Source organism: Magallana gigas, chromosome 1 (assembly GCF_963853765.1).
Source record: "Magallana gigas chromosome 1, xbMagGiga1.1, whole genome shotgun sequence".
Taxonomy (NCBI): domain Eukaryota; kingdom Metazoa; phylum Mollusca; class Bivalvia; order Ostreida; family Ostreidae; genus Magallana; species Magallana gigas.
The window spans coordinates 55,263,773-55,335,861 of record NC_088853.1 but is presented as its reverse complement, the minus strand read 5'-3'; the positions used below and the strand labels follow the sequence as shown (position 1 = coordinate 55,335,861).

General features: G+C 34.0%; 3 protein-coding genes and 1 long non-coding RNA gene across 5 annotated transcripts; 2 read left to right on the top strand and 2 right to left on the bottom strand.

Moving 5' to 3' along the window:
* Positions 1–16,763: 16,763 nt before the first annotated feature.
* On the bottom strand, positions 16,764–18,490 carry LOC117685701 (uncharacterized). Its single transcript, XM_066079763.1, has 3 exons — positions 18,043–18,490; positions 17,360–17,785; positions 16,764–17,162 (listed from the first exon to the last, which is right to left on the bottom strand). The coding sequence occupies exons 1-3, from the start codon at positions 18,211–18,213 to the stop codon at positions 17,025–17,027; spliced, it is 735 nt and encodes a 244-aa protein (XP_065935835.1). The 5' UTR covers positions 18,214–18,490; the 3' UTR covers positions 16,764–17,024.
* Positions 18,491–44,222: 25,732 nt separating this feature from the next.
* On the top strand, positions 44,223–45,793 carry LOC136273955 (uncharacterized). The gene is made up of 3 exons (XR_010712191.1): positions 44,223–45,033; positions 45,303–45,474; positions 45,719–45,793. It is a non-coding gene; the product is annotated as an uncharacterized lncRNA (long non-coding RNA).
* A 12,059-nt stretch (positions 45,794–57,852) lies between these two features.
* LOC117683540 (uncharacterized) lies at positions 57,853–67,049 on the top strand. Of its 2 annotated transcripts, none has more exons than XM_066082817.1 (6): positions 57,853–58,087; positions 58,607–58,876; positions 58,971–59,769; positions 60,133–60,259; positions 60,703–60,839; positions 64,439–67,049. In XM_066082817.1, exons 3-6 carry the CDS (start codon positions 58,987–58,989, stop codon positions 64,598–64,600), a joined length of 1,209 nt encoding a protein of 402 aa, XP_065938889.1. In that variant the 5' UTR covers positions 57,853–58,087; positions 58,607–58,876; positions 58,971–58,986; the 3' UTR covers positions 64,601–67,049. The 2 variants fall into 2 exon arrangements, 1 of the variants encoding a protein (XP_065938889.1); XR_010713617.1 differs by lacking the exon at positions 57,853–58,087 and adding an exon at positions 62,570–62,747 and having other exon boundaries at positions 58,271–58,876.
* Positions 67,050–67,180: 131 nt separating this feature from the next.
* On the bottom strand, positions 67,181–69,708 carry LOC105323638 (uncharacterized). Its single transcript, XM_011422706.4, has 2 exons — positions 68,820–69,708; positions 67,181–68,120 (listed from the first exon to the last, which is right to left on the bottom strand). Exons 1-2 carry the CDS (start codon positions 69,483–69,485, stop codon positions 67,233–67,235), a joined length of 1,554 nt encoding a protein of 517 aa, XP_011421008.3. The 5' UTR covers positions 69,486–69,708; the 3' UTR covers positions 67,181–67,232.
* Positions 69,709–72,089: the final 2,381 nt, after the last annotated feature.

Genomic DNA, 72,089 nt, shown 5'->3' with positions numbered 1-72,089 from the left:
AAAGAAATTCTGTGCAGAATTAAGTTTTAGAGAAGTTTTATTTGAACTGATGACCGACAGGTCAAACACAATATACCTTTAACAACTTAGTTGTGTGAGGGTATAATTAATGTTATTCTTAGTTGTTTGAATCACTTTAAACACATAAATGGTATGGCTGCAGATAAAAGATGGTGATCACTGTAATAAACTGGTACTGAGGACAGAATAATGTCCTCTGAATGTACATTTGTGTAGCAATGGTCAATAAGACCCCCCCTCCTATGGGTAGGGAGTTTACACAGCTGGTGGAATCCATAATACTTGAACAGATTCAAAAGTTTCTGGCTACTGTTAGATTTACACAAAATGTCAACATTGAAATCCCCTACTATGAAAGCAGTGAGATTGCTTGGTATTTCAGATAAGAGTCTTTCCAAATCACTGAGTAATTGGTGTACAGAATTTTTTGGATTATTGTATACAGAGAGGAAGACAATTCGCACAGTCCTGTCTACACAAGGAGATACAACCACCATCTGATACTGAATGTTGACATTTTCTACGTTATACTGCTTAATTAAATAATAGTCCTGATGAATAAAAAGCAGTAATCCACCACTTCTGTGTTGTCTTTGGTGATGATGAAGGTCATGAAGTTGATCAGACCTTAAGCTGTTGAAGTTTGGTATTTCTGGGTGTTCATCAGAGGAAATCATCCAAGTCTCTGCTAAACTTGTAATATGACTTTGGTGTACAAATTTATCTTTCATAAGAGAAGAAAAATGAGGAATAAGTGAATTAATGTTAAGGAAGTTGATTTTGAAATATACATCAGATGACTTTTGGAAAGAAAGTGGCAGTGGTGGCAATTTCATGCAGGGAATTCAGATTTACTTTTATTTTTGTTGATTCAACTTTATCAAGAATGTAGAGCCCTTCTAGAGTTTTTGTTCTGCTGATACAGTGGTAGCAACGTTATTGTTGACAAACGACACGCACGATTCTGATACACGAACTATCACGCACGATACACGAACGATCACGCACGATACACGGACGATCACTAACTTACTGAATCTTCACGATACACGAACAAAAACGATAAAACACGCAACCGAACGATTCTACACCATTAAACACGCAAAATCAAAATTAATTTTTAAGATTAGAATTAAGGAAACGTATTACTTTAATTTGTATTGCTTTATGTTTGTGTGTTATTGAAAAGCGGCTTGTACTTTAGTCATGCACTGTTTTGTATTTTACGAGTGAGCACTTTTACACAAGTATAAAGGATTCACACACAAATAAATATTTTGTCTCCATAACAAATATTAACTTCAATCATAAGTTAAAGAAAATTACGTGTAATTGAAATGAAGATAATGCATAAACTACACGAAATTATTTACATACGAGTTGACTGTTTATGTAATTTAATTCTCTTACGTACGATTTAATTATGCGTGATACAGGTAAATTTGTTACCTTGTTCCATAGAATTTCGATTTCTCACATCCAATATTTTCATAATGTACAGTAAATAATTTCTAAATCGTCTAAATAAATTTTATTTCAAACAAATGTGTAAACAATCGACTAGAAAATAATGCGTATCTTATTTTCATTTAAAAGAAAAACGTTGGGAATAATCGTTTAGTTTAAAACGGGGAATGGGTAAGCTTTGCCACTTTTATTCAACGTGTCGCTTTTGCTACTATGATTGAAATTATTTGTCAAGACACAATTGATGCTTGATATAGACTGTTTGTAAAATTAAGCAAAACTAAGTCGACCAAACAAAGGATTGAATGAGCTATAGAAATAAAAAAAAATGTATTTAAGGACAAAAGAGAGAATGAATGTTAACAACTGTCAATGTTCTTATATAATAAAAAGTTTTAAATTCACATTGTTTTACAAAAACGACTTGTCTTTGTTTTAAGAATTAATCCTGGCAATCCGTAAAAAAAGTTACAAAACGAAAAAACCGCACGATCACGCACGAACACGCACGGTAAAAAACGCAAACCAATTTTCCTGATACACGCACGATCCCGCACGTTACACGAACGATCACCCACGTTACACGAACGATTTAACACGATTGGCTTGTCAACAATAACATTGTTACCACTGTAGCTGTATAGAACTGTCCCGCGTGAAAGGAGCCTTTCATCGAAAGTACTAATAAATCTTCTGTTTTTCCTTGTTCTTTGTGAATTGTTAAACCCCAGGCATGTGCAAGTGGAAATTGTGTTCTTTTTGAAGAGATCCTTTTTGACTTGCCTAAAGGGATTGGAATTTCGACTTGAGAAATTGGAGTAGAGTCTTTACATGTATGGGGTAGGACAGAGTGATGTTCCTCTCTTCTTTTTCTCCCTACTCTTTCATTGTCAAACCTAACCAGTATAAATTTGGGATTATATTCGATGACATGAACAGACGGTTGAGGAAGAAAGCCTGTGACAGTTCCTGCTGCTGAGTTCACCAATCCATCAGAGACATCCAAATTCTTTGTGAGTATGACGCGTGCTCCAATCCCAAGTACTAATGTTTTTGACAATCCTCCAGCCATATCAGAAAAAGAAGAAACTTCTATTCTCTTTGTTTGTTCATCACGTTTGGAATCTTTTGCAGTAAATGTATAAAGTTGTTGAGAAAGTGTTTCAAGCATGGCAGCATTATGTGTGTGCACATCTCTATTGTACGCAAAAATATGTGTTGCATGTTGTGGGTACTTTTCTATGGTCGGAGATGTTTGTCTTGAGTTCAGAAGAGCAATATCCTCATCAGTTTGATCTCCTGTTCTTATTCTATTCAATAAAGATGCAAATCTGTTGTCATTTTTTTGGCGCTGTATTTCTGTAAGTTCAAGAATTTGGAAGTGAGTTTGCCATAAAGAACCATATATTGCCGACATTTCATCTGAAGGTTTTGCAAAAATAGGTTTTTGAGCAACAGCTGGTAACTGTAATAGATCTCCTACTGCCAATATTGAAATGCCTCCAAATGTTTCTTTTACAACAGCAAGTTTTTCAGTGGACAGTGGTATGTAATCATCTGTTTTCTTTGTTTGGAGAGGCAAAAGAAATGCTGCATGACATGTGTAGCCTGAAATATTATATGCAGCAGCTCCCGTGGGTGCACAGACAAGAACATGGTTTTCATTACCTTGGTTATTTATTGCAAAAATTCTGTTGACAGTTTGCACAATGGTTCGTACTAGATGGCTCTTGCCTACACCAGCCCCTCCAGTAAGAAACAGGCAAAAGGGATCTGGCTTTGGAATTCTATGCGAGAGGGTCATTTTGGATGCCCATTCTACAATGCACTGATGCAGACTGTATTGTTTTTGATTTAACGACAAAATACATTCTATCCATTCTGAAGTAGGCATTTCTTCTGATAGCATTTCATAGTGAAATGAGGTACATCCTGAGTCAAAGTTTGCAGCTGTTCTTTGCTGAGTGATAGACTCAAACGCATTCATTGGATTGTATTCAATTTCTGCACCTTCAATTTCTTCTTCAATTTGTTCTTTTTCAGTTTCTGGTGCTACTACGTGCCATGACTCTTCTCTGATTCCATATTCTTGTATATCCTCTAAAACATCATCAAGTTCATCAGAAAAGTATTCATTTCTACTCCTATTCTGTTGAACAATGTCCACCTTGGCCAAGTAGCTTTCCTTATAAGAATTGCCATAAAGATCTGCTATCTCCATTCTCCAAGGAAAGTATAATAAAAGCTGGGCATGGAAATATTGTTCTGCTTGCTTTTTTGGTGACCACTGATGATATCTTACTATTGCTGGTGTTTGTCTAAGAAGCATGTATCCCATATTGTCTTTGAGTTGAATTCGTTTTGACTGTTGTATATTTTTCTCAGTTTCTGTATTCAAAGCTCTTGCATCGTTTGTTGACAAGGGTTTGGAACAGGTTTTATATAAAGAAACAAATTCATGAAGACACATACTTTCCAAATTATTTGGTCGAGCTGGGTATCTTTTAAGTGTTCCTAATAGAAAAACATCTGGATCATCTTCATCCAGTTGCTCAAGAACATTGATTGGTTTGAACAAACGTGTTCGGTTTTCTGGCAAATCTGTGTCAACGAATAGTACACACCTTGAGCCTTGACTTAACGGAAGTGATAAAAGGCGATAAACGGCCTCCTGGGCACTAACCTCACGGTGGGTAAGGAACTTTTGTGCAACACTCCTCATTGATTGTTTAGCACCAAGGTGCTGTGAAGATTTGCTAACAGCTTTTAATACATCACCTAGTGTTTTTTCTGGCTTGGAAACATAAGAAGCCAGATACATCACACAAGAATAAACATTTGTTACAAACTGCACATCTAAGTTTGCTTCCCATGCTTTCATTAGTGTTTTATTGTAGTTATTAACATTCACCTCTTTTGGAGATCTTTTAAGCAAGACTGCTGGCTGTCCACTTGAAGTTTTTTTCCAATGGAGTGCATCTATGTACTCTTTTTCTGTGACACTAGCTGCATTCAAAAGTTGATCAACTGAGTCCCAGTCTTCAGATTCTTCCAGTTTTGTAAATACAGATGACAGAATATTCATATAAATGTCTTGCTGCTGTTTTGAAGGGGGTGTTTCTAGAGGCTTGAAAACAACAGAGGAATTCAGGGGTGGACGTGGAAAATTAAACCTGCAGCTGTGGCCATGCTTTCTGCAGGCTATCGAATGAGTATGTTTTTGTACTTGAGATATGAGGTCTGCAAGGCTAGAATCATCTCCTGGGATGGCACAAGAAATTTTGGTGTTGATAAAATCATTTATTTCTGATTCAGTATTCCTATCTAAAGATGGAGCATTTTCGGTCCAAGCCAACATATGTACATGTGGAGACCCTCGATGCTGGAATTCGATTCGGTACTTGTAGTCAGTGATATGTCCTAATGGGTTCAAGTTTGGATTCAGCAATATATATTTCAAAAACAACTGAACTCTATTGTCAAAATGTCGAGCAGCTGTCACTGGGTTTGATCTTAAATAATTGCATTTGTCCTCCCAGGTCATTGATGCTATGTCCTCAAGTGTTAAGGAGATGCCTTGTTGTTCAGCTATCACTGTTAATGTGTCTGTCCACTTGAGGTCAGCTGCTGATAGTGTAATAAACCAGGTGCATGGGCCTAAGTGGCGGATCATTCCTAGCAAGTCCAAGAAGAGTTTATTAAAATAAGCAGGTGATCCTCTGATCTTCTGCATGAAATGAATTCCAAGATCATGACGAATATAATCTTTAATGTTATCTCTTATTTCACCCGCAGTCAAATCGTTCTGTTTTCCTTTTCTTAGAGCAACACTTAAAGAGTCTTGAATTTCTTAAACTTCACAACGATACTGTGCATAAAATATGTACTCCACATTGCTGGCAAACCTTGTGTCATGACATAAAATTCTAGTTTGAAAGTATTTCTTCAATGACAGTTTTTTGACTCTGGGCATGGAAAATCCGTACTTTCCAGAAGGAAGTAACTGTGGAAAGCTAAGTTCCTCCGAATGATCATCACTATGGAAACTTAACGGATGCTTATTCTCCCCAGGGGCATAATTTAGAATAAGATTTGTGTCACTAGTAATGTCTTTCGGTTGAATGCAGCTATTAAATGGAAGGCCACTTAATCTACTTCTTTCATCTTCCTCATCAGATGTGTTGTCTTCATCATCGGTTTCTGCTTCGGAATTATCATCATATGTATTAACTAAACTGCTCCACAGATAGTCATCTTTTTCTTGTGCTTCTTGTGTCCAGTTGTCATTTAATATAACATCCTCATACAGAGGATTTTTCATCACATACTTCAGATTATGTAGTGCATTTTCAATTTTCCTGGGTCTAATATTTTGCATGAAAACATGGCCCCTGTATTTGATCTTTCTTTTCAGTTTAACTGTAATAAAGGAATCTGATGATGGGACTCTAGGAAGTACAGATAAAGACTGCTGTATTTCTATGGGAATATTCACAACACAACCGTGTACAGATTTTTGTTTTCCCCTTGGTAAAGCAACCAACTTCATAAATGGAATTCTTCGGGAAAATTTAAATCTTTCAACTCATTTGGAATTTCATCAAGTTCCAGTCCATTGGCAACTGAAATGCTTGGAATAGTACCTTTAAGAATAGAAGACTTACAGCAGCTACATATGTACTGAAGTCCATCATGTGATTTTATTGAAGTTATACATGATGACAATAAGTCCTCTTGAATATTCACATAGTTTTCCATGTTGAGACGAGAGACTGAAGATTGATATAATAGTCTTTGACATGAAACACAAATAAATGAAGGACCTTCAAAAATTTTCTGGTGGAAAAGAGTGATTGCATTATTTTCTAAAATTGGAGGAGCTCTTTTATTTCTCCTTGCCACCGTTTCTCTTGACCGTTCAACCTCTCTTACGTTAGGATCTTGTCTTTTTAAAGCGCTAAGCATAGCTCAGCGCTTTATTGTCGTTAGACTTCTATTTCCGGTGCAAGGAATAACTGCCCTCTATGAACAGAAATATACATCATTTAAACTGGTTAGAGGTAAAGGGAACCAGTTATCTGGGTGACGGAAATGGCCGAGTAGATACGATTGGTTTGCGGGGCTTACGTACATCAGCACGGGATGCTACGCAGTGATGAAAAAATATAGTGCGTATTCAGAAGCTAAAATATAGAAAAATAAAATCGATTCTTTGCAAGAAAATGTCAAAAACTGTGAAAAATTACTGTTCAAAAGGTATAATTTGTGATTTTAACATATCTTTTTTCAGGCAAGTATCCATATACAAGTCCAGCTTGTAATTCACATCATCTTAAGAAAGTAACATATATTTAAAGAAATCTGGCCTTCGATACTTTAAATTGATATTCATTAAACATAAACCAAAATTTCAATAAGGCTCATTTCCGCCTACGCTTGCACACAGTAAATTTTCTTTGAACCAAGCTAGGTTAGAGCTTTTCAGTACTTTCAGTACTTTGATTTTTCTTTTAGCATAAGTATTTCTCAACTGTTCCTCTTGTCTTATTTTAGGATCTTTACGTTTCCTTTTCCTGTATTTAGTATTCTTTTCTTGTTCTTCCTTTGATACCTTAGGATTTTTTCTTTTTTCTCTTCTACCTGTAGTATCTCTCAACTGTTCCTCCTGTCTTATTTCAGGATCTTTACGCTTCTTCCTCCTGTATTTAGTGTTCTTTACTTGTTCTTCCTTTGATATCTGAGAATTTTTTCTTTTTTCGCTTCTACCTGTAGTATCTCTCAACTGTTCCTCCTGTCTTATCTGAAGGTCTTTACGCTTTCTTTTCCTAGATATAGTATCTCTCAACTGTTCCTCCTGTCTTATCTGAAGGTCTTTACGCTTTCTTTTCCTAGATATAGTATCTCTCAACTGTTCCTCCTGTCTTATCTGAAGGTCTTTACGCTTTCTTTTCCTAGATATAGTATCTCTCAACTGTTCCTCCTGTCTTATTTCAGGATCTTTACGCTTCTTTTTTCTTGATTGAGTGTTTTTGGCCTGTTCAGTTTTTAAAATGAGAGGATCATTTCTTTTTTTTCTTTTTGCTTTAGCATCTCTGAACCTTTCGTCCTGTCTTTTATCAGCATCCTGTCTCTGTTTCCTTTTATTCAAAATATCACTAAGTCTTTCCTTATTACGATATTCAGGGTCAAGTCTTTTGATTTGCATTCTTCTTGCATTCTGGATAGTAATGTGCTGAGTTGAACAGGATTTTTTTGGTTGCTCAGAATTTCCTACTTCAGTTGTTAATGTAATTGTTGTATTTTTTAAGTGATTTTGTTCCTTAACACTTTGATCTTTAAAGTATGAATCCATCCATTGTGGAACATCCTGTGTGAATACTTTGACATGGTCACTTGATGGTTTTTTATCATGGTTTATTAAACATGATTCTGTTGAAGGATCTATACTAAACAAATTGTTGTTCAGAGATAATCTTTCTGTTCTTTTCCTCAGCCTTTCTTCTTCTTTTTTCCTCCTATTCATACTTAGCCTGCAAAAAAGAAATAATACCCAGATCAATTTGTGTCACTTCAAGATGGAATGATTAGATATTTATATATATAAATATATATATGTTTACAAATATTGTCATAATCCTTTCAGGTAAAATCTCTGAAGAGACCCATAATATATGAATTAGTTTTAAAGTTTATTAATTCATCACATCATCACAATATTTTTAGATAATCTTTTTTTCAAATTAACATTGCTTATTGACAAAAGAAGATAACCTTGAGAGAAATGAAAATACTGTGATCTATGGGTTTTTTTTCTGTAGTCTTCTTATTCTTTTCTCTATTCATGTTTAGTCTGCCACAAAAAAAGAGTAACATACAAGGTTATTACCAATAATTTGAAATCTATTTTTTTATGATTAAATCTATAGGAATAAGGAGTCATTCTATTCTTTAAGCATTATGAGATGATCAAAATCGGACAAGTATGATAAAATCCAGTAAATCCCAAAGACCTATATGATTTGATCACATCTGATCTCCTCATAATATTCAAGAATGTTTCCTTATTGCTTATATTTATATAATTTTCAGCATTTGTGTGATTTAATATCGAAATTGTTATTAATGAAATGTGTTGGACAATACATTACATAATGAATTTGTAGTGTGATCACTGAAACTTGGAACTGTAAATACAACATTTTTTTCTTCAAATCTATAGCAAATAAATACATGTAAATGTTTTTGATAACAAACGTACAATACATTGGTTAGTCTGCTTCAGGAATTTGTTTGGGCCTAATGTTATTTATCTTTTTTTTTGTAATGTAGATTCTATTTATCCTTATTTTATTACGAGCAAACGAAAAAAGGGTTTCAAAACAATACATCTTTATTTATATATCATTTATTACATTAAGATACCTCCTCAATATAATAGGCATAAAGAAAAACATCAAAATTGTAATGTTGTAGAAATAACCAAAAAATCCTTCATTATTTCTTGATACACATTCAGGTAATGACCTTGAAAGATAATAATTCACATTTTTTTAAAAATGAAATTCAGATCTGGCCGTTAGACCTAATAGACATGAACTAAAAAAAATTAAAAATGAAATTTTTCAAAAAGTTCTTATGCAGACAAAGTACGCAAAGTTCTGATGGGAGAGATTTTAAGACTGCAAAGGGTGGGAAGCTCAATCTTGCGATGTCTCGGTTGGATTTTCCGCTGTTGCATTTGTGGGTGTACTAGGGGGATTTGAAAGGGTTGTGTTTGGTGTTGATTGAAGCAACGGTGTGCCTGGAGTAATAGTGTCTGAAGATGATTGAAGCACTGGTAGATCATCATCAGAATTGTCATCAAATGTTTCGTTTACAAAAGATGACAAGTCTTTTGAAAGATTTTCATTTTCTTTTTTAGTTTTAAAAGTTCTGCCTTCAGTTTAGAAATTTCTTGTTTTAATTGGAAGTTTTGCGAAGAAACATGTGCAAGTTTCTTCCTTGTGTCTAATATAGTAATGTTCATTTTTTCAGCATTTGCATCAATTTGTTCAGTTCTACGTAGAACTTCCCTCATTGCATTTTCAGGTGTATATTGTTTACATTGAAGTCTTGCAAATATCCCAGTAATCTGGAGCGTTGAAGATTTAATTTCATCCATACTACAAAGAAAATTTCTCACGTAGAGAAACGATTTTATGCTAAATTGAAAGGAACATTTCCTGATGTTAATTACGACATCCAATTACACAACATAGTTTTTAAATTTGAAGCACTCTATAAAATGGCTGTGTATTATAAATATGTTTATTTGCAGCCAGTGAAATTAGTTTTATTACCCCCTTCAAATGTCATTTACTGAAAAGGCTGAAATTGCATGATCTCCAGGCCAGAATTGGCAAAATTGTTTTCGTGTAATTAAAGGATTTAGTACAAGAAAATGTATTTCCTAAATTTGTGCAAGTCAAGAATTTTTTTAATGCATACGTGGTTGGGCAGTTTCCCTTATGCCTAGCAGAAACATACCACGTAAGCTCTACTATTGTATTTAAAGCAATACTCACCCGAAGAAAAACACCGCCAATTCCAAAATCTTGTGGTAAAACTGAAAACAATTTATATATACACAGTTACAAATAAACATATGAAAAAAAAATAAAATCCTGCTTACTATGTTATTATATAGTATGTTCGCGTTTAACATTGAATGCAAAACGTTGCAATGACACTCACATCGGCGAACTTGTGCAGAAAACGGCGATAAAATTGCTTTCATGAGTATCAAATACTTTACTTACAACAAATTCAACATAAACATACTTAAATAGATGAAAACAGGTTAGAAGTTTCAATTTTTTACCTCTTTCCTTTGAATCCGCAGACGACAATCTTTGAATTTCGCACCCGATCTCCAAATACTTATTTTCGAACCCGATGAAAATGGCATGAATTCGAACCCGATGAAAAACAACTAATCTATTTATGTGGAAGATTTTCCCCAGAAAAAAAAATTAAATGAACCTTTGATTCTTATGGCAACCTAATGATTTTAAAATTGAAGCAAACAATGAATGATTCAATCATAAATTTACTAATGAAAAGTAATAGGTCAGGACATATTTTTAGGTCACATGCAATCTTTAAGTTTTAAGTTCGAATCATTTTCCTTTTATGAACTATTTATGCAAAAAATATGGTGAACACTGTAATTATTAATTTTTTATTGACTTTGAACTTGTGCAAATGTTCCTCCATAAAAAAAAGTTATTGACCGGACAGGATTCATGCACTTTTCCTGCCAGTGACCTTGCCTTACCCAGATGACCTTGGGTCAAGGTCATGACACACCCTCAGGTCATAAGCAATCTTTGTGTGCAGTGGGGGCTTCCAATGTTCCTCCATAAAAAAGTTATTGACCGGACAGGATTCATGCACTTTTTCTGCCAGTGACCTTGACCTTACCCAGATGACCTTGGGTCAAGGTCATGACACACCCTCAGGTCATAAGCAATCTTTGTGTGCAGTGGGGGCTTCCAATGTTCCTTGGTAAGAAAGATATGGACCGGACACGAATTTTGCACAGACAGACGGACAGACAGACAGACAGACGGACGGACGGACGGACAAGGTGATTCCTATATACCCCCCAAACTTTGTTTGCGGGGGGTATAAAGATAACATTTTTTCCATCAAACTACGTATCAGTAATCGAAAAATTTCTGACAAATAGTATTGATCCAAGTAAAATTGAACCCTTGTCTCGTTTAACCAGAGGCTCGGCTGTCTCCGTTAATCTACGACAAGCAATAGAGAGACTCTCAGCTTGTTGGGGATTTTAAAAGACAGACAAGCATCTGGTAAATGTCTGGCATTGTAATATATATGACTCCAAAAAAACTTTAAGTTGTTTATATCATTTAAAATCTTACTATTTTCAAGGTATCTATAAATAAGTTTTCTTAAAGAACAATGCTTCAGAATACATAACATCGAATTTATCGTTTATTTTCGAGAACCAAGTCCTGTCAGCGGTGAAGATTTGTGCTTAGGTCCAAACACTGTTTTACTTCCGGTTTGCCAGAGTAATTGCATAGGAGGGTTGATTTAATTCAACTGCGAAAAATTAGAGTATTTAGAAAGTTTTAACTGTCCTTCCTATGCTATATTTAAAGAGACAGTACAGCTGAAAACACATGTGTGAATAACCTCGGATTTACCCATTGTATCGTTAGGGAATAAGAAATAACGTTGATTCTAATAGTTGCAATACATAAAAGTCCCTTTCACCTGTGTTTTCCCCAGGCCATTTTTGCATGACGGTACCACCATGCATTGAAAATCCCCCCACCATGCATCACACAGTGCCACCATGCTTCCCGCTATGCATGTTTATTTCAAAGCAAAATTCTTTTTCCAATTATTAAACATCTTAACTTTATTAGTAGATATAAAATGTCGTTTATCCGCTCAAACTTCAAAAAACCACTTGCACCCGCAGTGAGCACAGTTAACTTTGATATCGATCTCAGCAAAGGGGCACACATGGTTATCGATTAAAGGACTTAGCTTATTCTTGAGACATTTTCAAACTGAGTTTATTAATTGGTGATTAATGAATAAATAGAGGCCTGATTACTTCTTGTTTTAATATGTGCTTTTTTCGACATCTTCGCCATTTTCCAAGATCTAATAATAGCACCAAGTTCACTCGATGGTGTTAGTTTGGATTCGATATGCTTGAACTCTTTGTTTGCCGCAAGGATATTGGAAACTTGAGAATATGTACACAATAAAGAAAAATCAAAGGCTTGAAGGGCCTGAGAGTCGACTCGCATTTAATTTTCAACAATGGAATGGGCGAAGTACAAATATAAAGAATATTGCCTTCTTTAGTTTAAGGGCATTGCAGATATGATTCATGAACGTTTGAATATGAAAAAAAATAGTTTTAGCATCAAAATCTCGACACTGCACGTAAATGAACACTATCACACATGTATACAAAGCCTTCAATTTTGTATCACCCAATTGCACCTAAAAGTTGTGCACAAAGTGTTGTATTCCTTTCTTGGTAATAGGTTTTGCGCAGTTATTTGTTGTTTTATGTGTATATTAAGTTTGTAAATAATGCATTCACCTGGACATTTGAGGTAAGCATTCTTCTAGCTTTGAAAAATATGTAAAATTTGATACTAACATAGCGATGCAGCAGGATGTACACGTCCACACGGGTGAAACATCGAACTATTTTAAAATGTAACGTGTTGTATAGATATCAGCAAAGAAAGATATATATGGGGGACAATCCCCATTACGAGTCATGTTCAGCTTTAATATCATTTCATCCTATAAAATGTTGTTATACTTTCATGTTAAATACTGAAATCTGATTGGTTAAGACGCAGTTAATAATATTTTATATTACCCTCAGCGTTAGCAACGCACTTGGCAACGGGTAACATTAAAAAATGTTACATGCGCGAAAATTATGCGCGTACGGTTCGCTGTAGAATTCACGATATTCCTATATAAAAGCAGTAAAATTTTCTTAAAAATTTTAAAAAAGACATTCAGTATAACAAAATATTAAATCAGAACATTGCAATAATGAAATCTGCTACAATACTCAAAACAACAACTAAATGTAAACAAAAAAAATACATGGTTATGACTACATTTCATGAGAAATTCTTTCTTGACTAGCTTACGTTGCAGGGGTATTCATTGTTTTTAAAAATAAAAAAACTTGGTTTCTTATCAAAGTCATAAAATTAAATAAAGATTTTTTTCACTTAGTCTAAAAAGAAACAGCATATGCATGTATCAACTTGCTTAAAAAGAAAAAAACATAGCATCTGCTACAAATACATTAGTTCTACAATTACTCAATGTTAAAAACTTATATTACGTCTAAGAGTTAACAAATGAAAATGAGCTTTACATAAAGAAATCGATTATTACCGGTATTAGCTTTTCAGTCATATTGATAGTGTATATAAAATATTGTATATAAAATATAACTTGATTTCTCACAAGTTTTTAAAAGTAGAAAAAGACATGACAAAACTCTATTCAATACAATCTAATTAAAAATTCCAAATTAACACATCCGTGCAAAAGCTGGAAGGGAAAATTTTACATAAAACACTTTATGGTAAGAGAGATTATTGTGCATGAAAACATATTGCTCAAATTACAATTTGACAGACTTGACGACTGCTGACATACAAACTCGCATCGTCACCATCGGAACGAAAAACACAGACCCTCGGTACGAATCACGACCAACTGCTTTACATTTTATTTTGTGTACCTCTTTTAATATTGGCATGTTTTATTATATATATCATTAAAAGAAAGTTTAATCGTAGGCGAAAACACATACATGTAACTCAGCACGTCAGTGATTGTGAAAATGATGATACCGATGAAGTAATGATGTTTGAAATGACACGCAAATAAAAAATTATTTTAAAAAATATGACTGCATGCATGTTGTAGTTGTTTTTTGTTTGTTTGTTTTTTTTGTTGTCGTTGTTGTTGTTTTGTTTGTTGCTTTTTTTTTGCATGAGCTGTGCATGGAAATTAGACAAGTAAGTAATTTTATTGCTAAAAACCTTTTACAAGTTAAAATCATTTTTATTTTATGAAGTATGACGTTTGATGAAAATTTAAAAATAAGACATGAATAATTAAACATTTTCATCGAAATGAACTAATATTTTTTAATATAATTTTTAATGGGGGTCATTTGACGTTTGATGAAAATTAAAAAATAAGACATGAATAATTAAACATTTTCATCGAAATGAACTAATATTTTTTAATATAATTTTTAATGGGGGTCATTGATATGACTTAAAATGATTTACATTCTTATCACAGTGAAGTAATGTATTTTTTACAATTTTTTAGTGAATGAAGCCTTTAGTATTGCCATTACGGCCATAATCATGGCCAGCTTGATCGGCCTGGGCATTTTGCTGCGGTATCTCTTCAGGAGATACCGCAACTACATTTTGTGGAGGGGGGGGGGGGGACACCATTACGGCTGCGCCACGTGAAGTTGCAAGGGCAGATCTAGACCATTCATACCGCCGGACCCTGGCCGCTACGCAGGAAGTTGAAGCGGCCACACTGACCGCCATTAAGAAGGAGCCGGTGACTCCCCATTCCTGCCACTGCACCCTGGCCGCGGCACAGGAACTCCACCACGCCATCAAAAAGGAACCGGTATCCCCCCGCTCCTGTCGCCGGACTCTGTCCATGCCGGTGATCTCTCCGAGGAAGGACCCCTACCTCAGGGACGAGCTGATTGCCTTGTAATCTTAATCATCTGATTAAACCCGATAACAAAACTTTTAAACTTGCTTGGTGTTTTTCCCCACTGTTTTCCTATATGATGAGACGAAAGAAATATCTGCATTTTTTTTTTTGCTGATTTCTTTCTTTCTTTTTTGTTGGTAACTATATTATAATTTTAGAAATTTAAAAAAAAATGTTTATATTTCTTAACGTCTCAAAACCTGTATAAAAGTTTCAAGCAAAAAAAAAAAAAGATGCCTGAGGCAATTTGATCAGCTGAAAAATGAAACGATGGTTGAGAAAATCAAAAATGGTATACAAGTTTGTCGAAAGAAACTGGTCCAAGTAATCAAAGAGAAAACATTTAAGACCATTTAGTATCGGTATTTATCTCCTGTTTGTCAAACAATTATCTGAACGACGTAAAGGACAGTCTATTGAGTAGAACTGAAAAGATCATTATATTAAAAAAACTCAAGATATAAAGGCATGGTCAATATTTAAACGATTTTGCAAAGACACATTTTTGATAATTAGCTTAAAAATTTAAAAACAATGACAGAGTCAAGGGGAAAATCGATATTTTTGAATGGAATGAATAATTGAATACGCCAACTTAATTAAAAATCCAATCAATATGAACAATTTGAAATGTTTTTCAGTCGCCAAAGGTAATAACCAACGAAAAAATTAGATTTTCTGCAATAAGTTCAAGTTTATTTTCTTTCCTTGTAGTATGAATTTAATTTACTTCGTGTCTGCATGGCATTTTTGGAACGATTTTTTTTAAAAATCAAACTCTGATAAGCTTTGAACAAAATGTTTCAGTGTGGATTTTGCCATTTGATATTCGATCGTACGACAAACCATGAGAAAGTACACGAAAACAATGTGAGGTATGTTGATCTATTTTTTTTTTAAATGTGTGTACGTTTTGTGTGCAAGCTAACCGCTTACTTTACAATGCAAGAGGTATAACTCTCGCTCTCTCTCTCTCTCTCTCTCTCTCTCTCTCTCTCTCTCTCTCTCTCATATTTACAAGAGATAATGGACAAAATAACTTTTTTTAGTTAAAAAGTACTCTCATACTCTCAGGTAAAAAAAATCCAACAAATGAGCAGCTATCTGTAGGTTATTACACTAAGGATATATCAGATTTTGATCAATGCATTCGAATAGTGAATTACAATAAAAGTCTCTCTCTCTCTCATATTTACAACAGGTAATGAATATAACTTTTTTATTAAAAAAATACCATGTACCCTCAGGTAAAAAAAAACAACAACCAAAAATAGTAGTTATCTGTAGGGTATTGGGTTTCAAGGATATTTAATATCTTGGCAATTCATTGAAATATCGAATAGTGAATTACAGTAAAAATTTAAATAATTAATTAATTAGTATAAATCTATAGCGGTATATTTTATTGTCTAATATTTTATTTTTTTTATTTCGTTTAGTTCAATAGTTCGCGATTCCGGTCACGTGATGGTAATAGCCTAACGTCTTTATAGCGCTCCGCAAAAATTGCCTTTTTCGTCACTTAAAAACGTTACTGAAGCTTCTAAATATTTCTACAACAGTAGAAAAGGTAGTGATTTGTATTTTATACATGGTGTGTGATTTACAGTCTGTGAATCCTACTGGAGAGTTGTAAAATTCTTTGTGACTGTGACGAAGCTTAACCCCAAAACCGTACCTACTCATCGAACTTTCTTAGTCATTCTTTTTTTTTATTTGCAATAAATGTCCGTAAATATAAAAGGAAAGAACAAGTCAGAAAAATCAGATAAAACACGACTTTGAAACAGCAAATTATGGACAATGTTACAAAAAACTCTCATTAGCAACTGTTCCTCATGTTAATATTAAAAGAAAATTCAAATTAATAGATAATTTACCATTTAATAGAAATTAGTCTGCCATTGAATTCAAGTCAATTTTCTTGTAAAAATTTCATTTCTTGAAATGTGGCTGTCACCAAATTTTCAAGCACTGGTCTGCTTTCATCACCTAAAAGTATTAAATGTATAATATAATGTAAAATATATTTTAATAATAATAACTAAATTATTAGATTTGGTGTATACTGGTAGAATTGAAGCAAGAAACTAAATATATTAATGTAAAAAAATAATGTAAATTCATCTTCTGGTGACATGCTAATGCCTTTGACATCTTCCGGAAGGGAATTCCTTGGTATGAGTATCTTAAATACTCCTTTTACACAGTTAATGTTTTTTTGAAATTTTGGCCCCATCACAGGCAAAACGTAATAAAAGTGTGTCGTTTTCCAAATATTTTTCATTTTTGGAATAGGACATGACATACTCCAATATATCTCTTGCCTTTCTTCTGGTGCAGTCAATCTGTAAATACATTGAAAGTTTATAGGTTTAAAAATTCAATAACCAATCCTGGATCATTTCATCTCCTGAGGATCTGGAATATATATTTTCATTAAAGTACATGTATCTATATTATTGAAATATTTTTTTTAAGAAGATCTGGAAAATACATTTCTATTAAAGTACAATTTAAAATAATTCTTCTCTGATTTCCTTACGTTAGGAGATGGATTGGTGTACAGCTCAAGAGTAGAATTCAGCCTCTTCTTCTCCAAAACAATGTTGTTTTTGCTCGGAATGCTTGCTCCGAGCATGTGTAGCTCGTGGAAAGCTTCATCTGAAATTCTGTATTTATCCTTGATGTGAATGACCGATTGAATCAGCTTTAGGTCTTTCTGCTGTTTCAAATTGTCATCTTCAAGCACAGAATTATCTTCATCTGATCCTTGACGAGGATAGAATGTCATTGTTGTCCCACTTTCCAACTGCAGAGTAACTTTAACTGACTTTATGTCATTGTGAACTTCAGTTGTTGCATTTCTAAATGCTTTTTCATATTTCCTTCTTCTCAATCTCCTTGCAGTACACTTAAGATTTTCAAAAGATTTCACTGGTCTTCTTTGTGTTTCTCTAATTGTCTTTTTCTGTTAATAAAAAAGTTTATATTAAAATAATTTGCTAAAATTAGTTCTTTTCCATAATTTGCAGAGCTATCATATACCATCTCAGACATTGATTATACATGATCAGCCACCATATATTATTTAATTTACTAAATATATACTAAATCCCCCTTTAATCAGATAATGAGGATGTCTTTTACAGGTAATTTGAAAATTATTTCAATAATGAAATGAAGAAACTTATAATCAAACCACATAATCGTGTATTTTACTTTTACCTGATTTTGTTGATTTTGAGATGGGCGCAGGTCCAAAAATGCTCTGGAATTAACATCAGTGTGTACGGCTTGGATATTCTCGACAGGCAATTCATCAAGCTGTAGATCTTGTAACACTTGTGTACGTTTCGGAGTTAGATGATTGATTATATAATCTACGCTAAAATTCATTTTAAAACTATATTGAACCGTTGAAACACCCCTACATGCTGTTTGTAATTCCCCACCAATTCTTTAGATCGCTAAAATTACGGAAAATGACCAGCGGACCTTAATTGATAAGGCAGATTTGATAGCGTTGGAATTTTAAAGAATTCATAAATACGATGTATATCAATATAATTTTAGTACATATTTGTTTTTACAGTAAGAAACAATTTTTTTAAAAAAAAAGGAGATACAAAAGGAAAAACAGGTAAGTATTGCCTGTGATCTCTGCGCGTCCGTTAATTAGATTTCGATCCACACGCAGAAAGAAAAAATACTTTTTTTATCCCAACATTTGCTTTAAAAAAACATTTCTTTACAGTACTCTTTTATTTCTGATAAAAATCTTTTGAAAATCAAACATATAGGTCTTTTTATTTTATTCTTCACGATTATGTTTCCATGTGATATGTAAATAAATGGCGGCGATATGGATACAGTGTATGAATAAAAATTTTCAAAATAAAAATATGATATTAAGAAATTGAGAAAGGTTCTTGTAACTAACGCACAAAGATAGATGTAAAGTTCCAGATAACGCGGCCTGAGAGTCGGCGAAAACATAACAGTAAATGTTTTCTCTGGTGTAGACCACTGCGGTCGCTGGTTATCTTGAGAGTAATTAGTCTGTAATTCGGTTTCATTGGTTTTCATAATATTCAGACTGCTAAGGATTTCTTGGCATGAAGAGGAATATGAAAATAACACATGATTATTTGAGAAGAAAAATCGCAAAAATATCTTACTTCAAATAATTTGAAAAAAACCCACCAAATTTTAAACTAATTGCAACAAAATTATTTCTTTTGAAAAATATAACCCAACATGTACAATTTAACATGAATGAAACAGAGAATCTTTTAAAGGTAATGCATAATTGTAACATGCATTAATGAACTATATGAATTACTATAGAAAAAGAAATGAATCTGTAAACCCATCAAATAATTCGCTGATGTTATCAATTTAACAAGAATAGAATTCCTGGGTCCCCCGCCGGTCAAACAGTATACTAGTATCAAGTCTATCGACCAAGGCTATTTAAAGCGGAGTCATTATTGTGGTCACAAAGTCCCATAACTCCAACAAAAAGTATCGACCAATGCTGATTTTCGAACTTGACCAAGGTATATGTGATATAAACATTTGGTATAAATTTTATGAAAATCCGTCAAAATTTGTGGGCATGAGAGCGCTTACAAGGTCAACTTTTGGATAAAACGGAGTCATTATTGTGGTCAAAGTCCCATAACTCCAACAAAAAGTATCGACCAATGCTGATTTTCGTACTTGACCAAGGTATTAGTAGTATAAACATTTGGTATAAATTTAATGAAAATCCGCCAAAATTTGTAGGCATGAGAGCGCTTACAAGGTCAACTTTTGGATAAAACGGAGTCATTATTGTGGTCACAAAGTCCCATAACTCCAACAAAAAGTATCGACCAATGCTGATTTTCGAACTTGACCAAGGTATTAGTGGTATAAACATTTGGTATAAATTTAATGAAAATCCGTCAAAATTTGTAGGCATGAGAGCGCTTACAAGGTCAACTTTTGGATAAAACGGAGTCATTATTGTGGTCAAAGTCCCATAACGCCAACAAAAAGTATCGACCAATGCTGATTTTCGAACTTGACTAAGGTATTAGTGATATAAACATTTGGTATAAATTTTATGAAAATCCGTCAAAATTTGTAGGCATGAGAGCGCTTACAAGGTCAATTTTTGGATAAAACGGAGTCATTATTGTGTTCAAAGTCCCATAACTCCAACAAAAAGTATCGACCAATGCTGATTTTCGAACTTGACCAAGGTATTAGTGGTATAAACATTTGGTATAAATTTAATGAAAATCCGTCAAAATTTGTAGGCATGAGAGCGCTTACAAAAAAGTGTGACGGACGGACGCACGGACCCACGGATGCACGGACCCACGGACACACGGACCCATGGACACACGGACACACGGACGGACGGACGCCCGGCATTTCTATGTCCCCGCACCGCGTTGCGGCGGGGGACAAAAAGAAATAAATAAAAAATGAAATACAATTTACCCATGCCAGCAGGATCTAATTTAACTATTTAGATACATTTTAACAGATGATAATCATTACTTCACAAGATTATACAAATTTCAAAAGGATGTTATAAATTTTAATTATCTTACTTTTCTTAAAATTGTTGCAACGGAAATGTTAGAATGTTTAGCTAATTAGTAAATAAAGAGTTTACATAAAATTAAAAATACATAAATATACATTAAATTACATTTACTATGCCTAAATCATTCCATGAATCATCCAGTTCTAATATTAAAAAAAATAAACTGAACATTTTGATACAAAACTTGACACATGAATTAAATCCCCGCAACAGCCAATTAGACTAAAAATAAAAATATTGGAGCAAGAAAAAATGACATACTGTAATACACTCTAAAATGAGTGTAATAATCTTCAAAATTTGATTTGCTCCATTCCAAATGTTGAACTCTTTTGAAAATATCATTCTCAAATAAGTTTTCCCCGTTCATCACTAGCATGCACCATAATGTATTATAATGGTAATTAACAGATATACCCCTTTCTACAGCAGTACAATCTGATTTTGTTATAGTACCAAAAACCACATCTATTTTACAAATTCTGAAGTTTTTTTTGTAACAAAAAATCTATTGCCTTGATTTTGATAAAAATCTAATATTGCCCCAAAAATGACTGTTGGGTTATTCTTATTGGCATGGTAGAGCAGTGTCATATGCACAAAAGTTCCAAATACTCTTTAACAAAAACACAGTAAAACTTACCACCCAAAAATCATAACTACAAGCTTTCTAACTTGCTAATTCCAATATTGTTTTAACAAGAACTATCTAAATGCAGCAAAAAACTCAACAACATAAGATCCATGAAGGCTAATTTTCAACCAGGAAAAAACCCACTACTTCCTCCTCATTAGGTTGTTCTCTTCCTCTCAGGATATGGTCTTTAGTCTACATCATTTTCATCATTCACTGAAACACTATCAAATAGACCAAAGAAAAAATGAAGTAAAATTCAAAATTTAACAATTCTAAATTTACATAAAACTAAGAAGTGGCCCATAGACCACATTGGCGACCTGACCACTTAAAGTCAGAAAAGCAGAATGTCGTCTATATTAAATAGTTCCAGAATACAAGATGCCTACAGGCCTTCACAGTCAACTGAGTATCAAAGCCATTAAACTAGTCTGTCATAAAATTAAAGGTTTTCAAGATGAAGTTAAATGTAAAACTCTTATAGGTTACCAGAGTGGCTCAAATGACCTCCAAATTTACATGTTCACTATACAGCCATATTTAAGACCCCCCCCCCCCCCAAAAAAAAAAAAACAAAACAAAAAATAAAAAAAACAAAACAAAACCAAGGGGCCCATGGCCACATCACTCACCTTACCAACAATACACATAATAAAATCAGCTTTATGGATCTGAACAATATTGTATAATAGATCCTATATAAAAACAAATTCCCCCGCATATTCTTATGTTTATCATTCACCACTTTTGTTACAGTAATATTACATATTGAGCATTGCAGTTCCTCACAAAATAAGACTTAAAAACCTATATTTATATATGGATTATAAACCTACATCGAATTTTGAGCATCTTGTGACATAAAAGAATTCAATGGTTCTGAAGAAGAAGTCAAAATTGTAAAAAGTTTACAGACAGACCGATATACAGACAGACAGACGGATAGACGGACTGTGGGGACAACAGGGATGAAAACGGAATTAATACCCTGGACCAAAATACAGCTGATAATTGTAAAAATATATAACTAAATTAAAGGGAATGCAGACATGAAATATACTTTGCAATAACATACAGATAAAAAATGCATGTATTCACCTGTATGAATACTAGAAATTAATACAGATATCTTTATTGGTATATACTGTTGATTTCATTTTTAAAAAATTAATTTAAAAAAATTTATAACATACAGACAAAAAATGCTTATAATCACCTGTTTAAATTAAAAGTGTTCTGTCCAAAAGGTTAGTCAGAAATCAGTCACACAAAACACATGTAGTTTTTTAGGGCGGAAAACATACAATGACACATAACAGACAAAACCAACATGATAAGACAAAGACAATTCCGGAATGCTACATCCCTCCCCTTTTAAGTTAATTTCATAATGATTTTGACTAGATCATCAACTGTAAATAAAACATATTAAAACTACTTACATATATATCAGTATATGCAATATCTTCAAAATTATAGTTATTATATCGTTAACTTTAACAGTTCAAAAGGTGGGTACACACAACATAAAGGCACAAGTCTGTCCCTTCCATTTCAACAGTTTATTTATGGAGTTACGTAGTCGTCCAGATAGGCTGGTTTTTTAACAGAACGAGATGATCTGCGTGGACTGGTTACGCTTGGAGCGCTTTAAAAAATGAGATGTTTAATGGCGAGTTAAATTTTCAAAGGGTAGCAAGCATTGTTATAAACAATATGTACTCGTGATTCATGTCAGGAAGTGTATTTCTTTTTTAAACTAAACCCGCCTACAAAACACGTAAACTTTTCTCAAAGATAACTTCTATATTAAAATATTTCTAAATTTTTTGAAGACTATGTGCAAGTTTAGAATTGCGTGCTGACAAAATTTACAGACCCTAAAACGTACTACTACACCAAAAAAGCGTGAGGCCTACGTGCGAGAAACATTTCGTGTAAACCTTTTAGAGTTTCATGTAAACCGTTTAGCGTTTCGGGCAAAGCGTGCGAGAACCGTGTGAAATGTTCATCAGATTTTATTCGGAACTCTCTGACAAGTTAATTGTTTCAAAATGGCGCCCGTGTTTTACATTACTTTAACAAAATTGAACGAATTTTTAACAAACAAAAGACAGGTATATGTATTAAAAGACGACTAGTTACAGAGTAAATGTATATTTAACGTTTTCATGCGATGTTTCAGTACTGAAACAATATTAAAATTCGCTATACATAAAAAATATTAAATACAGTTAGTGAAACATGATTTCTATTGGAACAAACCTAAATCAACTTTAACTTGCACGATCATGTTTTGATAGGCATGTATTTTTATTATTTATTTACATCGATAACTCCTACTGATAACTCTTACTGAGACCATTCGGCTGTGTACAAACAGCACACATAACCTCGGACATCGGGTGAGACCTGCACCTGGCTGAACTTGTCAATCAAACTCTGTGTATTTGTTTTCATTGGATGGTCAGGCGTCTCTCTTTTGTCAAAATCCAATGGAAAATTAATGACTTCAAGGTAATCGGAATCAGTATTTGATGAAGCACACAATTTAAATGATAGAAAATTTATTAATTATTTGAACAAAATTAAATGTAAACATAGAGAGGAAATAATTTTTTTTTATTATTATGGGAATCTATACGCATGGTACTCAATTCAAATAGATTATATTATGATTTTATTATTTTATCTAGTAAAATCACCCTTCCAACTGTTACTCAATTACACAACAATTGATGACCTGGGGCTATAAATGTTCTGAGCTGTGTGCGCTGAAGCGACACAAGATTCTCGGTCGCATGCGGCAATTGAATTAACACAGACTGGCCGAATAAACAAAGGGGTGGGAAAGTGAAACAAAATGTTACACATAAGAAGAATCCACCAAAAGTGATTTTCGACAGATCTTATTATCTTTTCTCCAATTCAAAAAAAATCCAGCGCGAGCACCTGTCAGCGGGGTGGGAGGAAAGGGGGGGGGGGGGGGCAGCAATGAGTTCGCTTCCACAATGAAACTACAGATTCGAAGTGATTAATATGTGACCGATAGAATCTAATCTAAAGTTGTTTAAACTCATGTGAATATTTTTTAAAATAATAATCGAATGTCTCAATTCAGGGCATTCCTTTATCGTGCTAGCCCCTACCGCAAACATGGAACTTTGATTATAATTTGATTTCATGTTTAAACTACCTTGTACGCTATCGAATAAATCAATGCTTAATCAACTGTACAAGTAAAATCAATTTATATTTTCGTCTTAAACCAATATAATAATTGAAAACATAATAAAATATAGTTGTGTCCGTGCAAAATATGAAACATAAACGCGTCATAAGGTACATGTAGAAGAATACGAACCGACGGCGGATCACTTATCCACTCGCGCCGAATCTCCTCAGCCATGTGCGAGGGATGATCATCATTTAAAGGTTTAATATTTGAAGGGGGGGGGGGGGGGTGTTGATTTAAAACATTAATTGTACAGTTTTTAAAGTACTTTAATTACCTGAACAAACGAACCATTAGTTTATGTCGAACGATTTTTCCGATTTGGAGTAATATCGTTCATTAATATTCATTTACACTCAAATATTTAATTAAATATATATACAAGTAGGACAAACTTTTATAACAGAAAATTAAAACAGTTCTTGTATATACGGCTATATTAACTCAAACACGTTCATATGCATGTAAGTGTAAGTCGCGGTGTGCGAATCTTGTGTATTAAATAACCGCTTACCGATAGGTAATGCAGCCGTGGCTGATCTCCTCGGCCGTGGACGAAGAATAGATTACGTAAAGGTACAACGCACAGAAACGTTGCAGTATAATGACCTTACTCTATCAAATAGAAGTTATATATTTTAAACTTAAACCCCACAATTGATCTATGTCTATTATTGCTTTAGAGAATGACATTGCTTTTATTAATTAAATGAACTATTTCTTACTTGACATCCACTCGTTTAAACCACAAAAGATTTTGTGTAATCAAAACTAAAACAATTCTTGAGTTCGCGGCTAAATAAACTCATATATGAGAGACGCAACTCTCGTGTATTAGATAACCGCTAGGTAGTCCAGCCGAGAGCATGGTAACCGATTTTCTCGGCCGCGGGCAAGGGAGAGCTTACGTAATGGTACACACACACACATGCAGCTCTGATTCAAGGTAGATTTTAAATGCATGGAGTTAATAACTAAAATGTAATGCACAGAGTTTTTTAATTCCAAATTTTGTGGTTTTCCAGAAAAGAAAAAGAATGTTTTGTTTTCCAATTGCCGTTTTTAATGATTGTGCACTATAAGAACTTAACAACAATGACTTTAACTCCTAAAGGAAAAGCTTATACTCCAACAACAACAAAAATTCTTATGAATTAATGCCTCCTGTATAAACCAGCATACTTTCTGCGGCAACTTTATGCCAGTTGTACGCACAAAGACTTTCGTTAACTTGTCAAATGAAAACAGGTACATGTCAACATGTAAAGATTTTTACACTCATACTACACAAATCACTTACAAAATAACATTGTTACGACCTTTATGAGATCCCAACAAGCAACTTTTCCAGCGACAGCCATATCAAAATCCTAACCGATTTTGAGTTATTAAGCAAAAAGTTTTAGAGGCTATTGGCCCTTTATTTAAGGGGCCAGCCCTTTTTTTATTGGTGTTAAATGAAAGCCCTTGATATTCTGCACAACTTTTATTCTACATGTCTTTACAAAATATTTTTCGTTAAAAAGATATAAAGGAAAATATGTCTAAATTTTTGCACTTTTTGGAATCCTGTTTTTGACCCCCTACCTTTTCCTAAATAAAAAACGTAATCTAAAAACAAAAACAAATGTGCACCACTACAATGTCTCTGCTATTCAAATTCGTTGGATTCCCATTCCCTGCTATCATAGTCTCGGAGCCTTTGTCTGGAAACCAAAGGCCCTAAAAAAATTTAAAAGGGGAATAACTCGTTACCGGAAAGGGAATTCTAACTTTTATGAATTGATGAAGATAGTGTTTTGTAAAGTCCATTAGCCCTGAAAATTTGAGCAAAAACCGTTCAGAAATGAGCACGACATGAGGCCTCAAAGTTCGCGTCTAGGAAGAAAAAAAAAGAAAAAGAAGAATAATCTTAACCAGCACAATAATAGAAAGGTCTTCCGTTGGAAACGGAAGACCTTAATTAAAAGGGAATGCAGACATTAGAGTTACTCATAGATTGTAGACTTGTCCCAATTTTTTTATTATTGAAATTATGAAATAAACTTTGTAGAAAAAAATGCATGTATTCACCTGCAAGAATACTAGAAAATCAGATATCTCTATTGGTATAACATACAGATAAAAAATGCATGTATTCACCTGCAAGAATACTAGAAAATCAGATATCTTTATTGGTATATAATGTTGATTTCATTTTTTAAAAAAATTAACAGACTTATGTGACCAGGAAGCCAGTGGGGACAACAAAGATTTAAGCGGAATTAATACCCTTGATTAAAATACCCTGAACCAAAATACAGCTGATGATGGTCAAAATATATACATAAATTAAAAGGGAATGCAGACATTAGAGTTACCCATAGATTGTAGACTTGTCCCAATTTTTGTTATTATTGAAATTATGAAATATACTTTGTAATAAAAAATGCATTTATTCACCTGCAAGAATACTAGAAAGTCAGATATCTCTATTGGTATATAATGTTGATTTCATTTTTAAAAAATTAACAGACCTCTGTGATCAGGAAGCCAGTGGGGACAGCAGGGGTGAAATATACTTTATAACATACAGACAAAAAATGCATATAATCACCTGTTTAAATTAAAAGTGTTCTGTCCAAAAGGTTAGTCAGAAATCAGTCACACAAAACACATGTAGTTTATTAGGGCGGAAAACATACAATGACACATAACAGACAAAACCAACATGATAAGACAAAGACAATTCCGGAATACTACATTCCTCCCCCTTTAAGTTAATTTCACAATGATTTTGACTAGATCATCAACTGTAAATAAAACATATTAAAACTACTTACATATATATCAGTATATGCAATATCTTCAAAATTATAGTTATTATATCGTTAACTTTAACAGTTCAAAAGGTGGGTACACACAACATAAAGGCACAAATCTGTCCCTTCCATTTCAACAGTTTATTTATGGAGTTACGTAGTCGTCCAGATAGGCTGGTTTTTTAACAGAACGAGATGATCTGCGTGGACTGGTTACGCTTGGAGCGCTGGACGATGTTGAAGTACATGTATTGGATAATGGTAAAGTCGTATCGGTCAGGGACTCGCAGTCGGATGCTTTGGATGTAGGACTCTCTTCTATGGTTACTGGGGTATGAGTATAGTCGCTTCCATCAGATTAACCTGAGTATCAAAGCCATTAAACTGGTCTGTCATAAAATTAAAGGTTTTCAAGATGAAGTTAAATGTAAACTCTTATAGGTTACCAGAGTGGCTCAAATGACCTCAAAATTTACATGTTCACTATACAGCCATATTTAAGACCCCCCCCCCCCCCCCCCAAAAAAAAAAATTAAAAAAAATTAAAAAAACAAAACAAAACCAAGGGGCCCATGGCCACATCACTCACCTTACCAACAATACACATAATAAAATCAGCTTTATGGATCTGAACAATATTGTATAATAGATCCTATATAAAAACAAATTCCCCCGCATATTCTTATGTTTATCATTCACCACTTTTGTTACAGTAATATTACATATTGAGCATTGCAGTTCCTCACAAAATAAGACTTAAAAACCTATATTTATATATGGATTATAAACCTACATCGAATTTTGAGCATCTTGTGACATAAAAGAATTCAATGGTTCTGAAGAAGAAGTCAAAATTGTAAAAAGTTTACAGACAGACCGATATACAGACAGACAGACGGATAGACAGACTGTGGGGACAACAGGGATGAAAACGGAATTAATACCCTGGACCAAAATACAGCTGATAATTGTAAAAATATATAACTAAATTAAAGGGAATGCAGACATGAAATATACTTTGTAATAACATACAGATAAAAAATGCATGTATTCACCTGTATGAATACTAGAAATTAATACAGATATCTTTATTGGTATATACTGTTGATTTCATTTTTAAAAAATTAACAGACTTGTGTGACCAGGAAGCCAGTGGGGACAACATAGATTAAAGCAGAATTAATACCCTGGACCAAAATACAGCTGATGATGGTAAAAATATATACATAAATTAAAAGGGAATGCAGACATTAGAGTTACTCATAGATTGTAGACTTGTCCCAATTTTTTTATTATTGAAATTATGAAATATACTTTGTAGAAAAAAATGCATGTATTCACCTGCAAGAATACTAGAAAATCAGATATCTCTATTGGTATAACATACAGATAAAAAATGCATGTATTTACTTGTATGAATACTAGAAAATCAGATATCTTTATTGGTATATAATGTTGATTTCATTTTTTAAAAAAATTAACAGACTTGTGTGACCAGGAAGCCAGTGGGGACAACAAAGATTAAAGCGGAATTAATACCCTTGATTAAAATACCCTGGACCAAAATACAGCTGATGATGGTCAAAATATATACATAAATTAAAAGGGAATGCAGACATTAGAGTTACCCATAGATTGTAGACTTGTCCCAATTTTTGTTATTATTGAAATTATGAGATATACTTTGTAATAAAAAATGCATTTATTCACCTGCAAGAATACTAGAAAGTCAGATATCTCTATTGGTATATAATGTTGATTTCATTTTTAAAAATTAACAGACCTCTGTGATCAGGAAGCCAGTGGGGACAGCAGGGGTGAAATATACTTTATAACATACAGACAAAAAATGCATATAATCACCTGTTTAAATTAAAAGTGTTCTGTCCAAAAGGTTAGTCAGAAATCAGTCACACAAAACACATGTAGTTTATTAGGGCGGAAAACATACAATGACACATAACAGACAAAACCAACATGATAAGACAAAGACAATTCCGGAATACTACATTCCTCCCCCTTTAAGTTAATTTCACAATGATTTTGACTAGATCATCAACTGTAAATAAAACATATTAAAACTACTTACATATATATCAGTATATGCAATATCTTCAAAATTATAGTTATTATATCGTTAACTTTAACAGTTCAAAAGGTGGGTACACACAACATAAAGGCACAAATCTGTCCCTTCCATTTCAACAGTTTATTTATGGAGTTACGTAGTCGTCCAGATAGGCTGGTTTTTTAACAGAACGAGATGATCTGCGTGGACTGGTTACGCTTGGAGCGCTGGACGATGTTGAAGTACATGTATTGGATAATGGTAAAGTCGTATCGGTCAGGGACTCGCAGTCGGATGCTTTGGATGTAGGACTCTCTTCTATGGTTACTGGGGTATGAGTATAGTCGCTTCCATCAGATTAACCTGAGTATCAAAGCCATTAAACTGGTCTGTCATAAAATTAAAGGTTTTCAAGATGAAGTTAAATGTAAACTCTTATAGGTTACCAGAGTGGCTCAAATGACCTCAAAATTTACATGTTCACTATACAGCCATATTTAAGACCCCCCCCCCCCCCCAAAAAAAAAAAAAAATTAAAAAAAATTAAAAAAACAAAACAAAACCAAGGGGCCCATGGCCACATCACTCACCTTACCAACAATACACATAATAAAATCAGCTTTATGGATCTGAACAATATTGTATAATAGATCCTATATAAAAACAAATTCCCCCGCATATTCTTATGTTTATCATTCACCACTTTTGTTACAGTAATATTACATATTGAGCATTGCAGTTCCTCACAAAATAAGACTTAAAAACCTATATTTATATATGGATTATAAACCTACATCGAATTTTGAGCATCTTGTGACATAAAAGAATTCAATGGTTCTGAAGAAGAAGTCAAAATTGTAAAAAGTTTACAGACAGACCGATATACAGACAGACAGACGGATAGACAGACTGTGGGGACAACAGGGATGAAAACGGAATTAATACCCTGGACCAAAATACAGCTGATAATTGTAAAAATATATAACTAAATTAAAGGGAATGCAGACATGAAATATACTTTGTAATAACATACAGATAAAAAATGCATGTATTCACCTGTATGAATACTAGAAATTAATACAGATATCTTTATTGGTATATACTGTTGATTTCATTTTTAAAAAATTAACAGACTTGTGTGACCAGGAAGCCAGTGGGGACAACATAGATTAAAGCAGAATTAATACCCTGGACCAAAATACAGCTGATGATGGTAAAAATATATACATAAATTAAAAGGGAATGCAGACATTAGAGTTACTCATAGATTGTAGACTTGTCCCAATTTTTTTATTATTGAAATTATGAAATATACTTTGTAGAAAAAAATGCATGTATTCACCTGCAAGAATACTAGAAAATCAGATATCTCTATTGGTATAACATACAGATAAAAAATGCATGTATTTACTTGTATGAATACTAGAAAATCAGATATCTTTATTGGTATATAATGTTGATTTCATTTTTTAAAAAAATTAACAGACTTGTGTGACCAGGAAGCCAGTGGGGACAACAAAGATTAAAGCGGAATTAATACCCTTGATTAAAATACCCTGGACCAAAATACAGCTGATGATGGTCAAAATATATACATAAATTAAAAGGGAATGCAGACATTAGAGTTACCCATAGATTGTAGACTTGTCCCAATTTTTGTTATTATTGAAATTATGAGATATACTTTGTAATAAAAAATGCATTTATTCACCTGCAAGAATACTAGAAAGTCAGATATCTCTATTGGTATATAATGTTGATTTCATTTTTAAAAAATTAACAGACCTCTGTGATCAGGAAGCCAGTGGGGACAGCAGGGGTGAAATATACTTTATAACATACAGACAAAAAATGCATATAATCACCTGTTTAAATTAAAAGTGTTCTGTCCAAAAGGTTAGTCAGAAATCAGTCACACAAAACACATGTAGTTTATTAGGGCGGAAAACATACAATGACACATAACAGACAAAACCAACATGATAAGACAAAGACAATTCCGGAATACTACATTCCTCCCCCTTTAAGTTAATTTCACAATGATTTTGACTAGATCATCAACTGTAAATAAAACATATTAAAACTACTTACATATATATCAGTATATGCAATATCTTCAAAATTATAGTTATTATATCGTTAACTTTAACAGTTCAAAAGGTGGGTACACACAACATAAAGGCACAAATCTGTCCCTTCCATTTCAACAGTTTATTTATGGAGTTACGTAGTCGTCCAGATAGGCTGGTTTTTTAACAGAACGAGATGATCTGCGTGGACTGGTTACGCTTGGAGCGCTGGACGATGTTGAAGTACATGTATTGGATAATGGTAAAGTCGTATCGGTCAGGGACTCGCAGTCGGATGCTTTGGATGTAGGACTCTCTTCTATGGTTACTGGGGTATGAGTATAGTCGCTTCCATCAGATTAACCTGAGTATCAAAGCCATTAAACTGGTCTGTCATAAAATTAAAGGTTTTCAAGATGAAGTTAAATGTAAACTCTTATAGGTTACCAGAGTGGCTCAAATGACCTCAAAATTTACATGTTCACTATACAGCCATATTTAAGACCCCCCCCCCCCCCCAAAAAAAAAAAAAAATTAAAAAAAATTAAAAAAACAAAACAAAACCAAGGGGCCCATGGCCACATCACTCACCTTACCAACAATACACATAATAAAATCAGCTTTATGGATCTGAACAATATTGTATAATAGATCCTATATAAAACAAATTCCCCCGCATATTCTTATGTTTATCATTCACCACTTTTGTTACAGTAATATTACATATTGAGCATTGCAGTTCCTCACAAAATAAGACTTAAAAACCTATATTTATATATGGATTATAAACCTACATCGAATTTTGAGCATCTTGTGACATAAAAGAATTCAATGGTTCTGAAGAAGAAGTCAAAATTGTAAAAAGTTTACAGACAGACCGATATACAGACAGACAGACGGATAGACAGACTGTGGGGACAACAGGGATGAAAACGGAATTAATACCCTGGACCAAAATACAGCTGATAATTGTAAAAATATATAACTAAATTAAAGGGAATGCAGACATGAAATATACTTTGTAATAACATACAGATAAAAAATGCATGTATTCACCTGTATGAATACTAGAAATTAATACAGATATCTTTATTGGTATATACTGTTGATTTCATTTTTAAAAAATTAACAGACTTGTGTGACCAGGAAGCCAGTGGGGACAACATAGATTAAAGCAGAATTAATACCCTGGACCAAAATACAGCTGATGATGGTAAAAATATATACATAAATTAAAAGGGAATGCAGACATTAGAGTTACTCATAGATTGTAGACTTGTCCCAATTTTTTTATTATTGAAATTATGAAATATACTTTGTAGAAAAAAATGCATGTATTCACCTGCAAGAATACTAGAAAATCAGATATCTCTATTGGTATAACATACAGATAAAAAATGCATATATTTACTTGTATGAATACTAGAAAATCAGATATCTTTATTGGTATATAATGTTGATTTCATTTTTTAAAAAAATTAACAGACTTGTGTGACCAGGAAGCCAGTGGGGACAACAAAGATTAAAGCGGAATTAATACCCTTGATTAAAATACCCTGGACCAAAATACAGCTGATGATGGTCAAAATATATACATAAATTAAAAGGGAATGCAGACATTAGAGTTACCCATAGATTGTAGACTTGTCCCAATTTTTGTTATTATTGAAATTATGAAATATACTTTGTAATAAAAAATGCATTTATTCACCTGCAAGAATACTAGAAAGTCAGATATCTCTATTGGTATATAATGTTGATTTCATTTTTAAAAAATTAACAGACCTCTGTGATCAGGAAGCCAGTGGGGACAGCAGGGGTGAAATATACTTTATAACATACAGACAAAAAATGCATATAATCACCTGTTTAAATTAAAAGTGTTCTGTCCAAAAGGTTAGTCAGAAATCAGTCACACAAAACACATGTAGTTTATTAGGGCGGAAAACATACAATGACACATAACAGACAAAACCAACATGATAAGACAAAGACAATTCCGGAATACTACATTCCTCCCCCTTTAAGTTAATTTCACAATGATTTTGACTAGATCATCAACTGTAAATAAAACATATTAAAACTACTTACATATATATCAGTATATGCAATATCTTCAAAATTATAGTTATTATATCGTTAACTTTAACAGTTCAAAAGGTGGGTACACACAACATAAAGGCACAAATCTGTCCCTTCCATTTCAACAGTTTATTTATGGAGTTACGTAGTCGTCCAGATAGGCTGGTTTTTTAACAGAACGAGATGATCTGCGTGGACTGGTTACGCTTGGAGCGCTGGACGATGTTGAAGTACATGTATTGGATAATGGTAAAGTCGTATCGGTCAGGGACTCGCAGTCGGATGCTTTGGATGTAGGACTCTCTTCTATGGTTACTGGGGTATGAGTATAGTCGCTTCCATCAGATTAACCTGAGTATCAAAGCCATTAAACTGGTCTGTCATAAAATTAAAGGTTTTCAAGATGAAGTTAAATGTAAACTCTTATAGGTTACCAGAGTGGCTCAAATGACCTCAAAATTTACATGTTCACTATACAGCCATATTTAAGACCCCCCCCCCCCCCCAAAAAAAAAAAAAAAATTAAAAAAAATTAAAAAAACAAAACAAAACCAAGGGGCCCATGGCCACATCACTCACCTTACCAACAATACACATAATAAAATCAGCTTTATGGATCTGAACAATATTGTATAATAGATCCTATATAAAAACAAATTCCCCCGCATATTCTTATGTTTATCATTCACCACTTTTGTTACAGTAATATTACATATTGAGCATTGCAGTTCCTCACAAAATAAGACTTAAAAACCTATATTTATATATGGATTATAAACCTACATCGAATTTTGAGCATCTTGTGACATAAAAGAATTCAATGGTTCTGAAGAAGAAGTCAAAATTGTAAAAAGTTTACAGACAGACCGATATACAGACAGACAGACGGATAGACAGACTGTGGGGACAACAGGGATGAAAACGGAATTAATACCCTGGACCAAAATACAGCTGATAATTGTAAAAATATATAACTAAATTAAAGGGAATGCAGACATGAAATATACTTTGTAATAACATACAGATAAAAAATGCATGTATTCACCTGTATGAATACTAGAAATTAATACAGATATCTTTATTGGTATATACTGTTGATTTCATTTTTAAAAAATTAACAGACTTGTGTGACCAGGAAGCCAGTGGGGACAACATAGATTAAAGCAGAATTAATACCCTGGACCAAAATACAGCTGATGATGGTAAAAATATATACATAAATTAAAAGGGAATGCAGACATTAGAGTTACTCATAGATTGTAGACTTGTCCCAATTTTTTTATTATTGAAATTATGAAATATACTTTGTAGAAAAAAAATGCATGTATTCACCTGCAAGAATACTAGAAAATCAGATATCTCTATTGGTATAACATACAGATAAAAAATGCATATATTTACTTGTATGAATACTAGAAAATCAGATATCTTTATTGGTATATAATGTTGATTTCATTTTTTAAAAAAATTAACAGACTTGTGTGACCAGGAAGCCAGTGGGGACAACAAAGATTAAAGCGGAATTAATACCCTTGATTAAAATACCCTGGACCAAAATACAGCTGATGATGGTCAAAATATATACATAAATTAAAAGGGAATGCAGACATTAGAGTTACCCATAGATTGTAGACTTGTCCCAATTTTTGTTATTATTGAAATTATGAGATATACTTTGTAATAAAAAATGCATTTATTCACCTGCAAGAATACTAGAAAGTCAGATATCTCTATTGGTATATAATGTTGATTTCATTTTTAAAAAATTAACAGACCTCTGTGATCAGGAAGCCAGTGGGGACAGCAGGGGTGAAATATACTTTATAACATACAGACAAAAAATGCATATAATCACCTGTTTAAATTAAAAGTGTTCTGTCCAAAAGGTTAGTCAGAAATCAGTCACACAAAACACATGTAGTTTATTAGGGCGGAAAACATACAATGACACATAACAGACAAAACCAACATGATAAGACAAAGACAATTCCGGAATACTACATTCCTCCCCCTTTAAGTTAATTTCACAATGATTTTGACTAGATCATCAACTGTAAATAAAACATATTAAAACTACTTACATATATATCAGTATATGCAATATCTTCAAAATTATAGTTATTATATCGTTAACTTTAACAGTTCAAAAGGTGGGTACACACAACATAAAGGCACAAATCTGTCCCTTCCATTTCAACAGTTTATTTATGGAGTTACGTAGTCGTCCAGATAGGCTGGTTTTTTAACAGAACGAGATGATCTGCGTGGACTGGTTACGCTTGGAGCGCTGGACGATGTTGAAGTACATGTATTGGATAATGGTAAAGTCGTATCGGTCAGGGACTCGCAGTCGGATGCTTTGGATGTAGGACTCTCTTCTATGGTTACTGGGGTATGAGTATAGTCGCTTCCATCAGATTAACCTGAGTATCAAAGCCATTAAACTGGTCTGTCATAAAATTAAAGGTTTTCAAGATGAAGTTAAATGTAAACTCTTATAGGTTACCAGAGTGGCTCAAATGACCTCAAAATTTACATGTTCACTATACAGCCATATTTAAGACCCCCCCCCCCCCCCAAAAAAAAAAAAAAAATTAAAAAAAATTAAAAAAACAAAACAAAACCAAGGGGCCCATGGCCACATCACTCACCTTACCAACAATACACATAATAAAATCAGCTTTATGGATCTGAACAATATTGTATAATAGATCCTATATAAAAACAAATTCCCCCGCATATTCTTATGTTTATCATTCACCACTTTTGTTACAGTAATATTACATATTGAGCATTGCAGTTCCTCACAAAATAAGACTTAAAAACCTATATTTATATATGGATTATAAACCTACATCGAATTTTGAGCATCTTGTGACATAAAAGAATTCAATGGTTCTGAAGAAGAAGTCAAAATTGTAAAAAGTTTACAGACAGACCGATATACAGACAGACAGACGGATAGACAGACTGTGGGGACAACAGGGATGAAAACGGAATTAATACCCTGGACCAAAATACAGCTGATAATTGTAAAAATATATAACTAAATTAAAGGGAATGCAGACATGAAATATACTTTGTAATAACATACAGATAAAAAATGCATGTATTCACCTGTATGAATACTAGAAATTAATACAGATATCTTTATTGGTATATACTGTTGATTTCATTTTTAAAAAATTAACAGACTTGTGTGACCAGGAAGCCAGTGGGGACAACATAGATTAAAGCAGAATTAATACCCTGGACCAAAATACAGCTGATGATGGTAAAAATATATACATAAATTAAAAGGGAATGCAGACATTAGAGTTACTCATAGATTGTAGACTTGTCCCAATTTTTTTATTATTGAAATTATGAAATATACTTTGTAGAAAAAAATGCATGTATTCACCTGCAAGAATACTAGAAAATCAGATATCTCTATTGGTATAACATACAGATAAAAAATGCATATATTTACTTGTATGAATACTAGAAAATCAGATATCTTTATTGGTATATAATGTTGATTTCATTTTTTAAAAAAATTAACAGACTTGTGTGACCAGGAAGCCAGTGGGGACAACAAAGATTAAAGCGGAATTAATACCCTTGATTAAAATACCCTGGACCAAAATACAGCTGATGATGGTCAAAATATATACATAAATTAAAAGGGAATGCAGACATTAGAGTTACCCATAGATTGTAGACTTGTCCCAATTTTTGTTATTATTGAAATTATGAAATATACTTTGTAATAAAAAATGCATTTATTCACCTGCAAGAATACTAGAAAGTCAGATATCTCTATTGGTATATAATGTTGATTTCATTTTTAAAAAATTAACAGACCTCTGTGATCAGGAAGCCAGTGGGGACAGCAGGGGTGAAATATACTTTATAACATACAGACAAAAAATGCATATAATCACCTGTTTAAATTAAAAGTGTTCTGTCCAAAAGGTTAGTCAGAAATCAGTCACACAAAACACATGTAGTTTATTAGGGCGGAAAACATACAATGACACATAACAGACAAAACCAACATGATAAGACAAAGACAATTCCGGAATACTACATTCCTCCCCCTTTAAGTTAATTTCACAATGATTTTGACTAGATCATCAACTGTAAATAAAACATATTAAAACTACTTACATATATATCAGTATATGCAATATCTTCAAAATTATAGTTATTATATCGTTAACTTTAACAGTTCAAAAGGTGGGTACACACAACATAAAGGCACAAATCTGTCCCTTCCATTTCAACAGTTTATTTATGGAGTTACGTAGTCGTCCAGATAGGCTGGTTTTTTAACAGAACGAGATGATCTGCGTGGACTGGTTACGCTTGGAGCGCTGGACGATGTTGAAGTACATGTATTGGATAATGGTAAAGTCGTATCGGTCAGGGACTCGCAGTCGGATGCTTTGGATGTAGGACTCTCTTCTATGGTTACTGGGGTATGAGTATAGTCGCTTCCATCAGATTAACCTGAGTATCAAAGCCATTAAACTGGTCTGTCATAAAATTAAAGGTTTTCAAGATGAAGTTAAATGTAAACTCTTATAGGTTACCAGAGTGGCTCAAATGACCTCAAAATTTACATGTTCACTATACAGCCATATTTAAGACCCCCCCCCCCCCCCCAAAAAAAAAAAAAAAATTAAAAAAAATTAAAAAAACAAAACAAAACCAAGGGGCCCATGGCCACATCACTCACCTTACCAACAATACACATAATAAAATCAGCTTTATGGATCTGAACAATATTGTATAATAGATCCTATATAAAAACAAATTCCCCCGCATATTCTTATGTTTATCATTCACCACTTTTGTTACAGTAATATTACATATTGAGCATTGCAGTTCCTCACAAAATAAGACTTAAAAACCTATATTTATATATGGATTATAAACCTACATCGAATTTTGAGCATCTTGTGACATAAAAGAATTCAATGGTTCTGAAGAAGAAGTCAAAATTGTAAAAAGTTTACAGACAGACCGATATACAGACAGACAGACGGATAGACAGACTGTGGGGACAACAGGGATGAAAACGGAATTAATACCCTGGACCAAAATACAGCTGATAATTGTAAAAATATATAACTAAATTAAAGGGAATGCAGACATGAAATATACTTTGTAATAACATACAGATAAAAAATGCATGTATTCACCTGTATGAATACTAGAAATTAATACAGATATCTTTATTGGTATATACTGTTGATTTCATTTTTAAAAAATTAACAGACTTGTGTGACCAGGAAGCCAGTGGGGACAACATAGATTAAAGCAGAATTAATACCCTGGACCAAAATACAGCTGATGATGGTAAAAATATATACATAAATTAAAAGGGAATGCAGACATTAGAGTTACTCATAGATTGTAGACTTGTCCCAATTTTTTTATTATTGAAATTATGAAATATACTTTGTAGAAAAAAAATGCATGTATTCACCTGCAAGAATACTAGAAAATCAGATATCTCTATTGGTATAACATACAGATAAAAAATGCATATATTTACTTGTATGAATACTAGAAAATCAGATATCTTTATTGGTATATAATGTTGATTTCATTTTTTAAAAAAATTAACAGACTTGTGTGACCAGGAAGCCAGTGGGGACAACAAAGATTAAAGCGGAATTAATACCCTTGATTAAAATACCCTGGACCAAAATACAGCTGATGATGGTCAAAATATATACATAAATTAAAAGGGAATGCAGACATTAGAGTTACCCATAGATTGTAGACTTGTCCCAATTTTTGTTATTATTGAAATTATGAGATATACTTTGTAATAAAAAATGCATTTATTCACCTGCAAGAATACTAGAAAGTCAGATATCTCTATTGGTATATAATGTTGATTTCATTTTTAAAAAATTAACAGACCTCTGTGATCAGGAAGCCAGTGGGGACAGCAGGGGTGAAATATACTTTATAACATACAGACAAAAAATGCATATAATCACCTGTTTAAATTAAAAGTGTTCTGTCCAAAAGGTTAGTCAGAAATCAGTCACACAAAACACATGTAGTTTATTAGGGCGGAAAACATACAATGACACATAACAGACAAAACCAACATGATAAGACAAAGACAATTCCGGAATACTACATTCCTCCCCCTTTAAGTTAATTTCACAATGATTTTGACTAGATCATCAACTGTAAATAAAACATATTAAAACTACTTACATATATATCAGTATATGCAATATCTTCAAAATTATAGTTATTATATCGTTAACTTTAACAGTTCAAAAGGTGGGTACACACAACATAAAGGCACAAATCTGTCCCTTCCATTTCAACAGTTTATTTATGGAGTTACGTAGTCGTCCAGATAGGCTGGTTTTTTAACAGAACGAGATGATCTGCGTGGACTGGTTACGCTTGGAGCGCTGGACGATGTTGAAGTACATGTATTGGATAATGGTAAAGTCGTATCGGTCAGGGACTCGCAGTCGGATGCTTTGGATGTAGGACTCTCTTCTATGGTTACTGGGGTATGAGTATAGTCGCTTCCATCAGGATTGTCCAGTTCCATAGATGGTTTAAAATGTCGCTGCTTGATATGATCGACATGTCTGCGTGCGATTCCTCCGTCTGGTAGTGCGACTCTGTATGATACTGGTCCTGTCTTTTGTGTTATTTCCCCACATTTCCACTGTCCACTTGGAAAACTTTTCACAATAACGGCATCTCCTTCCATAAAGGTTCGTCCTTTTGCATGTGCATCATGGTAGTGCTTGAATTTCTTCTGTCTATTTTCTACTCGTTCTCGAATTTCAGGTTTGACGAAGTCTAGCTTTGTTCGTAATTTCCTATTCATGAGGGGTTCTGCTGGAGTTACACCAGTCGTAGTATGTGGAGTTGTTCGGTAGTTTAACAAAAACCTTTGCAACTTGGTCATCAATGATCCAGGGCCTTTATCCATCTTCTTCATCCCTTCCTTAAAAATTCGAACAGCCCGCTCAGCCAACCCATTGGATGCGGGGTGGTATGGTGAGGTCTTCACATGTAGAATACCATTCTCCGATGTAAAACAGGAAAATTCATGACTTGTAAAACAGGTCACATTGTCCGTAACAAGTACATCAGGGATTCCATGTGTTGCAAATGCCTGTCTGAATTTTTCGATGGTCACTTCAGATGTAGAAGTAGAAAACTTATAGACCTCAATCCACTTGCTATAAGCATCAATTAGGATCAAAAACATGGATCCCATAAAAGGTCCTGCATAATCTGCATGTACTCTAGACCAGGGGCGATCTGGCCATTCCCAGGGATGCAAGGGCACCACTGCCGGCATGGCGCTTTGTGCCTGGCAATCTTCACATCCTCGTACTTTGGTCTCAATAGCTTCATCAATTCCTGGCCACCACAAGTAGCTCCTTGCCAGGTTTTTCATCCTGACTATTCCAGGATGTCCTTCATGCAACAAATCCAATAATTTTTCTCTTCCTGGTTCTGGGATCACCACACGACTTCCCCATAGAATACACCCTTCATGAGCACTTAGTTCGTTTCGCCTGCTAAAATAAGGACGAAGTTCCTCATCCTTATTTTTCTCTTTCCATCCATTCTTTATACAAAAGGTTACTTGACGCAGGAGTGGGTCCAACTGTGTCCATTCTTCAATTTCTTCTGCATGTACTGGTGTACTGTTTAAGTGTTCAATGAGTAAAATAGTCTCCCCCGGTACAGGTACATCCACACTCTCCTTGAGTGGAAGACGACTCAAACAATCTGCATTACCATTCTTCTTACCCTCCTTGTACAATATTTCATACTCGTATCCGGCCAGGATCAGAACCCATCTCTGAATTCGAGCGGCAGCCATGGTTGGAATGGCTCGGTCAGGTTTAAACAGGCCCAATAATGGTTTGTGGTCAGTATAGATAACAAAATGATAACCATACAGGTACTGATGAAGTTTTTTCACTCCGAATATAATTGCAAGTCCCTCCTTTTCCAACTGAGAGTAGTTCTTTTCTGCTGGTGCCAGGGTTCGTGACACATAAGCTATTGGCTTCTCTCCATCTTCTGTAATGTGTGACAACACAACACCCAACCAAGTTGGCGAGGCATCACAGGACATGACAAGCTTCTTGGCTGAATCAAAATGAACTAGTATAGATGAAGATCTCAAAAGGTTTTTTGACTCCTGCATTGCGTTTGACTGTTTAGGACCCCAAGACCATGCAACATCTTTTCCTAAGAGTTCATGTAATGGTGCTAATACAGTTGACAGATTTGGGAAGTAGCAACCATAGTAGTTAAGCATTCCAAGAAAAGCCTGTAATTCTTTAACGTTATTTGGTTCAGGTAAGTTCTTGATCGCTTGCACCTTGTCTTCAGTTGGCTGTCTTCCATGCTTATTTATGCGATGTCCAAGGTATGTAACTTCATCTGCCAAGAAAACACACTTCTCTCTTTTCAGTCGAACTCCCGCTGCTTCCAACTTCTTTAACACTTCCGCAAGATTTTGTAAATGTTCACCACGGGTTTTTCCTGTCACAAGTATATCATCTAATCGAACAATAACACTGGATATGCCCTGGAGCAGGTTTTCAATAGTTCTCTGAAATATGCCAGGAGCAGATGAGATTCCGAAAGGTAGACGATTATACTGAAAAAGCCCCTTATGTGTGTTGATAGTGGTGTATTTCTTTGATTCCTCATCTAACTCTAACTGCTGATAGGCTTGACTCAGGTCGAGTTTGGAAAAATGTTCGCCACCCCCTAATATTGCAAATAGATCCTCCGTTTTTGGAATAGGATAGTTGTCCAGCTTCGAAACTCTATTCACTATGACTTTATAATCACCGCAAATACGTACGGTCTTGTCGCTCTTTACTATTGGTACGATAGGCGTTGCCCACTCTGAAAACTCTACAGGTGTAACAGTTCCTTCACGAACTAATCTGTCCAACTCATGTTCAATTTTCTCTTTCAAGGCAAAAGGTGGTGAACGACTTTTAAAGTATCTCGGTTTTTCCTGAGAGTCAACATATATTTTTGCTTTCACTCCTTGGACTGTCCCCAATTCTTTCTTGAACACAACTTCATATTTTTTCAGAATCTGTTCCACATCAGACTGTACTTCTGTTTTAATCTGAAATACTTCATCCCAGCACAGTTTAATGACATCAAGCCAATCACGGCCAAGTAAACACGGTGTCTTCCCTTTTACCACTTCTGCTTTCAGATCATACTGTTTATCTTTGTAATTCACAATCAACTGTACGGTTCCTAGGATGGGAATAAGTTCCCCAGTGTAAGTACGCAATTTTGTGCATGAAGGTTCTAAGTTCAACCAAGAGTCAGATTTACATAAAGTCTTGTATACTTCTTCACTGATCACGGTCTTACTTGCTCCCGTATCCAACTCCATAGACTGATCTACTCCATTCAATGCTAAAAACACACGATATGGTGGCTGCTTGCCCGGCTCCATCATGTGATACAAGGTATACTCAGTGGGGTCTTCTTCTTCATCAGGTGTATCACATACATTGTGCACATTTTCTCTTCTGAACTGATCCCTTGGTTTGTTACTCCAAAAATTGCCTCTCGAGTTTCCTCTTCCTTTTCCCCGATTAGCGACTTGGTCGGCCTTCTTTTTCCTACACTCTGCGGCAAAGTGTCCAAACAAGTGACAATAATAACACTTTATGCTACTTTTGTCTTTTTGTGGTTTTTCACCATCACTCACTTTGTTTACAGTTTCAGCATATGGAGTTCCATTCTGTAGATCAAGTTTCCATTGATATTGCAGTTTCATATGCTTTCTTTAAAGTCAAATCCTTCTCCGCTAGCAGGCGTCTCTGTATCTTATCGTCCATGATCCCGCAAACCAGACGGTCCCTAATCATCACTTCAATAGCAGCACCAAAATTGCAATGTTCCGTTAAATGACGTAATTCGGCCACAAACGAGGCCACAGACTCTCCTGGTCTGCGAAAACGATTATGGAATTTGAATCTTTGGACTATTTCCGAGGGTTTGGGTGCATAATGATCTTGCACTAATTTTACAAGTTCATCAAAAGTTTTCGTACCTGGTTTATTTGGTGCTTATAGGTCACTCATCAGCTTATATATTTTACTGCCACACACACTGAGCAAAATAGACCGCCTCTTTTTTTTATCCGCCTCTTCGGTGTCACCGATTCCATTTGCTATGAAATAATGTCCCAGACGCTCACAGTAATGTTCCCATGTCTCTTTGCCCTCCTCGAAAGAATCTATTTTCCCGAAAACTGCTGTCATCTTGACGCTTTAATCCTCGTCGCCACTGTTCTGTCCAAAAATTAGTCAGAAATCAGTCACACAAAACACATGTAGTTTATTAGGGCGGAAAACATACAATGACACATACCAGACAAAACCAACATGATAAGACAAAGACAATTCCTGAATACTACACTTACCATTATACATTCATCACCACTCTATTTATCGAGAATATCATGGATCGAAGAAAAATGAAAAAGACAGGAAGGATGGGGTGGTGTTATCTATAAACCAGATACCCACCCTTACCGTTCGTTGCAGACAGTGCTGCGAAACAAAAACTTGCAGTTGCGTGTGCTACACATGCAAGCAAATAGCATGCAGCAAGACCTGCTTCAACAACTTACAGGGCAGCAAGTGCCATCTCTGTCGGAGGGCAGCTTACAATGGTAAATCGCCTTGAATAATTAATTGATGAACAATGACGTGGATAAACAAAAAAATCTTAAAGAATACAAAAATGTATATTTTCTTTCAGATGCTGCTTCATCTTCTTAAATAAAACTTCTTTAAACGAGAAATATGGGGGAGGGGGGGGGGGTGTAGTGACTTAATGTGAAAACGTTTCCCTGATTGATGGAGGTGTCTATATGTGTGTATTTCTTTTAATTCCTTAATGTACTGTATTTAACATGCGTTTGGTCATAGTAGAGTTTCATTATCTAATACCATTTTAAATATTGTTCAGGTTCAGACTTCCCCAAATATGTCTCGTGTATTAAAGCCTCTTCATTAAACATATACACACATGACATAACACCCCTATACACGTGCAGCTGCCCCGCCAGACGGGGACAGTTTTCAGGAAAGATCAAAGGAGGCGCTGGCTCCTGGGCGACTCGACTTTAAGAAAGGGGCGAGGGGGTGGATTTTACGAAACCGCAAAGTTTGTATCTTTAATAAATAAAATAATATAAATTGTTTTTTCGTAAGAATTATTTCAATTTAACGATTATATTTTAATAATCTACTTGGTTTTAATACATATTTTCAAACCTGTGTGTCTCTGTACCCATATAGATACTTCTACTGGCCAGTGAGAAGTTCCATTTTAATGATTAGGGGTGGTTAGAATCAATTCAAATTTATTAATAAACAAAATTATACACTTAAGTTCCATTCCACCCCTAAAGGAAATGTGTAATTATCTATTATATAAGAGATGGAGGAAAAAATTCGACCATCTTATTTCTAAACTTGTCAGGAAATATATCATCAAGAAGTTTAATTAAATCGATGTTATTAAAATAATTAAAAGTAAATAAAATTGAAATTTATGTTTTTGTTGTTGTTTTTTTGTTGTTTTTTTTTCCAGAACGGCCAGCACAGCAGTGAAGTCACATACATTACGACGACCACCCTCAGGACCATGGGAATGACAGCCATTTCGTTCAGTAAGTTTTGAATTAAAAATGAATAATGGATTATTTTAATTACTATTGAAGTTGTTTCAAAAGCCACCCTTTTATTTAGACAAACCTTTGATGTATGTTATCCTGGGAGGGACGGGTGTGGTGGTCTTGATTTTATCGGTGATGATTGTTTTTGCGATCAAGAGAAGGTGTCTGAGGAGACGGGTGGACATCGAGATCGAGTCCCTGTCACCCGCCGAGTTTGACGCAGTTGTCATGAGGGAATTTAAAAATGATTAACTTTTTTTAAGTGATAATTTTGACGCTATGTGTGAGGAGAAGAGTCCACGATGTACCTATTCAAGTTTGACCCCCCACACCCCCACCAGTCATGCCAGCTCCTCAACCAAGACCACTCCGCCGTCGACAAGGCAGAGGCGCCCACCCAACAGACTGACTGATTGATTTCTCCAACCTCCTTTTGTAATGATATAAACTTTTTAACATATTGACTTTTCTGAAGTTCTTTATGTATTTAATAAACGAAATATAAATATAAAAAAAGATCTAATTTTACAAGACTAAGAGTTTTCTAAGCTAGATATATTTTGCATAAAAATGCTGGGTATTACCATTCGACACATGTAAAACGATGAAAATGCGATATCTACAATATCATATAAGTGATTTTTTTTAGAGATATATTAAATTTATTTTGTTATTTTAGACTAACGATGTTTGGTTAGATGCCATGCCGATTATAATTCACTAAACCCCGAGAGCCCCTATGTTTATACTGGTATGTATGATTCATTACATTTTTATCTCTACAATGAAATAACAAAACAACATGTAAAATATTGATTCAGTAACATTGTGTAAGTTACAAATGTGCATTCAAAGAAATAACTGAAATAAACTATTTTAAAGAATTTATACGTATACATTTTCTATAGGTAAGAAGGAGAATAGAATTTACAGAGACGGAGGAAGGTGGCGAGGTGAGCACTCCATTTGATTAACCGGCACGGATGCAGGCGCCTGCAGGCACGATAAATATATTTTAAAATTCATGAACAAAGATATAGAAATCAAATCTATATAGTAGCATACCTTGCATGTCTGCTGGTGTCGTTGCCATTTTTTTCTCTTCAAAATATTCGACGCTGCAGTTTTCAAATTTAAATAATTTATCTCTGTGCTCATTGTAGACATGTGCGGTGCGATGAGATAAACACTTCAACATTTAGTCGCAGTACAAACATTTGAATTTGGCTTTGCACACCCTTACGTGACGATCATAGTTGTCTTTTCGATTTAGAACTTATCACAAATATTGCATCGAAAACTTTCTGATTTTTCATGTTCGTCTCTATTATGACGCGTGAGAGAAGATTTGTTACAAAATGACTTGTTGCAAATGATACAAAATGACATGCTCGAAAACAACCGCACTTTGCAAATGCTATTGACAACTGAACTAGACTTAAAGTACATATCTTTATCATATATGTTGTATATTGTTCGTCATGAAATAACATTATTTGACTTCTTGGTTCTATTGCCGGGTTGATAGATCTGACCGGATATTGTCCGGAAATTTACATTTTTCTTGTAAACGCAAGTGTTGAGGATTTGCTATCAACTTTAATCATAATTTTGTGAAATTTCAACCCCTTAAACTTTCCATCAATTAAAACCTTGTAAATTGTTTGGTTGGCCCTCCCGATCGACTAAATTTCTTTACATTCGAGAACACGAAATATATTTTATAATATTGACACTGACAAACTAGACTGCGACCGAATCACGAGGCCTTTTATTCCAGTTTAAAGAATGCCAAAATTACGACGAAGAGTATGTTTTCTGTCAAAGAGTTTCGAACGAAAAGAAAATGACAACCTTTTGCGATTTTCTAGTCTGGCTCCGGGATCATGAAACTGTCTTAAATTTAAGTTAGAATTTTGTCTTAAATCTAAGATTTAGACTTAGTTAAGATTGCTTACTTAAGTGGATCACAAAACGATCTAAGAAAAAATTAGCTAAGATTTGTCTTAGCTAAACTCCATAGTAACTCGCGAGATTTTTCGACAGAATTTGTTAAAAGTGGAACTCTTCTTCGTTTGAAGATTCCTATCGGCTGCATCGTAAACATTATCATATATCACAAAGTTTAAAAAATTATATTTAAAAGATACTTCACACAAATATTAGCATAGTTTCTTACTGGATAACACATCAGTCATTATACAGACGTGTTTACACACTTTCACTTCAACAAAGGGAAATAACTTTAATAGCAAGTCCACAAAGGGGAAAAACCTAGAGTGCTAGACTATACATAGAAAACCCGAGGGCGAGGGAGCAACCTTCTTTTGCTGATCATTTCTTCTTAAAAATCCAACGAGTGTCGCCATTTTGAACTTACTTAGTAACAATCTATAAACTTAAGTCTGCCTAATAGCAGTCTTAAGATTTAAAACAATATTGCAGACTTAACCCTATGTCATTTTTTTGTGATCCACTTTAAGAACAATCTTAAAATTTAAGTGCAAATTTATTGACTTAAGTCTGACTTAAAATTTAAGACAGTTTCATGATCCCGGAGCCTGGTACGACAACCTTGATGTGGAACCTTTCGTACAAGCCGTTAAAAATTTGCAAAAGTATTATTTCGAACGAAACATTGATATATTTAAATGTAGTATTTCGGTACCGGGTCTTGCACGGCGAGTGTTGTTTGAAAGTGGTACCAAAGAGGGGGCTAGTTTTGCCTTGATCGATCGCGAGAGTGAACATCTATATGACACCATCAAGCGAAACATCATTGGGGGAGGGGGCGAGTATAATTTTAAAACGCTACCACGAGACCGGAAGGTCATTCATTCGTGGTAATCCACAAAAGCCTTGCGGAAGAATTATAGGGTTTGACGCCAATGCGCTATACCTACATTGTATAGGAAGAGAAATGCCTGTCGGCGCTTTTGTGCGCAGGCGCTTAAACGATAACTTCAGGCCCCAGAAACGAGATAAATATACCATTGCATATGAGTGGTTGGATTGGTTGTCCTACTGTAGGAAATACAAAACCCTTAAACACAAACTCAATTCGGGTAAGGAAAAGAAAATATGACGCTTTCCAGTCGACGGATACGACGAAGCAACTGACACGTTGATGTTACTGGCACGGGCATCGTTGTTGGTTGACTTGCCATGTTGAAAACGACAAACTCTTTCAAAAGAGGCAAATTAAAACCAAACTTGCAACGATATAACTCAAAAACGAGGTTACAATGACGTTGAAATGCGCGAATGCACTTTTCGCTACAGTATTCGCACCAACCTTCAGTTGAAAAAAAATTGCAATCTCGAGAAAAGTGTCAAAAGGTGAAAGTCAACTTACACCTGAAAAAGTCATTCAAGCTGTGGTGAATGGCAAGTTATTTGGTATTTGACCATATGGATTATCGTTTGGATTCCAGTCATGTTTGTTATCATAAGGATACAAATATTTTCATATATTAGAAATAAAATGAAAAAAAATTATAACTGGGTTTGTGTACTCAAAGTAGTATGAACAACTTGAACGAATAGAACAGTTGTTATTTATAAATCATGAACAGTGAAAAAGGTAAAATCCGCCCATATGCCCCATATTTTTTGCAAATCAGGATGAGAATCTAAATATTAATTATATATGGCCTTAATTTTACACCCATTTAACTTTTCTTGCAGTATAAAGACACAGTTTGTCAAAGAGATCCATAAATTCCATTAAATAAACATACATGCATTTCATTCTAGTACACAGACATACTTACATCACCTAATATCCAGAGGAGAGAAATCACATTGGAGTCCGTGCAGGGTTTAAGAAAGGTTGTCTGTAAGCTCATGGGGAAATGCGCAACTTATGACATGCCGCCTGTGGACAGTATTATTTCTGCAACAACTATGCAAATTGACCAGTGGCGAGAAGACATTTGTCTTAATTCCAGCGTGTTGACACGTTTGAAGGTAATTTTAAGAAAGTCAAATTATAAATTTGCTCAGCATCACTTCCTTACTTTTATAAGCAGCATCTACCTTCCTATTTACCACCAAACTTATCAACCACTGAGGAACAAAAGTATATTGCCTTTAACATATAACAATTCAGAAGATATTGATAACATACATCGCAATTTTTGTCCCCCGCCGCAACGCGGAGCGGGGACATAGAAATGCCGAGCGTCCGTCCGTCCGTGTTTCCGTCCGTCACACTTTTTATGAAGCGCTCTCATGCCTACATATTTTGACGGATTTTCATTAAATTTATACCAAATGTTTAAACCACAAATACTTTGGTCAAGTTCGAAAATCAGCATTGGTCGATACGTTTTGTTGGAGTTATGGGACTTCGACCACAATAATGACTCCGTTTTATCCAAAAATTGACCTTGTAAGCGCCCTCATGCCTACAAATTTTGACGGATTAACATGAAATTTATACCAAATGTTTATACCACTAATACCTTGGTCAAGTTCCTAAATCAGCCTTGGTCGATACTTTTTGTTGGAGGTATGGGACTTTGACCACAATAATTACTTCATTATTATATCAAAAATTGACCTTGAAAGTGCTTTCATGCCTACAAATTTCAAGATATTCATAAAATTTATACCAAATTTTATATGCTCACACAGAGACGAGCTGGAGGGGGCATATTGTTTTACTCCTTTCCGTCTGTAATTCAGTACAGACGTGCGTCTGTTTGTCCACCTCTATACTGTTATATCGCGCTCCGCCCCCATCATCGAATATATTGCTAGTTTATTAACATCTGAAGACATCAAAGAGATTGTAGTATTTTGGATATATTTGCGATAGGAAAAAAAGAAAAAGAAAATGGGTGGTGAAGAAGTTTATTGGCCTCCTCTGTCATGAGTGTAAAAGGCTACAAAAAGAAAATAAGCCGTCTTACAAATAATTACATAAAACAGACAAATCATAAACAGTTTTATTTGCATTTTCCTGTGCTCGTTTATCTAACGTTTAATTCACATCTGATAAACGTCTTTATTATTATTATTTTTTTTTTGCAAACGTACAATTATTAGAAACTCAAAAAAAATGTGTATACACAAAACCTAAATATTTGAATTAATAAATTTTTAATTTAATTATCGTTTTTTTTATAACACGATCGGTACGTCTTTCATGCATTTTTCAATCAACGGGATAAATATGATACCATTTCTGTCTACTCATTAGTTATTTCCTGATAATTTCAACCTCAAGGATATTTACCGTAGCAACAATCAAGAATGAAAAAGTTATACATGGAGAAGAAAAAATCCAACAAAACAAGCAAGGGTAGATTTTTTTCTAATATCAGAAACTTTACAAGCAATGACCCCATATGTAAAATTTGAAAATAGTTATCGCCCAGACCATTCCCAGTATTCCTTTACTGCAAAATAAAAAACTTAAAAAGAGGCAGATGGTTCTGAAGTTCAACAACTCACTATTAACAGATAAAGATTATGTTAATATAGTTCAGAAAACAATAAATTATGTTAAAATACAATATTCACGTCCAGTTTTTATTGCAGATAACTTATTAAATATAGACAATGATACAATACAATTTACCATCAAAGATCAAACTTTCATGGATATTTTATTAACAGGAATTAGAGGGAAAACGATCTCTTATGCAACCTTTAAAAAACAGAAAATAAGAGAAAAAGAGTCAGCTCTTGAAAAAGATAAACAGATATAGAACAAAACTTAATAAATTATTCCACAGAAGAGCTAACAAATAAACAAACAGAGCTTGAAGCTATCAGAAAGAAAAAGATGCAGGGTCAGTGTATTAGGGCAAAGATTGAAGATGGAGAGAAACCCTCTAAATATTTCACTTCACTAGAATCAATAAATTACATAAGCAAGCAAATATCTCAAGTGGTTAAGGATGATGGACAAGTTGTATCTGAGCAGTTTAAAAGTTTAGATGAAACAAAATCATTTTTTGAACAATTATACAAAAAAGGAAAATTATTGAATCAAAGGTTTTTATTACAAAATTAAAGAAAATTGAATTCCCAAAGTTGAGCGATACCCCAATGATACTAAGTATGTATCATTTTATGTATTTAAAGTTCATTGGGGTATCACGCAAAAGTGCGTCCTTTTACCCCAATAATACCCCAATGAACCCCAACGCTACCCCAATGAACTTCAAAATACCCCAATGATACTAAGTATGTTCATAATCGATACACTAAATGAATTGTATGTACCAACATGTTACACAAATGAATGAATTTCAACAACTCGGCGTTTTTTTTACCGATTGATTTCCCAGTGAACCCATTGTTATCCCAATCAAATTTCGTTGATACCCTCACCACAATAAATTTGTGTCTGGTCAATACTTAAAGTTATGGAGAAACACTGAACGTTGTCTAATGACCTGAGTGTGTGTCATGAACTTGCCCCAAGTTCATTTGGAAGAGGTAGCGCGATGACACGTCAGCGATGGATAAATACACCTTATTGAATAAACATTTAGTTTTCATTTTGCTGAAATTTTGTTGGTATTATTGAGGAATGAACTAGAATTTTAGGCTCGATGAGCTTTTCTGAACACCTGTCTTTTGGCAGGAACTTGTTTGATGCAAGGACAAGTGGTAAGGGTTGATAAATATTCTAATACATGCATTGCCGAAGAATAAGATTAATTGCATGTTATAAATCGCATTTATAACATGCAATATCGACAGTCATATTCTGGCGGTATCAGAATCATGTTCTAAAAAAATGGGATATATTTTTTTTATTACGTTTAATACGCACCTCCCACTTTTAATAAAATGTTGGCTGGAACAAAGAATGTATTATGCATATTATACACACGACTTTATGGTATGCGGAATCTTCATTTGAAGGAAATCGAGATACAATCTGTTATAATTTTACTTATGTAAAATACTGTGGTTTCATCACAGGGATTAATCTAGGGCAATACTTTCTACTAATATTCAGTATTTTTCCCCAAGAGAATGATCCTGAATCTCCTCTTTTTCCTATTTGATAGGTTAAAATTTCCCCTTTACTATATTAAAAAGCTTAGATAATGTTTTTTTTATTAACATGCCTATAGCTACTCCAAATTGGGTTAAATATTTAAATTATGTAACCAATCAGCATTTGAATTGTGTGCACTATTGATAGTCATAAAATGCTGAAATTCAATTTCAGCCAGGTAGCTTCAGCCCTCTGCCCCCCCCCCCCCCCCCCCCCCCCCCCCGAGCTGATTTTTCCAATTTGTACAGAGGGGGTAGTTTTTCCCAAAACCAAGATTAATCCCTGCATTAATATTGTCCGAATACCAATTTTTTGTGGATTTCATTGTTGAGCTTATCCTGAAAAAATGTTAAGCGAGGTTTAATTTCTAATACTTTGTACGGTAATCATCATTGTTCGTGGAGGACCAATGTTCGTTTCTTTTGTATATACCGTGACCCTTGCCAACGAATTGACATCCCCATGAACCTATACACAATCATTAGACATTTGTTTAATACTTATGAAAATTATCCTGATTACACTACCGATGAAAATACGTCCCCACGAACCACCTTTTAATAATGATGTATATATATTTATTTAAGAATTTGGAGTATTTGCTACTCAAAGTTTCATGAAAGGAGAATTCCTGCTAGAATATGTAGGGGACAGACGTACACCCCAGGAAGCTGAGCCAAGAATAGAAAAAGGAAGACATAATTACATGTTTTATTTTACTTGGAATGGAAACATGTGTAAGTGTGTAATTGAAATAGCAAGATACATTGTGATAAAACACTTAAAAATCTCTAAAATTCTTTAACCGAATTAAGGACGCTGGGGAATGGCTGCCATTTTAGTCAAAATTGATCTCCTTTAAAAGAAGAGCTCCATATAAAGATAATGGGAAATGATGAAATTTTATATTAAAATAAATCATTTTTTTTCTTTATCAACTCAGGGTGCTATCTGTCATCTTCATGTAATGCAATCCCCTATTGTGCCATGCATAATATGTACACAAGTTGTCCCCAATTGTACATGTACCTTGTAAAATGTGTACAAAAAATGTTGTCAATTGTACCATGCAAAATATGTACACAAAATGCCCGTTGTTGATTGATACAAATAAATACTGGTTCTGTCATTTGATATCATAATTGATACACAATATGTTTATAAGGTGTAATGATTTTAAATTTGATGATTGGATTTCAGTAAAACAACGACGAGGACAGGGAAGATCTGGCAAGAATGTCTCCTTCCTCTTCCTCTCTCTCCTCCTCCTCAAAGGAGATGGCCACTACTGAACGCATTGAAGGCCCATTAACAAAGTCTGAAATTCTTAGTTTAAAAACAAAATGAAAAATGACAAAACTCCTGGTCCTGATGGATTTACATGTGAATTTTTCAAGTTTTTCCGGACAGATATAAGATATTTTTTGCGCAATCAATAAGTCTAAAGAATGAATGTAATTTTCAGAACAAAATAAATTAGCGATTATAACTTGCATACCAAAAGATGGAAAACCTGAACAATTTTTGAAAAACTGGCGCCCTATTAGTCTTCTTAATGTCATATATAAAATAGCTTCAGGTTGTATTGCAGAACGCATTAAAAAAAATTTCTAGACAAATTAATAAGTAAAGATCAAACAGAGAAAGAGGTACCGCTAGCATCTTTAAAAACCACTACAGAAAGAAATTTATAACATTATAATAATAGAGTAATGCTGCAACTTTAAGAGTAAGAAAAAAACTATGGAACGCCATGGCTGCCTTATGTTAGATGATTTTATTATATGCTGTGGGTCTATTATTATATGCTGTGGGTCTATTATTATATGCTGTGGTTATATAATTATATGCTGTGGGTCTATAATTATATGCTGTGGGTCTATTATTATATGCTGTGGGTCTATTATTATATGCTGTGGTTCTATAATTATATGCTGTGGGTCTATTATTATATGCTGTGGTTTTATAATTATATGCTGTGGTTCTATAATTATATGCTGTGGTTCTATTATTATATGCTGTGGTTCTATAATTATATGCTGTGGGTCTATTATTATATGCTGTGGGTTCAATTATATGCTGTGGGTTCATAATTATATGCTGTGGGTCTATTATTATATGCTGTGGGTCTATTATTATATGCTGTGGGTTCATAATTATATGCTGTGGTTTCATTATTATATGCTGTGGTTTCATAATTATATGCTGTGGGTTCATTATTATATGCTGTGGTTTCATTATTATATGCTGTGGTTTCATTATTATATGCTGTGGGTTCATAATTATATGCTGTGGTTTCATTATTATATGCTGTGGTTTCATTATTATATGTTGTGGGTTCATAATTATATGCTGTGGGTTCATTATTATATGCTGTGGGTTCATAATTATATGCTGTGGGTTCATAATTATATATGCTGTCGTTTATTCGAAACTAGCTATTCGAATTCGGATTTCTCGTTTTGGAGTTTACATTTACAAGCACTTTCAGCTGACACCAAGGACAATGGTCGTGTGACCTTGACTGAGACCCATATGCTAAAAATTGCTTTTCAGAACTTTGTTGTCGCCGGGCGCATAGTGTTTCACAAACACATCTTGTTTCAATTTATCAATATTATACTTTCAGACAAAGCAGAAAATCTGTTTGTGTTTTAAATCTTTTATACAATAAAAAATGATTAAAATACTGAGTATGCAAAATTGATTTCTTGTTTTATTTACTATTATCAACTATAATAATTTAAGCTTTACTATTAATCGTTGATGTTTTAAAAGATTCTTTAAAGGGAGTGTGCTATTAAAAATCAAGTACAAGCTTGAGAATCTATACTGTCATTTGAGAGTACGTTACTGAAAGTCCAAGTAGCTCAAAAAATTCTATGTCTCGGCATCTCTCTTAGCGCAGCCGTACGTGTATGCTCACGAATTCTATCAGGACACATTTTTATGCGTCCGAATCGTATATTGTTTTTGTCCTGTTTGTCTGTCTGTTGTCAACTTTAACCTTCGCCATAACGTTTGAACCACAGGAGAAAGAGACTTCGTATTTAGTATGCATACTTCACTAATTAGGTGCTTTTAAATGACACCTAGGATAATGAGTTTGTGACCTTAACTGTGACCTATATGCTAAAAAATTGCTTGTTTGAAATTTGTTGCCGCCGGGTGCATAGTGTTTCACAAACGCATCTGATTTTAATTTGATAATTTGTTTGCCCCCCCCCCCCCCCCCAAATGCACCGTTATTGTATTTCTTTTATGGATCCGCCATCATAAATTTATTAAGAGAGTGAGAAAATTCTGATCTTAAATTCATGTCATTTAATGAATTATGAGTATTTTTTCAAAGGGAAAAAAGCCAAGTTAACCAAAATAAATACAAGATGTGTTTGTGAAAAACTATGTACCCCCAAATCTTCGATGACAGTGGCATAAAATACCGCAAAATTGAATCTGTGTTGGATTTCCGGGCATTGGGCGAGGCTGAATGCACATCTCTACTTCAGTTCCTCAGACAAATAAAAGATAGTGTTTTCAACATTGCGTACATGTATAGAAAAGGTAACGCACTATAAAAATGTGTCCTGATAGAATTCTATTTTTAGCATATGGGTCTCAGTCAAGGTCACACGACCATTGTCCTTGGTGTCAGCTGAAAGTGCTTGTAAATGTAAACTCCAAAACGAGAAATCCGAATTCGAATAGCTAGTTTCGAATAAACGACAGCATATATAATTATGAACCCACAGCATATAATTATGAACCCACAGCATATAATAATGAACCCACAGCATATAATTATGAACCCACAGCATATAATAATGAAACCACAGCATATAATAATGAAACCACAGCATATAATTATGAACCCACAGCATATAATAATGAAACCACAACATATAATAATGAAACCACAGCATATAATAATGAACCCACAGCATATAATTATGAAACCACAGCATATAATAATGAAACCACAGCATATAATTATGAACCCACAGCATATAATAATAGACCCACAGCATATAATAATAGACCCACAGCATATAATTATGAACCCACAGCATATAATTGAACCCACAGCATATAATAATAGATCCACAGCATATAATAATAGACCCACAGCATATAATTATAGAACCACAGCATATAATAATAGAACCACAGCATATAATTATAGAACCACAGCATATAATTATAAAACCACAGCATATAATAATAGACCCACAGCATATAATTATAGAACCACAGCATATAATAATAGACCCACAGCATATAATTATAGACCCACAGCATATAATTATAGAACCACAGCATATAATAATAGACCCACAGCATATAATAAAATCATCTAACATAAGGCAGCCATGGCGTTCCATATGCACACGCCATAATAATGAATGCACATCACATAATAGAAGGAGTACACCACATAATGATAAAAGCACACCACATAATGATACAAGGACATCACATAACGATTAAAGCACGCTACATAATAATATAAGCACATAACAAATTTATTTTTGCCATGATAAGACAGTCCAGGCGTTCCATATGTGCATTTGGTATTATGTGATGTGCATTTGGCATTATGTGATGTGAATTTGACAGTATGTGATGTGCATTCATCCTTATGTGATGTGCAGTTTTCATTATGGCATGTGCATATATCATTATGGCATGTGCTTTTCTAAGTATGTGATGTGGTTCCGTCTTTACCGAATGTACTTTTAAAGATCATTATGCGATATGCTTTTTTCTTTACGCGATGTACTTTTTTATTCATTACGTCATGTACAAACATCCTTTTGTTATGTACAAACATCATTATGTGGTGTGCAAACTTCGTTATGATGATGTGATGACGTCACACTATCCGGGTCATTTGGAAAAATGGACGACATTAAACTAATTTTAAAAAACATTGATCTCCCAAATTTAGCAAATAACTTTGCGGAGGCAAATGTAAACAACGTTGATATTTGCAAAAGTTTAAGCGATGTAGATCTATCGAGGCTTGGAATCGCCACGATCGGCGATAGGATACGTTTTAGGGAAGAGCTTAGACACAGTAAGTATGCTCACGTGCTCGTGTCTAGAAGACGAATTAATTTGATTTAAAGTTATAATTAATTAATGAAGTTTGAAGCATACATATTAACCTATAGATTAATGTTTACCAATTGCTTGACCAAAAACCTTGCGGGTTTTCACACATTTTATTGTAGAAAATGTTTTGAGAAATAGAAAGTGGATTGAGTTGTTTCCCTTTGCTGGACAAACGAAAAGGTCAAAGGGGGGGGGGGGGCAATCTTTCCGATTATTTCCCTTCTTTGTGCTACCAAATATTTTGGCGTCCTTTGAAATTTCTTTAAATCTATTTTATTCCTCTAAATTACAAGTCTACATTTAGAAACCCATGCCCCACCCCACCCCCAAAGATGGACATAACTTTTGTAATATGGGTCTTGCCCTGCTACAGCTTAGGTTTTTCGGATGGGAGGTTGACTTGCACACGATGAGGAAGAAAAAATTCATACATGACTGTGCCCTGGTTTATTTCAATAACTATTTAATTAAAATTAAGCTGTTTTACAGGCATATAGCATTGTTTTGGAAAGGCAAAGTATACCTTAACTTTAATTTCACTGTTTATTTCCTTATTTGCAATTCAATTTTTTACATGGTCCCATAAAAGGGGGGGGGGGGGGCAACTCTATATTAATTCATTTTTTTGTATGTAAATTTCAGAAAAACCAAAGTGGCACCCCCCCCCCTCCCGATGCTACGTACCTGGTTTTTACAATACTCACAGACTTGAAATTAATATATTCTTTTAACCAAACTGAAGAATGACTTGGCAAAAAACGATCACACCGGAAATCAACCTTTCTATCAAATTGAAAGTATAAATGGCATTGGATTAAAAATCATTTAAATTCGCGATAATTGACACTAAACAACAACAAAGAAGTTTAATTTCATTTACACAACTATGGCAGACTGCATGTCACAGTAGTATGTACAATTTAGATAATTTTATTTTAATACAGACCTATTCAATTTACCTGTATTTTGAGATGGCCCATAAAAAGAACCAGATGATAGATTTTCTTAAAATTTCACAAATTTAGAAGAGTGGGTATATTTTACTTTTGGTTAAAAAAAAGGGTTTTGCTCTTGTAGTTTTTACAAACATAGGTTTAAATATATTGTTTCAACTGTGTTTAATCTTAATAAAACTATTATAGTACGTGTGATTTAAAGTTTTAAACAATAAATATAAGCATTACCGGTACATATTGATTGTTCTGTATACAAAGCGATTTTAAATTGATCATTGAGATACATGTATGTCATTTATGTGAAAAATTCAACATGTTACCACTCATGCATCTGATCTGCATGGGGTTAAGGTCACTTCATCATCAATGGGACGGCGGGGGGTTGGGGTTCCAATCCCTACATGTGGTTAATATACACATGTAATAAAAAGTATCTCAATTGTTTTGTACAACAATGTTTCACTTTTTACAGTATCACTTCCATCTCAGAACAATCAGCATAACCAGCATGAAATACGAGCTTTATTCAGACCAGTGAGGGGTACATCTACATCAGGAAGAATTAAAAAGCAGAAGAAAAGAAGAACATGGACCTGTGAATTTATTTGTCTGAGTGAAACAGATGCGATGAAAGTCCCAACAAGAGAGGAAAAACTTGCACTAGTTAAAGCGGGACTTGGCTCCAAAAAGATCCAATTTAATGCAGATGATACAGAGGAGCTATTTCAGCAGAAATTGATTGGTGGGGATGGGTTCAGTAAGCTGAGTGACTGTGGTGGGTTTGAAATAATGAGATGTATAAGTAATTGTAGAAACCTAGAAGTTATTCCTTGTAGAAGAACCCCAGAAGTTATGAAGTCCTTTGTGGGATGTCAAAGTAAACTTTACATCAGACCCATACAACGTGCATTGTCTCTTGAGGCCGACAATTCTTTGTTAACAGAAGCTTCTGCTACCATTACAGAAAAATGTTGTCACTGTGAACAAATAATACCAATAGATGAACTCAGAGACCATGTTTACACTTGTGTGCGAGAAAAGGAACTCTGTTCAGATCAGATTATGAATATTGTGATAGAGTGCTCCTCGCCCCATGAATCTCAATATTATTCAGATGATCTCCCTGATCCTGAATTTGACATTTATAATGCTGCCCTTACAGCTACAAATAATACTGATCAATTAACTAATTCTGCAATCCCAGTACCTAGATCCAATGAGACAGTACCAGTTTTAGAGCCACCAGTTATTCCATCCAGTTCAATTGCATCAACAGCAGAAAACTCAGCGGAAACGTCGAGAACGGAAGCTAGGACAGAATCATACATACAGGAACCTAATGCAGACTTGGTGGGATCAACAGGAAATTCGGATTCATGGAAATATGAAACTATTTCAAATATAATTAAATTTTGCTCAGAAAAAAAGATTGAGGATCCTATTGAAATTTTGAAAATTGCGCAAGATAAAATTATTAAAGGCAGAAAACTGGAACTAGAATCTGAAAGTGGAACAATAGAAGGAGCGACCAATTTTATTTTGGTGGACAGAGAGAACCTGTTAGAGACAGCATTTGTTGAAATAAAAGAGATTGTTGATCTCAGAAATACATTGGAAGTCCAATTTTATGAAGAAGTAAGATAATTATTATTTTGTTACTGGGGATTTTAATGACTCTTCTATCTCTATTTAATATTTCACAATAATGTTACCTATGCTTATTTGAATGTTTTCAAATCCCCTTTACACTGTGCATGATTTTAATAAATGTCTAGATGCAATTTTACAAATAGATGTACTTATAGCTTACAAAACTTATGGTCCCAACTGTAAAATATTAATATACTTCATAGAAAATAGAAATCCTTCATATGATATGTAAAATTAACATTATTCTAGAATTTAGGTACATTCGTACCGTTTTACCAGTTTTACAGTAGTGTACAATTAAGCATAGATGTATAAAAAAAACCACATGCATATATATCTTGTTTACAGAATGCTGTTGACCTTGGTGGGCCTCGCAGAGAATTTTTTACATTGGTATTGAGGCAGATACAAGAACATTACTTTGATCCTGTTCGGGAATACTCAGACAATTATGAAATAGTTGGAAAGATATTGGGTAAGAGATTACATGTGTTGACTAAAGTGAGGGGTATGTATGATAGCAGACAAAAATTTCTGAATTTGTGCATAGAAAAAGCATATACTGAATTATTTTTGCCCCATGTTTATTTTTGTCCTTCTTTACATATACTTGCATTCAGTTTCGCCCGTTTTGAATTCACCTAAGAACAGTTAACATTGTTATTTGAAGGAGATACATGTATATAAAATAAAGTTGAGACATTTGAATTGCCCATGCATTCTTAATTTTACTTTTTACATGGGCGAAAGAGGCAAAAGTACTAAACAGGGGCAAATTTTTTCCCTATATCATATGAAGTATACATGTATATATATATTTTTTTATATATATTTAACAATAGTGAATTGTTTTGAACTTGTAATCAGCTTGACAGTCGATTGGAAATGTGAAAAGATGTATGTTTGCATTTTTTCAAGCTTTAAGTATGCTCCAAAGTGGACCTTTGCCAAGAGTGCTATCAGCCAGTTTAGTTGAGGAGGTGTTTAACAATTCTTCACCAAGGGCATTTGTGCATGATTTACGAAGAGGACTGGATGCATTATGTTTATATGAGGTAACATTGATTGACAATCAAAACCACTCGTCCCTAATGATATAATCTCATTGTGTTTACCAGTAAGGCCTAAGAAAAAAAATTGTTTGTTTCCGCTTTCCCGACCGACCCTAGCTTTTACCCCCGGACTCAAAACTTTTTTGAAGGATTTTTGATGGAAAATCGTTTATTTTCGTTTTTATCCGATTTGGAAAAAAATTACTCAAAATTTTGGTCACAAAAACGCTTGAAGCAGTTACTCTTCTCAAATCAGTGTAACTCAAACATTTTGTTTCAAAATGGCTGTATGTTTCCATATGTGTTGTAGATTTTAATAATGCTCTCATCGTCGGCAAATATCATTTTTGTGTTTTCTTAAGACCAGCTTAATAGTCAAAAATGATATTAAAAGTATTTCTCATTTTATACCATTCAGCAGTGTCAGTGTATCTAACCGGCATTTATGGATACTCTAATATTAAAGGAAAAAAAAAATTGAAAAAATAAAAAAAAATTCCGACTGACCGACCCTACTTTTTTTCAGCATGAAAGAGGAAACAAACTATTTTTTTTTGTTAGGCCTAACTGTAATTTTGGCAGTTATAAATGAATAACGAAAGAGCTGTGCTTAATGAGGAAACGATACTAGATGTATTAATTTTAGTGAAAGATGATAATAATTTATTGAATGTCGACTTTGCTTATTTTGCATATTCACATCAGAGCGGGGTATCACTAGTGAGCATTGGCTCACAGATATCTTGTTTAAATTAAAATGTGAATACTGTTTAATACCTGGTACTTTTTTACATCTTTTTAAAGAGCTCTTCTTCTAAAGGACAATATTTTTCACTCGAAAATGGCCACAGCTCAAGATCTCATAAAAGTTAAAATTATATATACATGTATTAGTAACTAGTGTTTTTTAAGGGTCCTCCACACCCTTGGGAAAAGTTCTGCACAGATTGACTGAACTCCTAAATTACTTAAAAATATAGATTTCTAGCATGTGTTTGACTCAAAAATGACAGAAAGCCATTTTAATTTTGGGAGAAAAACCAACTTTAAAAATTTATCACTAAATTTCAGTAAATTCATGGAAAAATTTTCCTACAGTATTCAAACACAAAACATGCAGTAGTTTGCAGCTGCAACCATTGTGCTATAGAGATGGATAACAAAATTGGCAATTATATAACACAGTTTCACAAAGGGTCAAATTCGCATTTTGTGGTGTCCTGTCATAAAAAGTAGAAGCCACGGGTAGCGAGGATTCTTAAAGCTGAACACCGCTTGTAAAACTTAAAGCTGAACACCGCTCGTAAAAAGGCACTGTTTGCCATATTTTTTTATCATCACCGCTTCCCTACAACCCCTATATGAGCTGCACACCTCTTAACAGTTTTTAGAAATTTCACTGTAGAAGTCTCACCTGTGCTGTGTTAATCGGTCGTGGTGAAATTTTACACACTTTTTTAAAGCAGAGAATACCAGCATCAAATAAACAGGTCAATGCATTATTGCAAACAGAATACGCATATAAAATGAGAAGAAATTGCATAAAACCCAAAGACCATGAAATGAATACTACACGTCGGCCACAAGTTTCAGGTTTGCAATCGGCTATAACAAAATTGAAGAGTTTATATACCTGTGTGAAAGTGCCTGTTCATGAGCAGTGTTCAGCATTAAGAAGTATTTGCTATTTTGAATGGTCAGTTTGTCATTACACTTCCACTTGTTTTTAACAGCTGGCTTGTCATCTTCCAACGTTTATCCATCTTTTTACACCTCGGGATCGACAGAAAATTACATTAAAGCTGCTTACAAGCACAATTTAACCACAGTTTTCTCCAGAAGGAAGTAATAGAAGACAAAAAGAAAGCAAAATTTATGCAAAATATGTGAAATATTTGAGAGAGGCTGCAAGTAAGTACAAATACAAGATATTTGATGTACCGTAGGAGTACATGTATTACTGGTACATGTATATTGTATAGGGGGAAATATTTGCCCTTGTTTGATTTACTACCGGTGTTTGCACTCATTTACAGTGAACTACATGGAAGCGTTTAATAGGTGTTAACTCCAGAACTTCTAACTTTTCTTATTTACCCATTAAACACATTCTCTCTCTCTCTCTCCTTCTCTCTCTCTCAACTCCGCCTTCTACGATCCGATTGGACAAGGGTCAGTCAAAACATTATGTTGAAACTTTTTTGGAGTTACCGCCTATTAAGCGTTTCTACGTAGTTCGCTATACTGTCAGAATGTTAAAAACAAGCAACTGTTTGCAGTTAATATACATGTATTAGTAAAACCATGAATATAACATATATATACATGTAGCTCTCGAGCGCTAGCAACTTTTACTGGAATACGCATGCTCGACTTCAAGGTAGGGCATTGTGGGAATACTACTGTAGATAAACTGTACCATGTCAATTTCGTTTTTATCATCTACATATGTTCTGAAATTTTGTATTTTGATGTAAATGCCAAAAAGTAACAGTATCTTAGGTCTTATAATACATTAAACAATTTTAAAAAAAACAGCTTTTTTTAACAACCTTCAATCTTGGAAAACAACATCGGATATTTTTTCCGAGCTTGTCTGAAAGGCCTGAGAATATACGATTGCTCCAAAACAGTACCAGTGGTTCTACTGATCCCGTATTTTTTTTTATCAGAAAATTGGAAGTATTTTCAGTAAATACAGAATGATTAAAGCACAGTTAATGAGTTATCCCATTGCCGATGTCAAACCCACTCTAAATTCACCACCCCACCCAAAACACAACTACAGTGCATTCCTACTAATATTTAATCGATTCAAAAAATTAAACCAATGGTTTAGAAGTCTTCTTTTGTGTTTTATTATGGCTACAGCACTAGCTTACCAATCTTTTTAAAAGACAAGCTTGTGATCTCTTTAATGTTGAACTTCAACTGCCTTTAAGGTAAGTTATTAGGTCCCAGGTCTGTAGGCACCCTACAGTGATCACTTCGCCATTCCATCCATCAGAGATCTCTTGTTGGGAGCATATCATCTCTCCCCTTGGCCAAATCTTACTTATACTTCATCCACAGAAAGCATTTGGGTAGAGGATGTGCAATTACCTTAAACCATGTTTCTAGGTCTAAGGTTAAGGTCATGGCAGAATTGTATGCAAAAAAGCTGAAACTTGTATGGAAGCATCATCATGTACCCAAGTGTAGATTCAAGTTTGTTCAAATTGTGACCCCCAGGGGTAGGGTGGGGCCACAATGGGGGTTTGTATTTTACATAGGGATTTATAGAAAAAAATCAAAATTCTCTTCAAGTCTTATCATCCTTTTCTCTATTACATTATGTATTTGAGTGGGACCATTTGAGATGTTCACTATTTCAATAATATCTACTTTGTTTTGCTCTACTGAGCTGTAGCCTTAAAGCAGCTTTTCTCATCTAAAGTTGTCTTGCGTCTGTAGTCATTAGCACTGTATGGTGTTATCTTTATCATACTAGTTATTGTTGTATGGTGCAGTTATTTACAGTTATTTAACTGCTTTCCAGTAGGAAATAAATTTCATTTTATTAGAATTTTGTAAATAACAAAACCCATGTTCTTGTTTTTTAGGTGGTAGACGTGGGGATGTTACTCTTGCAAAAATTCTTCGGTTTTGCACTGGATCAGAAGAGGAACCACCACTTGGTTACCAGATTCAGCCAACAATGGAATTTGTCGAAAGACAATCATTCCTGCCAACAGGAAATACATGCATCAACAAAATGCAATTAACCATACCTGTAAATGAGGAGCCAACAGAAGATGCACTGTTCAACTTTTTTGACTTTGCGTTTTGCAATTCGTACTTTGGTTTACAATGATTAAGTGAGCTTTTCAGACCACGCAATGTTGTCCGCCTGTCCATGGCAACTTTTTATACACACTCTCTGTAGGAGAGGGGGTATACTGTTTTACCCTTGTGTGTCTGTCTGTCTGTTTGTCCTTCAGTCTGTCTATAACAGAAATTTCGGTTGCATTTTTCTCAGCAACTATTCATTGCAGGGGCTTGAAATTTTAACGCACTATTTGTTTAGGCATGCCATATGTTGGGATCTAGTTTTGTACCAATCTTACATCAACTTCCTGTTAAATGACAACATTTTTTATTTTAAGCCAAAATTTTCAAACAAATTTTCCTCAAAGATTACACAGCAACTTTTCATTGCAGATGCTTAACCTTAACACAGGCTTTGATAAGGCATGTTATATGATGGAATTCATTTTTGTACCAATTGGACATCAATTTCCTGTTAAATGATGACTTTGTGTATACGTTTAGCCCACCGGTAAATTTTATTTTTGTCAAAGATTTCTCAGCAACTTCCGGTATTCATCGCAGATGCGTGAAATATTAAGACATTCAAGTTTGTTTAGGCATGCCATATGGAGTGAATTAGTTTTTTATCATAAGTCAACTTTCTGTTAAATGTTGACTTTTCTTTTTTTGCATATACACATCAGATCGGGGGTATTACTAGTGAGCATTGGTTCACGGATATCTTGTTCATTTTCAAAGATTACTTGTTTTATAGCCTTCCACATAAAAAATGAAACTGAATATTATAAAAGCTTGATTATTAAAGGCATGCAGGTCTCTTTAAAATTACCAAAATTTTGCAATTTTGATCCCTGCCGCTAAGGTATAGATAAGTTGAGATTCCTCAGATTCTTGAACCCCACCCCAAGCCCATTTTTACAGTTTTAATTTTAATAAAAACATTAATATTTGTATGAACTGTGTCATGTTAAAGTTTGTCCTTGGACTGTGTCATGTTAAAATTGGTTCTTAGACTTCTTGTTTTGAATAGAAACTTAAATATTTGTATGAACTCTGTCATGATAAAGTTGGTCCTCGGACTTTTTGTTTCAAATAGAAACTTTACTATTTGTATGAACTCTTGTCATGTTAAGTTGGTCCTTGGACTGTGTAATGTTAAGTTTGTCCTTGGACTTCTTGTTTTGAATAGATACTTTAATATCTGTTTTGAACTCTGTCATGATAAAGTTGGTCCTCTGACTTTTTGTTTCAAATAGAAACTTTAATATTTGTATGAACTCTTGTCATGTTAAGTTGGTCCTTGGACTGTGTCATGTTAAGTATGTCATTGGACTGTGTCATGTTAAGTTGGTCCTTGGACTGTGTCATGTTAAAGTTGGTTCTTGGAATTCTTGTTTTGAATAGATATACTTTAAGATTTGTATGAACTGTCTCATAAGTTTGCTCATGAACTTCTTGTTTTGAATAGAAACTTTATCAGGATTTCTAAACATTGACTTAAATGAAAGTTTGTGTGGTAAATGTATATTTTGTTAAAGGAATATCAGCAAAAAGTTAAATATCTTAAAGTTTTGTACTGATGACATGTTTGTCAAATTGTTTCCTGTACATTTCTGATTTTTAGCTCACCAAGACGAAGTGTGGGGGGGGGGGGGGGGGGGGGGTGTTGGGGGGAGCTTATGCTACACACCTGACTACGTTGTTTAATGTTTTTGGTGCAGCTCCTATATCTAAGTCATTACTTGTCCTACCTTCACCAAACTTGCATGGATGGTACATCTTAACCTACTTAAATACTTTATAGACTTAAAATATCATATTAGAATATGTCAGGCTTCACAGGATTTGATCACGTGACCAACCAACTTCGTATCCGGTGAACATTTTAAATTGCTGTTTATTTCTCTCTTATATATATATATATATATATATATATATATATATATATATATGTGTGTGTGCACACACAATGGTATTTAATCATATTATGAATATTTTATCATATAACATAACTTTTTGGTATAATATGATTCAGTTTTGTATTTTATCATTATGAAATTGTATAATATGATCTGTTATTATATGATTGTATCAGATTGTTTGATATTTTACAAGTATATAATATAATGCAATGTATTTTAAATTCTATCGTTTGATACCAAACAATAAAAATCATCTGATACAATATACGTGATACAGAAGAGTATCACATAATAAAATATCATATTGTATGATGACATTATACATTTTCGTATGATATAATAAAGGCGATCTCATAAAGGTGACCCTTCATCTCGGTGAGCTATGTAAAGTTTGATTACCTATGTTTATTTTTTCAAACCAAGAAGGAATGACATTTTTTTCTATCAAAAAGCAGTATAATAAAAACAAATCTCAAATCTTTGTTCATCTTACTAATTTTATTGACCATCATGAAGAGTCATTGTAGTAGAGTCATGAATGGTAACTAAATAGCCCTTTTTTGTCATGATAAAAATCTGGTCATTCTTAGTCAATGGGCCAAGCAGATTAGGAAAAAAGATACACTAGTCTTGCAGACAGTGGCAAGTGAATTAACATTGTATATCATATTGTTAAGCTGTTGTTTCTTTCGACAATTTCCACAGCCTTTTGGAAAATATCAATTCCATAGTTAGCAGAATGCCAATTAAATGGACAATGTTGTTGCAATTCTTGTAGAGTGTCATTTGTTACTGCATATGAAGGCGGATCAAACACAGGCCTGGGATTAACATTGTGAAGATATTGAACATCAGTATTATCTTCAATACCATACTGTTCCCAATCTAAATCTAAAACATCAATTGGATTATTGATAATGCCGGCTGCAAACAAATGCAATGGCGAGGTCTTAACAGTGCGTAATCTATGATTAGCCCATGCTTCTTTCCATATTTGAAGCTTTTCGTCTATCTTTTTCAGATACACATAATGTAAACAAAACATATGTATGTCATTCAAAATATCAAGCAGTTGTACGTCTTCCATATAGTAAAAAAGTTCATAGTAGTAGCAGAGAACTCCTTCATACACATCCCTCCACAGCCTCTCAATTCTTTGGTTGTGGACACTTTTTCCAGTTATCATGCTTCCTCTGTTTGGTCCTCGAGTTCTGACCATATATTCAGCGACAGCTTTGTTCTCAAGTCCTTTATCAGAGCGAACTCTTAAAGGCAAGCCATAGCTTCGAATAGCACTTTGGAAACAACTGAAAATTGTTTCAGACTTATTGTTGTCTGTACAGTTAAGGAATGTGACAAACCTACTGAAGCCATCGATACCACCAACGATTATGAAATTCCATCTGATCAATTTGTGGTTTGTATCTATATGCCAAAGATGATTGACACCTTCGACATTGTAAACTCTTCTTTGTAATCTTCCTTTTATCCTGCTTTTTATGTTATCCCCATTTGTTCTATGTAAGCTCTCTCGCAGTCTTGCTCTTGTTACCTGTTTTGAAAACATCCAATTGTTTAACATGATATGAAACAGAATTCGAAGATTAAAAGAATTGGTATGTACAGCTGTTCCAGATCATGTCGTACAATTATTCAAGGAATAAGGAATCATTCTTTGAGTATTATGAGGTGATAATTTCGGTCGGGGCGTGGTCAAATCCAATAAAGCCCAGGGCTTTATGATGGATTTGACTACGCTCCGACCGAAATTATCACCTCATAATATTCAAAGAATGATTCCGTATTACTTATATTTATATTATTTCCAATTTGTACACTTTAAAACAACATTATTTTAAAACCACTATTTTTTATGTAGCACATGCTATGTATTACAATACCGTTTTTCGATTATGCTATAAGACACGCCCATTTGTGTCACTCATGTTTTGTGAAGTTATTGGGTTTTGGGGTTCAAAATTGATTCGTAATGTTATCACAGACAAAGACAGTTGAAAATGTAAACATTAATATATATATATAAGTGGATTTTGTTTAATACAAAAGCTTTCTTTGTTGATTCATTCGGGCTTTGAAGGTAGCGAAATCATGTTAAAATGTCATTGGTTCGTGTAAGGAAACATTTGCAAAATGTAAATATAAAATAGTGAACTTTTTTTTTCAGTGTTAGATTCATATCAAAAAGCATATTTGCAAATTTAAATATTGAAAAAAGAGGAATTTCTCTCACCTGGACACCTTTTTGCCGAAGAATTTCTCTGACCATTGTTTCTCCACATTTCGGGAACTCTGTAGCAATTTCAGAAACTATTTGATCCAGCTCATGATCTAATATATCGTTATATTTTGATACAGAAAGATTGCATCGTCTCATCCTTCTGTATATTGTGCTCTCTGACACATTTAACATTTGAGAAATTTCAATGATTTTGAACTTAGATTCCAGCAAAAAGTCCAACACATCTTCTGGTATCAAGTACCCAGAATTTCTTTGTATCAAAAGATTGCTTCCATGGTGAATACAAGCCACTCTCAATTTCATCATGGCTGATCTATCAGCAACTCCTAAAATTTGCATTTCAACTTTTGAGAGTTTTGATACAATATCAGGTGTTACCTTTTCTTCTTGAAACTTTCTTGTTAAAGAGCCCAATCCGAGTTTTTCTAGAATAGTTTCCATGTCTAATTTCCAAAGACTACTAATCTTTTTTTTCAAATAATGCAAAACGTACATCATATACGCAAAAATAGATGCACTATATGTAATAATCAAAGCACAGCAAATAATGCCAAATGTACACCCCACAATGACGAAAGTGCACCACAAAATGACATACATGTAAGCACACCACATGATGATATAGTCACACCAAAATATGACAATAGCACACCACATAAAGGAATAAGCACACTACATAATGATATAAATACACTACATTACGATAAAAGCACAACACGTAATAATATATGCACACTGCATAATAATAAAAGCACACTGCATAATGATTAAAGCACAACGCATAATGATATAAGCACACTACATAATGATAGAAGCACACTACATAACGATAAAAACACACCACATAATAATATAAGCACACCGTATAATGATTTAAGCACATCACGTAATGATAAAGCAGATAACGAATTTATTTTTGCCATAATAAGACAGTCCAGGCGTTCCATAACCAAAGATCTAACGAAACCCCTTTCACAGGTCAAATCCAGTGAATTCCGTCCTCCAATCAGCGCATTGGCTACGGAATCTTCGGCTCAGATTCTCGCGTTCGGAATACGCGTGAAATAATCGAAATCCCCAAAGGTGTTACGCAGGAATTCAAAATGACTGCAGCCATACCGAAGACACCACAAAAAAATATATAGCATTACATATGTGTATTGTCTTTGTGGTTTTTCCTTTGCGGTTAAAGACGGTAATATTCAAATTAAAAAATCAGTTAAACTAAGATTGACAAAAGAAAAACAAGCAGCCATACGCAAAGTCACACAGACCGATCTCCCACCCAATGCTGAAGGTATATGCACAAGATGCTATGCGAAGGTCGAAAAGGTTATGAGGTATAAGAAGATCAGAGATAAATTGGAAAATTTCTAACTTAACTGAAAAGGAACATGGCTAAAACACTGGGATCGTCATCCCGTAAAAATAGATTTCCGGCATCCCCAAAGCCAGACGAAAAAGTAAGCCAATTTATTTCGATTCTGATAAAGTATTTTCGATTAGAAAGTTTTATATATTCATTGTATAGTGAGAACGCAGTTTAGTTTCGCATATTAATTTTTTTTGTTAATTGATTCTTTTTGTAATTACAATGAAGGTGTTCATTTTCAAAGCAATCATTATACCTGCAATTGCTACATGTGATTTAGGTTCCGAGACTCAGTACATATACTTCCAGCCACAGAGGGTATGGTAAAAATATTGAAATAGTTTGTGACTGTTTCGTAGGCAAGTAAACATCAAATATAAAAAATCTCAACGACTTTTGTGAGATGTTTATTTTGAAATCATTGTTTCATAGTTACTATTGTTGTAAACTCAATGTAACAATATTAATATACCGGCACAATGTAGTAAACGACTTTAATAACTTGTAGACTATTATTAAAGTAGATCCAGTGTTCTGTGACGTCATACTTTCTTGTAAAACTTTGAATTCTTTTAAATTTGTTCAAGATAATTTTATTTATTTTATGTGAACATGGATGCAATTAGAAATATTGTTAAGTTCAAGATAATTTTGCAGCTTAATTTTATCCAAAATTTTCTATTTTTTATACATTTTTTCTATGCTAAGGGGAAATAACTCTTTTTCTGACTGTTCTATCAGTTGTATGTCTAAATGCTATATTTTTTCTTATCCCAACAATTAATTTTAAAATGTTTTTGTAGTTTTACTTTCCTGACACAGTTGACAATAAAATTAAACAAGATAAACAAATTTCTGCCTACAAATATTTTAATTTTAACAAAAAAGTACGGTTTTCTGATGCTAAATTATGCTTTAGTTCACGTTTATCTGATATCACAAAAAGTGTGATGACATGTATATTTTTTCTTATAATTGATGAAATTTAAGTCTATTAAACTGAAATCAGTTGTTTTTTAACTTTCATTAGAGGGTTTTTACGAGTATGGAGTTACCTTAAGATCACAGCGAACCATAAATATATTGGGCATACTTTTATGATTATTAAGCCTACAAGACAAAAGATTTGCTGCAGATGGCCAAGAAAATTTAGAGGTAAGGTCATCATTGTGTCTGGTTTGCTTTATGTATTATATTGGTGAAATATTATCAAATATTTTAATTCAATTAATTTTTTTTTGTTCTTCAGACATAAGCTGTGCCTGCTAAGAAGGAATTAGGTAATTTTATGAGGATAGTAAAGTGACTCTATGCCTTATTGTAACATGATCAGTGATCCTTTGCGGTGCATAGCAACTTGGCGGAACAGGAAGCGTTTCTAAGGAAAATTCTTACCTGTAAATCGCATACATCATTTTCATTTAACAATAAAAAATCCTTTTAAAAATATTAAAGTAAACAACACATATGCCTACGTAAAAAAACTGTACCTATGACGTCATTTCCTTCCCCGAATTTGTCCGACAATTTACGAAAACTGTCGAGCGCAAAAAGTTAAGTATGACGTCACAGTGATCTCGCGTTTTATATTCCCGCGATACATTTAGAGGTGGATCAAGCATCTGTACTGAATGTAACGTGTAGGAAGTACACAGTAGGGAGTCACCGTTAATACTGATACTGCGCTCACTATTAACGATGACTCTTTGGCTGATTAGTTTTGTTTTGATGATTTTTTTTTGTTCAGTAAATACACATGCAAGTTCCATGCTAAAATTTATTGTCATATTGATCCAATCATTGTATACGTTAGGTAGGTGACAAAAAATTATTAAAAAAGAAAACTCTAATCATTATTAGATCTACGTGTAGCCACGTCATTTTGTAAT

Bases quoted from the DNA above. Each gene is read 5' to 3' on its own strand.
- LOC105323638 (XM_011422706.4), bottom strand. From the start codon at position 69,485: ATGTGGTGTGCTATTGTCATATTTTGGTGTGACTATATCATCATGTGG. The intron at 68,121-68,819 runs GTGAGAGAAATT...TTTTCAAAACAG, and splicing joins TTCGGCAAAAAGGTGTCCAG to GTAACAAGAGCAAGACTGCG.
- LOC117685701 (XM_066079763.1), bottom strand. From the start codon at position 18,213: ATGAATTTTAGCGTAGATTATATAATCAATCATCTAACTCCGAAACGT. The intron at 17,786-18,042 runs GTAAAAGTAAAA...TTTTATTAACAG, and splicing joins CTCAAAATCAACAAAATCAG to AAAAAGACAATTAGAGAAAC. The intron at 17,163-17,359 runs GTAAGGAAATCA...ATGTATTTACAG, and splicing joins ACACCAATCCATCTCCTAAC to ATTGACTGCACCAGAAGAAA.
- LOC117683540 (XM_066082817.1), top strand. From the start codon at position 58,987: ATGAAGTCCTTTGTGGGATGTCAAAGTAAACTTTACATCAGACCCATA. The intron at 59,770-60,132 runs GTAAGATAATTA...TCTTGTTTACAG, and splicing joins AAGTCCAATTTTATGAAGAA to AATGCTGTTGACCTTGGTGG. The intron at 60,260-60,702 runs GTAAGAGATTAC...CATTTTTTCAAG, and splicing joins AATAGTTGGAAAGATATTGG to CTTTAAGTATGCTCCAAAGT.